At 38.6% G+C, this 72,089-nt stretch overlaps 3 protein-coding genes across 3 annotated transcripts in view; 1 reads left to right on the top strand and 2 right to left on the bottom strand.

Annotated features, from left to right (window-relative positions):
* Positions 1-2,437, top strand: part of LOC140242333 (monocarboxylate transporter 12-like) — a 12,985-nt gene extending 10,548 nt beyond the window's left edge. Inside the window, exons 4-5 of the mRNA XM_072322072.1 lie at positions 576-1,161; positions 2,316-2,437. Of these exons, the coding sequence (XP_072178173.1) occupies positions 576-1,161; positions 2,316-2,437 (708 nt within the window). The remainder of the gene's footprint in view (positions 1-575; positions 1,162-2,315) is intronic.
* An 11,453-nt stretch (positions 2,438-13,890) lies between these two features.
* On the bottom strand, positions 13,891-43,543 carry LOC140242777 (organic cation transporter protein-like). Its single transcript, XM_072322536.1, has 11 exons — positions 43,274-43,543; positions 36,904-37,206; positions 35,970-36,073; positions 35,073-35,227; positions 34,460-34,628; positions 32,929-33,067; positions 20,094-20,182; positions 19,301-19,509; positions 16,451-16,559; positions 14,640-14,846; positions 13,891-14,076 (listed from the first exon to the last, which is right to left on the bottom strand). The coding sequence occupies exons 1-11, from the start codon at positions 43,433-43,435 to the stop codon at positions 13,956-13,958; spliced, it is 1,767 nt and encodes a 588-aa protein (XP_072178637.1). The 5' UTR covers positions 43,436-43,543; the 3' UTR covers positions 13,891-13,955.
* Positions 43,544-66,883: 23,340 nt separating this feature from the next.
* The window catches only part of LOC140242774 (organic cation transporter protein-like), a 21,708-nt gene continuing 16,502 nt past the window's right edge, over positions 66,884-72,089 (bottom strand). The window contains exons 9-11 of the mRNA XM_072322534.1: positions 71,795-71,903; positions 70,868-71,077; positions 66,884-69,624 (exon numbers count right to left, since the gene is read on the bottom strand). Of these exons, the coding sequence (XP_072178635.1) occupies positions 69,501-69,624; positions 70,868-71,077; positions 71,795-71,903 (443 nt within the window). The 3' untranslated portion in view covers positions 66,884-69,500. The remainder of the gene's footprint in view (positions 69,625-70,867; positions 71,078-71,794; positions 71,904-72,089) is intronic.

Genomic DNA, 72,089 nt, shown 5'->3' with positions numbered 1-72,089 from the left:
AACATTGTCATTTTGTCCGCGTCATCATGTCTTGGTTTTTTTTATCTTGTTTGATTTGGTTTTCTGCCCCCCCCCCTACCATTCTCCCTCCGGACCCCCCTTCCGGGCGAGTTTTTTTTTATTATTATTATTCTTATTCTTCTTTTCTTTTTTTCTTTTTTCTTCTTCTTCTTCCTTTTTTTTTTTGCGCCCTCAAGGAGTGGCGCCCGGGGCACGTGCCCCCCTTGCCCCCCCCCCCCTAGATACGCCACTGCTTGTAATCGTGGTGATGGTGACCATCCCCCCCCCCCCCCCCACTCCTCAGGACGGATTTACGCCGTTGGTATTCACAATGTTGAGCAAAATGCTCTCGGCAGCGCCTCGTGTATTACACCACTGCGAATAACGCAGAGTGGTCTACATCTCAAAAAAAAAAAAAAAAAAAAAAAAAAAAAAAAAAACCCTGTCACATTATTGTATAATGCATTATTTGTATAATAGATACTGCGTTTCAAAGTTGTCTGCTTACTTCATGTTTGGGAATGCTGTAAAGCCCATCACTAACACTTCATTATTTTGCTTGTCCTCCAAACTAGCAATCGGATCAAGAGGAAAGTGCTGATAACAGATTGACTCATCCCGAAAATATCTCTGAGGATATCCAGCCTGAGACGAACTGCATGGCAACAGTGAAGGAATGTGTGGGATCAGTCATTCACGCTGATCTCTTCCACGAGTTTCCAGCATTTATAGTGATGGGAATCGCCTTCATTTTCTCCGCCATTTCATACAGCTCATGGATTATTTTTGTGATCCCTAATGCCTTGTCGAAAGGAATTGTTCTACAACATGCGGTGCTGCTTGCGACTTTTGGCGGCAGTGCAAATATCGCGGGAAGATTGCTCAGTGGCTTTGTCTCCCGTGCCAATATAATTCCAGATTATGTGATCTATTGTGTGGTTCTACTGTGTTCAGCTTCTGCCTTCTTGTTAAACATTGTGGTAGACTCTTTCGCAGGACTGGCCATGTTATCGATTGCAAATGGTTTTACAAATGGGGCGTCCGTCGTCTTGGGAAGTGTGGTAGCCAAGAGTTTCGTGTCGGGGGAATATGAAATGAAGGCTCTAGCTATTTTCTACTCGGCTGTGGATTTAGGGGAAATTTGCTCCGGAGCCATGACAGGTAAAAATGACACATTCTCTGTTGATTTTGACTACCATGTTTACAGGATAGACGTAACAAACTGATACTATAATAGTGATATAAAATACAGTAATGAAGTACGAATGACAACCATATTACAACTTCAATGACATAGCTCACCGAAAATACAAGTTATGTATATACATATACATATATATAATAATAATTATTATATATATATATATATATATATATATATGCTGTGATTCAAAGTCTGAAATTGATGACAGTTTTGTACATTTCATATTATTATTGTTATTTTCCTTAATCAATTGCTATATTTCGCTGTTGTTATACTCTCTTTCAATCTCCCAGTGTATCGTGAATGTAATTCACTTCGTCACAAATAGGGTAACGTGTGTTTTATCATGTTTTCAATTTCAAATTGAATTGAACACAACACAGTGTAATCTTTCATACGATTACATGAGTTATATCCTTACGGTATAACGTACGATTGATGTGTCCCGAACGTACACTGCAAAAAGTCCGGTGTTAAATATGAAACACCAAGCTGGCGTTAAATTTCCGGTGCTCATTCATGGTGTTAGATTAACACCTCCGGGTGTCATTTCAAAATTTAAAATTGTTTTTTTGAATAGTTTCTTCGTTACTGCACTTCTTGTTAATTTTGAACTTCAACAAGACGATAAAGAATTTTCCGATAAAGTACTTGATTTTTGAAAAAATCTGTAAATATATTTACACCACAGTAACACCAGTTGGTGTGGTCCCCTATTGAAGCTGGACGGATGTTATACCATTGAAATTAACACCACCAATATCAAATCAACACCATGCGGTGTCATTATTGAATTAACTCTATAGCGCAGTGTCAAAAATATCACCAGCCACAGTGTCAAATTAACACCACGAAGTGCCAGGCGAACACTTTTTAACACCGTCACAATACATTTTCAACACCTTTGGGTGTGGTCCTCTATTGAAGTTTGATGGGTGTTAGATTTAACACCCATGGTGTGAAATCTAACACCGATGTTTTTACAGTGTAGCATATTTGGTAAAAAATCAGTATAATCCTTATTCATGAAATCTATGTCATTAAATAAAGAAGAAGGAGAAGAGATTACGAATGACGCAATGACAAATGTTTCATTTTCTTCACCAACTAGGTGCAGTTTTCGACGCCAGTGGATCATACAACCTTCCCTTCAGTCTTTGTGCTGTGACCGATATCATAACCGGATTGCTAACCGTTTTAGCCGTGGTGGTAGCACGCCGCCTTAACAATTAAAGCAAGATGACCGAATACAAGTTTTAGACGAATTGACAATCGCTGTCCATAGATTTTGGTCGACCATTCCAACCTTTGTGTATTTTGTTCGGGATCTTCTTAGTTACGCGGAAGAACGTCTTTGTCAATGAATTATATAGGTCAGTGATTGGAGAAGGGAGGTAGATATATGTATGGGTATGTTTGTTTCATTTTCCATCTAACCTAAGACCCCGTTTACAGTGCGGGGCCGGGCTCGGCCGCGGCTCGGCCGCGGCCGAGCCCGGCCTCAATTGCGCGGCCGAGCCTCGCAATTTTGTCCGTTTACACTGCTGGGCTCGGCCGCGCTTTTAATTCAAACCTTTCAATATATTGTCGTAGTGGCGCTCTGCTTGTAAACAAACCACGCAATTTGGTATAGCCTGGTTTTCAGACCCTTTGCCAACTGGATTCCGTGGCGACGAAGTCGCCGTTCGGGCAAAGGCCTTTGCCGAAGGAAAAAAATCCTTTGCAGGACAAAACCACTGGCCGCGCAATTGGCCGCGCATTTGGCCCAGTTTGCGTTTACACCAAGCAATATATGCCAAGAAAAGGCCGGACTCGGCCGCGGCTCGGCCGCGGCCGAGACCACCTCCAGAGCGAGGCCAAATGCGAGGCCAATTTGGGCCTCGCATTTGGCCTTTTTCGCGTTTACACTGAAGCGGGGCTGGGCACGGCCGCGGCCGAGCCGCGGCCGAGCCTCGCACTGTAAACGGGGTCTTAGATGCTTGATAGCTCATATTCAGCCTCACTACCTGGTCTTCCATGAGGTCCAGTTGGATATGATTGTGTGTGTTTGCGTGTACGGATGTGTGTGTGTGAGTGTGTGTGTGTGTGTGTGTGTGTGTGTGTGCGCGCACGCACGTGTGTGTGTAGAGAGAGAGAATAGCATTCAGAGGTTTTCCTTGTCAAAGTCTCCATTGAAGTACATAATTATTATGTTGACGTTCAGACTAAACGTGACGATTAGGGTGTAGATGGTGGTATAAAAGAAGCGGATGAGATGGGCATCAAAATCATCTAATGGGTTCTATGTATCAACCACCTACCCCACCCCATGCCAAACACACACACACACACACACACACACACACACACACATAAATATGCACACACATATCGACACTCACACACACCGACACACACCATATCCGCCCCCCCCCCCCCTCTCATTGAATCTTCCACATACTAGTAGTCATTATACAAAATTAAATGATGCACAGGACAGAGTGGATCGGTGAGAATTGGATGCGCAAGTTTAAACGTTTGAACTGTTTAAACCCACGAGCGCAGCGAGTGGGTTTTAACAAGAGCATCCAGTTCGCATTGATCCAAGAAATAGGCCTGTGCATCATTTGTACACAAATTGGGCCCGTAAATTCATGAAATACATGTACAACCATTTCCCCTTTTATGCCTCTGGTACACTTACAACACTGTACAAGACTTGAGCTATGCGTTACGCAGATTTTACCGGACGTATGGCCATGCGGTCGGCTTTTACCGGACGCATGGCTCAGTGTGGATCAGTAAAAATCAATGCATGATAATTGACCAATCAGATTGCAGGGATTCTAAAGCCCATTTCTTTAACTTCCTATAACCCATAATCTAATCCATAATATCAATGTGGTTCATTGACACCTCTCCATTCATATTATGTTGGGAAAATGCGCATTAATGATAATATCAATAATAAATACAACCTTGTGTGTGGAAATCCTGCAAAACCTAACCTTGTTCTCATTTTGGGATCTTTGATATCATACTTTGTTTTTACATTATATTCATCCATCTTTATGGAAAGCAAGTAGAAAATTAAACGTATTTGCTTCTTTATTTGAAATGTCAAAGTAAATTATGTCTTACCTTCACAGTAAAATGATTCACAATGTCAAAGTACATGCATTTTTGAAATGTACCCTTGTTGCTTTCAATACGTGAAATGAAGGTAAATGTTACCTGGGCAGCATAACTACACATTAATACCATCTTACAATGTATGTTAAACGTATTTGATTAATGTCATATCTTCAGTGCCTGATGAGATGACAAGGATCTATTCTTTATCGGAAAAAATATACATTACACATATTGTATACACTTACATTTCACTAATCAATGATCAATGTGCAGTGCTACTTGATATTCGGTTTGTTGGTTCTTTACGCCACACAAGCTTGGATCAACGCTTTTAGATGAAAAGGAACAAACATCATTATAAGTGGTCGTATCCCAATATTACTTTGTATCTTGATAAACTGGTCTACTTGAGGGGAAAAAAGTAGTGAGAAGTCACTGTATGTTTCAGACGGGTATACAATTTCAGTGGGATTGTATGGAATAGTATTACACATCTCACTTTGTCAGATGGTAGTTATTAGGAGTACATTGTACCTTCGAGGTTTGTTGAGATGTGCTCTTAATAAATGCTGGTTAATTTCATGCATTTGTAATAGAAATACACGGAGTCTGTACTTGCAAGCAACTAACACGCGCACACACACACACAGATGGAACGTGGGGAATGAACACATTCGTATGGGGAAATACAATGCTTCTAATGAACGACATCAGTAGAGGGTAGGCCAGTTTACAAGTACACGTATTTTCAAATGTATGGACTCCCCCCCCCCCCCCCCCCCTTCATAAATCTAATAACACGCTATTCCATTACACATGCACATTTCAACATTGGGATACACTTTAAGTGCATTATAGATATGTTTGTATTCAGCAAGCATCGCGCAAGCTTTTTGTGCAGCAGGAATCAAAAGGTTTTTGTTCATTGATTCATTTAACTTGAATAACAAAGCAAACGGTCCACTAACTTTAGCTCCACTATACCGCTTAGTATTTGTTTTTGAGAGTCATTCGTGCAAATCTTGTACGAGTACCAGGGTTGTAACAAAAAAAAAAATAAATGTATGGTTCCTGAGACTTTGCCTTTTTTTTCTATCTCGAGGTAAGTGGGTGAGCGAATAAACTTTTAACTGCCTACTACGAGTGTACATTGTATAATGTATTAAGTCAAGTGTAAATGGGGTAAGTAGAAACCTGTGAGTTTTCCCTATATTTCTGTCTGTCTACCGTGAGTATTCACTCTGCGTGGGTTTTCTTGGTGGGCTTTGCAATGGTTACAGAGGAAACAAGAAGAAAACAACCATTTATCAATATATAGAGGGAGACTCTCCCTGACTTTTCATAATGTCTTATGACAGGTTTATACATCAAGTCGAACAGATGTTATATTCCTAGGCGATGAGGGAACATACATTCAGGATGTTCCATCTAAAGCCCCCGTTCCACTATCACGATTTGGACCCCGATCTGTCCCGATCTAGCAGATCGGGAGAGAGCGGCAAGAGCGTACGGGGATCGGAAGCATCGTAGCAGCAGCGTGTGGAAGTCGGGGTTGGAGCGGGCATCTTTTAAGATCGGGAAGAAATTTTGAACCGGTTCAAAATTTCTTCCCGATCTCCCCGATCAAAATTGACATATTTTTAATCGTACGGCAAGCGGGGAGAGCGCAGTGACAGCGTAAACGCAGCGGGGAGAGCGTAGTGGCGGCGTAAACGCAGCGGGATGAGCGTAACAAGGTCTTTCTGAGCGTAGTAACATCGGCACAAGGACGGGAAGTAATTTTAGCTGTAATTTTCGAAGAAGAAGAAGAGATGAAGAAAAAGAAGAGAAGAAAGCAGCAAAGCAGCTACCCAAAAGGCGAAGAAAGAGAGACTGCACGTGATGCTGAAAGAGGAGGAAGAGGACATAGCAGAATTTTGAAGAACATGAAATCATCTATAACTGGAGGAAGACGGACTATAAAAGCAGGGACATCAAGAAAAAGCCTCGGAAAAATCAGCACGTCTTTGTTTATAACAATGCATTGCTGCAAAAGAACCGTGAGAAGAGGAGCCTCTTCGAGGTCCACAGTATATTTCTTCGTCGGTTCTGCATGCTAATAAGTTGGCTGACTGCAGATCGACAGTCGAATCGGGGTACATCAGGGCACATCGGGCACTTTTCAGCTCTCTGAACGGGGTGAAAGCGTGATAAGATCGTATAGATCGTTCAGAGCGTAGATACAGCGTGCATCGATCGGATAACATCGGCAACATCGCACTGACAGCGTAGCTACATCGTTCTAAAGCGTAGCTGCAGCGGCAGAGATCGTAATGCCTCATTCCCGATCATCGTAGTAAGAGCGTAGCAAGCACGTGATAGTCGTAACTGCAGTGTACTTAGGGCGTTCTAACATCGTACTGTGTCCAGATCGGCTCAGGTTTTACCCGATCCTTCCCGACCTGAGAAATTGTCAAATCGTAGCGAGAACGGCATAGTGGAACGGGGGCTATACCCCGTTCCCACTGCCGATCAGATCAACTCGATCAAGCGAGACCAATCCCGATCACCGATTTTTACCAGAGCAATCCCGACCAAATGCTCCATCGTTCTTCAACACGATCCCTTCCCGACCGCTATTCGATCTTTTACGATCCACACCCGACCATTCTCGACATCTCCAGAATCTCTCCTCGACAACCACACAGATCTCTACTCGAATATCCCGATCTATACACGATCGCTACACGGTCAATACTCGATTTCTACTAGACTTCATAGACCAGCTCGACATGACTCGATATGTGTAAGATCTTGCATCGAACGGGTCGGCAGGTTCGTACAGTGATCGAGTGAAAGAAGAAGTGGTTACAGTATTCGTTTTGTTATATGAGACAACTCAGCATTTATGCTTGAATACGGTGTGGCCCAAAATAGTGCTATAAAACTGACTATTAATTGCAAAAGCATGAATGAATGACAGAAATGATTATTTTTAGTGTAGGTTTTACCGGCCAATTTCGCACTTTTGTCAGTGCATTTGATAAAGGGTTCATTCAATTTAGCGAAAATCCACACCACTGCACATTCTGTCATTTAAAATTGCAAGTTGTTCGTTCAATCTAGCATTCCGATCAATGACATTTGCACATGTGCCTTTCGAATTCGTAAAACGGGCATTCAAATTGGCACGCGCTCTTCAGTCATTCAAATTCGCCAGCATTGGCGAAAGGGGTATTTCAGTCATTCAATTTCGCGTATGGGCATTCAAATTCCCAACATGTTCATTGACATTAACGTCATGTTATTTCTTTTTTGAAAATGTGATAACATTTAAACGCGTTTTTCTATGTGACTTATTGTTTCATCCACGCACTGTTAAGCAGTAAAAGTATCGTATTTTTGACCATATCATATAACTCGAGTTTGCTCTTCTGTAACGCCCCTTTTCTTTCATACATGACATTTTAGGCCTACTGATGTACCAATTCTCTAGTTTAAATTCATCTTCTTACAGTCATGACGGTACAAGTTAGATACAGACCCGGGGACAGAAAAAGAATTATAGGAATATTTGATGATCATAACCTTGACTTCCTACAACTGGCTGACACACGGACTAAAGCGCTCAACGGCGAGATAAGTTGTGGCCATTCACATGTTGCACTATCTTCGGACTTGAAGAGTCACTAAGCACATTAAAGAAAAAAAATGCCAAAATCTCTGAAATGAGTACGAAAATACGTAATGTAATGACGCATGGAAATCAATAACTATGTTAAGAAAATAAAGAAAGAAGCAAACCATAAACATTCGTGCTATTGACTGCAGGAGATGTTAAATTGATTGCCTAAAAATGAATTGGAATAACGAGACCAGCATGTCCGTGATCACGTGACTATATCATTCTAAACTGAACGAACGTATAACCAAATGGTGCTTGCTTTACGAATTTCAATTGAAAAAGTGTTAATTAGAATGAGGCTAAAGGTAATTTGACTTCTCCAAAATGAATTTGAATGAAGAGATCATAAAATTGAAATACCGAACATGTCATCTAAGGCATATTTTGCTAAATTGAAGGCAGCAATTAGGAATTGGACTGAAAAAAGTGCGAAATTGGCCGGGAAAACCAATAGTTGATAGAAGAACACTCCCTATTTTGAAACAACAATCATCAATTCTCGTGTATGCGCTTCGATTCTATAGTCCTTTTTCCTGAAAAAAAAAAACGATGAAAAAGGCTGATCACTGCTGTTTGTGAGCCACTCAAAAAGAGTTGAGTTTTTTTTTTTCTCCTCCACAACATTTATTTCTAGGATCAACAGTAGCTCCCTCTAATTTACGTCTTGAATTTCAATTTGTTATTTCTTCTTCATTTCTTAATTTTGCCCCCCCCCCCTCTCTCTCTCTCCCTTCTCTCGACATATTCTCATCTCTCCTCTACTTACCCTTCCTTCGAAGGATTATTCGTCCTTTCTCCACTGATTCCGCTTTCCATAGCCACACTGTTCGCCGACTTCGTTCGTCTCTTGGTTTCATGAATCTTCACTGCTCTCCCCTATCTCCACGATTCTCCAACATTCAACTCCTTCCTCTTCCTCTTCCCTTCTATTTCATCTTTCCCCTTCTAACGATGTCCGAACATCTTACTTGATTCTCACACTATTCTTCTTTGCCACTCTCTGTGTTCCTTTCTCTACCGTCTCCACTAGTGCAACTTCAACTTCCAGCCCATTACTGTCCCCCACTCTTCACTTTTTGCCCTCCTCACAACCCCCATATTTCGTTTCTCTCTTCATTTCTCCTCTTTCTAGGCTCTTCTGCCAAACAACGATCCGGTTAAGGGCTACATACACATGGTGTCACCGCAAATCTTTCTCCCTCATGTATCTATTCATTGATAAAGTATAGGCCCAAGAGTGTGTAAAAGAAAATACATTGAATTCAAAATTCATGAAGTGTGCTGATACGTGGAACAGAGTACATTATTATGAAAATAAAACGATATAACATTTTACACTAGCAAAAAAGTCATGAAAATCTTGGTTGTTTATTTTTATTGTCAAATCATCCCAGCCAGTCGATATCAAGATGGACTTCAAGCAATGTACATACAACTCTCAATAAAAAAAAAAAACGTATTAAGCGAAGCCAAAGTGTAACATCTACGTCAATAAAAGTACAGTAAATCACTGAGCATTGAATCTACGTTACAACTACTGTTTTCACACGGCAGCGCAAGAAATAGATTTTATATTAACGTAACCAACTTCAACTTTGAAACAGACAAGCTAGCAAAAGAATTCAAGAAACATTTCTCAGTTTATAAGTAAAGAAAATAATCTAGAAAATTTCCTTTCGCGTTACAGTCATACTGCCAGAATACCGAATTTTTCTCAGCTTCAGTTGTGTTTCCTTTCTTTCTTCTGGCATTTTTGTCTGGAGAGTCTAATTCTGCCATGTCTGCTGTTTAGGGTTTGCTGTCTTTTCTCTCTTCGTGGCCCTTTTCTTTTCTTTAGTGGGCCAGGAGTGGCTGAAGATACTGACGACATTTAACTTTTTAACGTGATCAAGGACTGCATATATTTTTTCTTAATACCTGAACAATAAATGAGTGCTAAGAAAGTACGTCTGCACCTGCTGCAACCACTGTCAAAAAGTGCTCGGTATTTGATCGAGTGCCGGTCGAAGCATGATCGAGTTTAGTCGAGTATCGATCGATAGCAGTCCTATATCGGTCGTGTAGCGGTCGAGTTATTCATGAAACTGCTGAATCCTGGATCGAGATGATCTGAAATCAATCGTGTAGCATTCGAGTATAACTCGAGATGATCGGGAACTGAGCTCGGGGAAAAATCCGTCCCGACCACACTAGATTTCTACACGACCGATTCCCGATCAGCTCGATCTCTTCTCGATCACTACCCGAGCTGTTGGTGTTCGGGCTTCCTACTCGAATATTTTGGACATGTCCAAAATTATCGTGAAGGAAGCAGGAGCGATGCCGATCAAGGTAGATCGACCCCGAATACCAATGCCGAGCGAGCCCGACCAGGCTAAAAAAGCTTGATCGGGATTGATCGAGTTGATCTGATCGGCAGTGGGAACGTACCATTAGGGCCGAATGCTATTTAACCCTATAAAGACCAAGCTATTTTGACCATTCCCAAGCCCAAGGCGGGGGGGGGGGGGGGGGGAGGCACATTGTGCCCCCTATATAACTTTGTTATTGTTTGATGTATCATCGTTATATTTGGCATATGGGTAGAGGAACTCGTACTCTACATAACCGCACATTTGAAATTTTTCATGGTTACCAATAGAGGGCGCTATTTACTAATTTATAAAGAAATACATAGGAAATATGCTAAAAACATGATCTCTGTATAATTCCTTTATCCCAAGTATAAATGTATTATTATAGATTAATTATTTTCATAATTGCCACAAATGATGTACAAGTCGAATCTCATTATTTGTTATATTTGAAATTTTCTCAAGGTCCCCACATGGGGGCGCTATTCGTAACATAAAGAAATACATTATGAGACCTGTCACGCATTGTTTGGGATAGGTACGTGTATAGTAATCACATTTCATATTTCCATTTTATTGGAATTTTAGATTGATATGATAAACAAATGATATTACGGGCATAACTTAGGTGAAGGAATCAAAATAACACAAAATAGAAGGGCAATCTTTGGAAAATACTGTTGTTTTCAATTATCTCTATTATATCTTGTGTTTTATGTCTATGTCACATAAGACAAAGGAAATAACAGGAAAAACATTTCAGGGTCATAATTACTTCACATTTTGCTTCTTCGGCAAATTTCAGCCAAGAAATGCCCATTTCACACACTATAACATTGTTATTTGAAATTGGAACAGAAAAATACGCAAAATCTGACTGACATGGTTGTCAGTTTATGGTTGCCATGGCAACCAGCATCATCAAATATAGCTGAATTATAAATCAAAGTGTTTGCAATAAGATTTTAGGAAAAGTCACCAAATTTGGTTGAAATTGGATAAAGGGCGAAGGAGTGGCAAATGAAAATCTGGTAGGGGGCACAATGCCCCCCCCCCTTGGGCTTTTATAGGGTTAAGGAGTACAGCCTCTTCAAAATAGCATCTGGGATTTTTAGATGTGGAAATAGTACGTCAGGGAAAGTCTGTTCTATTTGGTATATCCTGCGAGTTAGTGAAGTGCTTTGAAACTAAACAGCTTCGATTAACTTGAGCATGTTGAGGGAGAAAAGTTTGCGGTAACATCACCGTGTGTGCGAAGTCCCTGCGGGGACCGTTGCTTGGTAAAACAAGAGCATAGAAAGAGGATAGTTGAGGAGGGAAGCGACACATAATAGGGAGAGTGTACGGAAGACAAATAGAGACAAGTGAGGGGTAGCAGTGAGCCGGAAGTTGAAGTTGCACGAGAAGAGAGGACTCTTCTGCCAAGCACCGATCCTTGCTAGACCACGTACACATGATGTCACCGCAAACCTTTCTCCCTCATTTACTTCACCATTCAAACTTTCAAGCAATACGTATAACCTTCACTTAATTTATTCCGAAATCTCTGAAATTACACCTCCAGCGATACATTGCCAATTTCTATCAGACGTTTGTGAGTTCTTTTACCTAAGTATTATAAACTGCGAAACTTTATTCTTCAGCTTACGTCAAGAACGTCATAGATCGTTATTTCACCTGGTGTAGTTTGTCACTTGTTTACATAAGGACGAATATGACAACTGCCGGTTTCGAGAATTTCGTTATAACAGGAGTCCACTGTATAAAAATGTGAAAACCCCGGATGCTCGTGATATGCTCTAATGTCGCCTGCTGAACTCCCGACCCTGCAAAATACCAACTGTAATTGCCTCGCAAAACTACCTCGTATAGGTAATAATACAAAATATTCCACTATCACAATGGGGTGTTTAACCAACCGTGATAGATTGAATGAAGTACATTGACACGTAAAATGAACTGTGGTATTATTATACCATGTTATGGTTGCGGTTCACGAAGAAGATTAACATTTCATGGTCTTTTTCATCGAGACACAACACAGTGCGACATGGCAGTACATAGCTAGTGAGTCAGCAATTTCATTTTGCATGTCAGTGTGCCTCATTCATGTACAGCAAATGATTAAAAGGCATCATACAAATCTTTGTATCTGATCTAAACGGATTTGGGAAAAATAATACAAAATATTCCAATGTTTTGTTTAGCACACGAGACATAACCACGGCAAAACACCACATTACTTTCATCTGGGGTACTACACACATTATTTCTTGGTGGAATAATTGCCAAACAATTATATATTTATACTGTACTGCTCATTCGCATAGACATTACACGGTAATGATGATAGATTTAAATGCTTTCCTGAGTATCTTGATTGCTACCCTGTGAAATGAGGGGAAGACAACACAAAAATGGTCATTCGATTGACTTGTTTGTTTGTTTTGTTTCTTTGTTGTTCAGGGGAGTTCACACCAGCCAGGTTATGATTGGAATTTCGCACCTTAAGAGGTGACGAGGTGATAACGATGATAATAATAATGGTGATAATAATAACAAGGTCTTATCAGGGAGGTGTTACAGAGATGGAGTGGCAACTCTTCGTAATTCATGAAAACACATGTTTGGGTTCAAGGCGTTACAATGGGATGTCTAGCATTCCACTACGCTTTGAAGTCATGCTCGGCACCGCTCTAGTTGCAAGACGAAGTTCGGAGACGAAGAACGCATTTATCTTTCGTTGAATTACAAGCTTTATTTCATCGTAAAATTTTAAATGAAATACTCGAATTGATTTAGAATACTTTAGGAAAGAATTCAATATTTTAAACATGTATTTCTAGTTTCTTCGTAATGCGCAAAATCGAAATGAAATGAAAATTAGGCCCTCTTAAAAACCTAATATTTTTCTATAATGCGCACATTTCCGCATATTAGTTTTCTATCTTTTAATCTTGGACATATTGATCTTTTAAATAAAGTACTCCGCTAAAGCGTGTTCCAGCGTGCTTTTAAACTATTTGCTGTTAAAATTGTCAGTTTTACACTGCATTTTGATTCGTTTCTCCAATTCAAGGTACACAAATGCATTGTTGCCATCACATTGAAAGAGAGAGCGAATTGCAGTAGGGGCAAGTATTTCTAGATGTGAGAGCGCTAGTTCTGATTATTGATGCTCTCTTTTGTCAAAGCACATGGGTAACACCTGTAGTTGAACGCATAACTTCTCGGCGGTGCCGCGCATGACTTCAAAGGAGAGCAGTAGTTGTCTCTCCTTCTCTAGCACCTCCCTGGTCTTATTTACCTATAGGGTAACATCTCCAGTGTTGCCACTGCTCTACCAGAGGGCCCTAATATTATCCTTACCAGGTACGAATTTATACACCTGGCAGCCTGGGTCAAGAGGGCCATAGTGGGTAAAAACATCTTGTCCAAGGACGTAGGCACTGGGCGGGATTCAATCCAATCGGGAGTCGGAGTCTTATCCATTATGGCACAGCGCATTAATAGATAGATCTTTTCGTCGTTTTGAAATAAAAAGAACAAAAGAGAGAATTTGTTCGCACATTTATCTGGAACTCATCCAACCTCAAGAATGTAAACCATTCGTGTGAAGTTAAACTTTATCTGGTTTGTCTCCATGAGTCGTTACGTCGTCCATGGGTATCGACGTCGGGTTTGCCGGCTTCTCTTCAGCGTCTACAGCCGGAACCTCGGCGTAATGCACTTCGGCATTCCTGGAATCGTGTAAAGGATGACAATATTGGTGTAGTATTGTATTACCAACACGTTTCATGCAATGATCAACTGGTCACATATCACAATATCTTCCTCTTCCACCTCTTCTTTTTCCAGATCCCCCCTCCTCTCTATAGTATGTTCACTCTTTTGATGTGACATCTCGTTGTAGTGTATGACTATCCTTCCAGACGACAGAATAACAAAGGATTAACATTATTTTTCATAATTCCATAGGGAATGACGCAAACGCAAATACTTTTGCCAATACCATCCTTCTGGGTTTTTTTTTTCCTGTGCATCTTGAAAACCGCAGAGGTGTGACTTGCATGTGTCAGTTAATCTTAAAACAAGAAAACCCATATCGATACATAAAATCGTGATATTGCTATGCTCTTGTTTCATTATTATGTATAAATACTGCAAGGAGGACTACAATGATTAAGGCTAAAGTCACATGTTAACTATGACTTTTACCAATGAAAAAAAAAAAACAATGTTAGATAATACTTGGCGAGACGTTTTAATGATTTCAAGACGCAGTGCATCACTTCTTCCATACCTCAAATTCTCCCCATCTTCCATTGTCTCCGGTAGCTTCCTGCCCCGGGTCTCGGGGAGGAGGAGGGCAAGAAGGCCGGCCGCTATGCTAGACAAGCCGTAAACCAGTGATGGTAGCGGGGCCCATGTCCTTCCTAGGATACGAATAAGAGGCGCTATAACGGCTCCAACTCGGGACGACATGGAGCACATACCTAGACCAACGCTCCTGGGAGCAGGAAAGAAAGAGGAAAGTGTTACGTTGGTTTTTTTTTTTTCTTTCTAAAGCGAAAATCCACTCTAAAATAAGTTTAAAGGCCCCATGGTCCTCAATTTCTCTCCTTTGTCTACGGTGACTCCTGCTGGTGTGAGTGCGTCTATATAATGATTATCACAAATTTAGGTCTTGTTCGATGAAAATTTGTTTTTCAATATTTTGTTCGAATATTTTTAGTCATGTCACTGAATAATTTCTTCTGCATCCGCTAAGCTCCTCTTCTCTTGTTTTTTCCTACCTGTCGTGAAGACATCAAGACTAAAGTCAACTTAAATCGGGATTACATTACTTGATGCATGTTTGTCCTTTCCCATTATCAGGTGCGCCAACTCACAATACTGAGGCAGGTTTTTTTCATACGATACAATTCCAAATATTTCACGCCATGCTGCCATTCTGGTACATTTTGTACATAGCAGTGACTATCACACTATCATCAGAGATATAATTCTTGTACACGAGATCCGTTTTTACACTGCCAGCTTTTTTTTTTTAATTTGTTTATTTGTATGTTTGTTTGTTTGTTTTTGCTTTCAGTGACGGTAAGCTTACTTCAGCTGACTTTTAATGTTGATGACATCTTAAAAGCTAAAGAGAAATACAAATAGAAATCAACAACCGGATGTTAGAGGAGAGTGTCACAGATTCACTGAAATGAACACATTATCATTAGGAGTTAAAGGACAAGTTAACCTTCATAAACATAAGGATTGAGAGAATGCAGCAATATTAGTAGAAAACATCAGTGAAAGTTTGAGGAAAATTGGACAATCGATGCAAAAGTTATGAATTTTTAAAATTTTTGTGTTGGAACTGCTGGATGAAGTGACTAATACAGCTTGTGATGTCATATGCGTACAACAGTATAAAGAAAATGTAAAGAAATTCAACATATTTTCACTTTCTTTCGTATAATAAAAGAGCACTTGACTTGCCTCTTTCAAAAGGAGGGGGAATAATATTACTCATACCATATGTCAGTAACGAGTCAAGGGAATGTGTACTTTTTTCAAGAGATGAAATTTTGTGAAATTCTCTCTATATTTTCCTTATATTGTTCTACTCATGTGACATCATACTCTGCAGTAGTCTTCTCATCCAGCGGTGACTGCACAAAAACTTCAAAAATTTATAATTTTTGAACGGATTGTCTGATTTTCCTCAAACTTTCAATGATGTGTTCTACTAATATTGCTACATTCTCTCAATCATTGTGTTTATAAAGGTGGACTTGTCCTTTAAGAAATCATGGCGTTCGACATGTATCTGCGAAAAAAGAAGAAATGGTATCAGTCATTCAAGTAAGAAACACATCCAAACAGCCGACTATTTCAACGCCAATTACACAGCACAGTATTCAGAAAAGAAATAATGAAAACCAACAATAATTCTTCTGTCTTCATTCTGCTTGATTATCTTATTCATTTTGTAGGTTTTTTTTTTTCGTTCTTGTCTTTTTTGGTTTGGTTTTGGCTGGTGTTGTAAAGTAGATTTTAACAACAATATCTCAGAAATCATCAAGATTTTATTGTTACTACTTATTACTGAGGAGTTACCTTACAGGTGTCGGATACAGCTCGGCAGTGTAGATGAATATTATGCCAAAGGACGCGGTGACACCAAATTTACCTATCGTAGCCACTGCGGCTTTCCATGGTCCACTTGCTGCATTAAAAACAGAAAGGAAAATAATATCATTCAATGCATACAATAAAATCATTTTTGCATACTAAGATTATTGTGTCGTTATTCGAAATTCCCCTCCCTCCCCGCCCCCCCCCCCCAAAAAAAAATGTATTATATATAATTACATATACATATATTTCCAGACTCTACGAGTAATAATACATTATGTTTTGCATATGCCCATGAATCAATTTATGCTTGTTTAGTATTTTAAAAAAAAATTATCAACAGCTTTAAGTCTTCTCTAACATATTCAAAGGACTATAAGCCATGAGGATTAGGCGCCTTGTCGATTTCAGGGCGCATCCACGGCTGCACTCAGGGGAATCGAATCAAGGGCCCCAAGACGGACGGTCAGTGGTATTGTCAACTGAGCCAATAGAGCTCATTGATTGAATCAAAAGCTCAGGAGTCCGACAGTTGAGGAGGTGCATTTAGTATATAAATAGATATAAAAGTGTACTGTGGTATTGTATGATCTTAAAAACGTACATTTAGACAAGTTGAATTTCATAAGAATTGAAAACATCGTATAGTTCTTCCCTAAGCAGAAAACAATTCGTCATATCCAGACATGACACACAAAACACACACAAACACACATCGTTCTACACACATTAATCATAAATAAATATTATCTACACCGAGCAAATGAGTTGGATTTCTATCTGAAGCCAAAAGAAAGAGATTATCTATACTGTTTTTATACTATCCTCTCAACAAATTCATCAGTAAAATAAACAAATATCACTCTGTTCATTTACAATAATCTATTATAATGTATTGTAGTGTACCGGTACATTGTTTTTGCATTATCTTTCATTGTTGGATGGAAATAAAGCGACATTGGCGTGGTATTAGCGTTTTCACCGTAGCGTTTTTCACCGGAAAATGATAAATAATTGAAAAATACGGAAATATTCACGAGGAAATGCTTTTTCATTGTTGTTGTTTTTAGATAAAGGGATGTCCACTGTATCTTAAACTTTGGATATTCCCTTCGCCGTCTTGAATAAAGACTAAGCGCTGTGGACATCATAAACTGTGGATATTCCCTTCGCTGCCTTGAATAAAGACTAAGCGCACCGCGTTCACAACAGAACACCTGTGAACATACAGAAGACAGTGCTCTTCTTTGTATAGCGGTTAGTCTCGATTCAGAAGAGTAGGAATATAACAACGAGACAAAATTGGTTAAAAATTCATTTATTATAACTAAGCTACTCATTTGGAAATGCTATCGTAGTTTGATAAGCATATCTATGCTCGACAAACAAAATGACACCAAAAAGGTTTTGCCACCTCGGGTGGTACCAATAAGTGGCCTGACCCATCATGGGCTAATATTATAATCATAATTCATGCTTTCACGACATCAAAACCTCCAGGTATACGAAAGATGTTATACAGCCAAATGTTTACATACATCTGGAAGGAAAACAAATTCAAAAGGAATTTTTACAGCTTCTTTCCTTCCTGTCAGCATACTTTTTCAAGAGGACGGAAAAGTTTTCTCACAGCTTAATGTACATAATACATAATCTATTAACCCTTATGTGCTTTGAGTGCTGATCAACACAGAAAACCCCATAGTGTTGTAAACACTGTCCACAGTCCCCAGCACACAAAGGGTTAAAACACTAAGGGGCATATGTATGCTCCAGATAAAAGTAAACATTTCCAGATAATCAGTGACTCAAAAGCCTACATACAGTACATCAAACCTGCTCCAAGACCGGAACCGCAGCATAAAGTCTTAGGATTTATTTACGTAAACTTTTGGCCCCTATAATTTGCAATCATTTACTACCTTGTACATGCTGTAACCGCAGCATAAAGTCTTAGGATTTATTTACGTAAACTTTTGGCCCCTATAATTTGCAATCATTTACTACCTTGTACATGCTGTATTATGATCCATACTCATATCTCCGAGTGTTTGCAATATATTATGTACTCCCAGTATGCACTTTACACTGAAATACAACTTGTTTGGTATACTTTCGGTTGAGCTGGGGATTCAGATTTCCAATGTTGTTGTTTGGTTTTTTTTTAGATAATGAGAAACCTCTTATAAAATATGAAAGAGCACATAATTCGAAGAAGACTTCAAAGTTTATTTGTTGAAAATTGGGTTTTGAAATGGCTGAGATATCCAAAACAAAACAAACATAATAAAAGGTGGGACCCGCCTTTTATTAGGATCGTTTTGTTTTACTTTGTTTGTTTGTTTGGTTGGTTTTTTTTTTTATATCTCAGCCATTTGAAAACCGATTTTCATTAAACAAACTTTAAAATCCTCTTAGAATTGCATGCTCTTTAGCATTATCATAGAGTGGTTTCTAAATATCTCGCAAGAAGTTACAAGCTTAATGCTCACCTCAACCAATACTATACCATTTCTTTAAGCTGGTTTTCATGAGAGAAGGTGTGATATGAAGGAAAATTGTTTGCCTTCCAGATGTATGTAAACTTTGGTCCAAACTCTGGAGACAAATATTTACAATATATAAGACAATAAAATAAACACATCCAACTTCAGGGCCCGTATTCTGCTAAAAACTTAAACCGAGTTTAAATCAATGTTTGGTCTAAAGTGGGTCTAAAGTAGGCTTAAACCTTGGTTTACAGTTGAATACGGGCCCTGGTGCTTATAAAGATGACTTCTTCCCCTTTCAACACTTGCACGCCCTGAAACCACTGAATCGAGTTGGGCTTACGGATGACTATTGTCAAAAGACAGGCGCCCCCAGCGATGAGGAGATAGAGACAAGTAGAAATGCGGCGTCCGAAGTACTCCAGGGTGAAGAGTGTGGAGGCGTAGGCGGGTAGCTCCACCGCTCCCGACACGAAGGCCGCAAGGTACACGTTGACACCAAGGTCCCCAGCACCCAGAGATAGTCCAAAGTAGACGAGGTTTTCAACCAACCTGGTCAGTTCAATGTGATACATTAGGTAAATTGGCTCACAAAGATTCGTTAACTTTGATATATCTGTATAAAAGACTCTATTACTCTTAATCGACAAGATGACAATAATACTCAAATACACAATGACGATCGAGCCAAAATGTCATTTACGCACTCCATCTATAAAGTCTTATAGTCAGCATTCCTTCGCAGGAACTGGTCGCCCAACAATGAAATAACCCCACTATGGAAGTGCATGTACAGCATAAAGACAATTTCATTCAAACACGACAACAAAGATCACACATTCACGCACCAGCACACAAGTACACGCAGGCACACACACACACACACACACACACACACACACACACGCACACACACACACACACAAACATGTATGAATGTACATATACCTACATAGATAATTGTAAACTATACTTTACATACTCTATATAACCTCACCACATGTAATGTGACTTTCTATTTGTATTCAATATTTAAATGTCAAATAAATAATAACAATGATAAAAATATAACAATTAAATATATATGCATGAATACACATTCAGATATCGCACACTATATCTTCGGGAAAACGTACCAGTTGAAAACGAGATTTAGCGATTCCATTCTGAGGTTCGGTGTCCGAAAAAGGTCAAGGATCGATTTTTTACCATCGTCCTGCTTTTTCTGTGTGGACAGAACATAAACAAAAATACAACAGCAATTAGTGGGAGGGATAGCTCATCCACGCGGTATTTGTGCATAATCATGAGGTTCAGGTTGTACCAACTTTGGTAAAACTGAAATTCATTTCAACTCTCTGGTCGCCTGACAGAGTATGAAAACGGTGCACGCACAACAGACGAAGTGCATATCACCATTACTATTACGTCGTATAGGCGAAAAAAGTAGGACATTCACACTGACAAGTGAAGAGCGTTTGGCTTATCTAAAGAAGTACTTGGAGGTTGTTCACTGTTTACGCAGACTTTACGTGAAATTGATATGACATTGATTTATTACGCTATTAATCTGTCGAAATACTGATACAGGGAGCAATAATTCTAATCAGAGAGGAAAAGTCAACACGGCCAAAATCTACAACCCCCTCCACGTTGCTGGAAAATCATGACTGAAATGAATCTGAATCACAAGTTTTATATTTCATGAGTAATTGTACCCTGACACCCTATAAAATGAGAGGAAATATAGACATTGTAATTGCATTAAGTAAAACTAAGAATCCACAGCACAGTCGACATAATTTTCTTGCCGATGAACAAGAAGAAATGCATGTATGGCTATTCACACATGTGTGTCCACCCAGGTACTAAAAAAAAAAATGCAGAAGACAGCAGATATATTCTGTTTATGTTTCGACAATTTACATTCAATTCTTTTTAAGCGCTTGACTTGTGGAAACATTACATTTACCACGTCTACACTAAATTCGTCGGTGTTACCACGAACCGACGCTATTTCGTTTTTGAGCGAAAATGCAATTCTGAGAAAATCGCGTTTAAAGATCTCACAAGTTTTAGACAACGTTTTCAATGACTTTTCCTGTCTTGTGTGTGAAAATTTTGACAGGGTGATGAGAGTGGAAGTTGTTCTTCCTATCCATAGTGTAATTTTAGTGTGAATTCAAAAGAATTATGATATTTCTGTCTTCAAACTCACTGCGTCGGTTCGTAAATCCATCGTTTCTTGCGCGCACCATAGGTTATGTACTTAAGCGCGGGTCTCACGAACCGACGTAAGTTGTATTACGCCGGTTCGTGAGACCCGCGCTGTAGGGCCTGCACAATAGGTAACGTGCAATACGCGTGTATTTACGAACCGTCGCTATTTCATTTTCGTATGTGTTTACATACAAATACTATTAGGGCTATACCTGCTTATCAACAATAACCTTATTAATTGAAATTAATTGTCATGTAATGATTATTGTGATGATTATAATACATTAGGTGATAATTAAGATGATAATATAAGCCAGTTTCTCTTAATTGTTCTAAAAAGCGTGTTGTCCTTGTTTTCATCTTCATTTAGCATTGTTATTAGAGCTGTCGTTGATCGCTCCAAAGATTTTTTTGCCCTCCTCCCTCCTTTTTTGTGTGGATATATTATTCAACACTTTTGCATGTGGACATTTATTATTTGGTAATTGATATGTACTCGGTATACTGTGTTTCATATTCTTTTACTTTTTACTGTTTTATTTTTTACTTTTTTAACTTACTTTCTTTATTTTTCACATAATTTTTAATTCAAATTCAGTTCACTTCTTTCATAATAATTATGAATGTTTGTTCTAAGATGAAGGATACCGCTAAATATAGGGAAAAAGATGTGCCAGTCAGTAATGATTACTTGCATTTACTCATCTTTCATACTCATGCACTCTGTTATTTCTTTCTCTGAAATAATCTATTAATTTCTTTATTTCTTATTATTCCACATTATTTGTGACTTTTACTTTGTCACAATTTTTATCGGTGTCATTATTGTCATTTGGCTTGCATGCGAATTCACTCATAATTCCTCATTTTCCATCTTTCTCTTTCCTGCTCAACAGATTCTTTGATAGCTGCACTTGATCATATAAAAACATAAAACTCATCCTGCATGCACACTTCGAAACTGATAAACTCCTAAAAATACATAAATATCAAAATTATCAGAATTTCAAGCTTCATTTTAAATATAGAACAATGGTCATGTTTTATTATGCCTTTTGCAGCAATATATTGAAGAGGTACATTATGTAATCGAAGAAACATAGGTTCTCAATAAAGTATCAAATTTGAATTATTCAGAGATGAGTAATGACAATGGGAAGGATAACAATTGTGGAAGAGCTCCATAAATCAATAAATATCTAATGGCAAATGGAGATGGAATCAATATTAAAGAATATGCGTAATTCAAGTTCATTATTACATCAGTTCTTGTGTGTTCACAAAAAGAGAAACACAGTTCGAACATGCGCACCAAATCTTACAATTTACATTTACATCTATAGAGTGCGGACGGAACATATACAAAAGAAAGAATAACATTCTCAAATTAATATATCAAGCATAATTATGTATATGAACATAAAAAGATGTTGCTGCATATGCATGAAGCTTGTGAGTGCTGCAACACACATTATGCTCAGATGGAAACTTGATGTACATCATACAAAAAGAAGAGGTACTGCATGTACATGTAGTTACACTATTCACAGGACAGCAGAGAAAAAGCAAGAGAGAGAGAAGGAAATGGGTGTCTAAAATAGGTCGATGTAAGGAGTGCCAAGCCAATTAAGTCTCTAATAGTTATACATATATGAAAAGGAAACAAATTAATCACGACATAAATGATCGTGCTCATATTAACCAATAAGTAGCATCTAAAAATGTGTGTAGAAAGCCCATAATATCAGCCTTTCGCCCCGTAGGCTTGTTACATACGAGAAAAGAGAAATTTTGGCCGACCCCCCCCCCCTCCGAATCCTTAATCCACCAGTACTATAAACACATGTGCTAGCAAATTCACAAGAGGGGTGGGGAAATTCGGCCAAAATTGTGTGTGGTTAAGATAATTAAAAAGAAAGGTCATCGGCAAAACTACGGGGTGGATGCAGACGAATTTTCATGTGATGACTAAAAAAAAAAAATGCAGCCAAAGGGGGGGGGGGAAGGACGGTGGAGAGGGGCCAAGGCTAATTTGACTCCCCTCCCCCCCCCCAAAAAAAAAAAAAAAAAAAAAAAAACACGCCACTGTTTTACAGCACCTTTAAAGGACTCTTAATTTTCTTTTGTAAAAAACAAACGTCTCGAAGTAAAGAATTCCATATTGTAGGCGAAATGTAGACCGATACAGAGTATGAAGTGTACATCCCAAGCTATTAAAGAAAAAAAAAACAGATTATGAATATTATTTAAAGTAAGAATTTCAGTGCGTTTAATCATCTTTAGTCGAGTTGCAAATGACATGTGCATATTTAATAAGAGCAGTTAACTTCGAAGCGCCCCCAAGCCCTTCTATATTTAATCATTCATGTCTAAAGGTAGTGCTAGGGCATCCCGGTGGTCTAGTGGTTATGGCGCTGGTCTAGTAATCCGGAGGTCGTGGGTTCGAATCCCGCTTGGGCTGCCTGTGATTTTTTTTTTTTCACAGCAGCCCACAAACTGCACACTGCAGTTGCATGTGTTACTACGGATGGAGACAAATGAATAATCTATTATTTTAATATACAATGTTTGACATCCTTTTTGTAATCACTTTCTTTAATTGTACATTTAGAGACATAATGAATTATTATTAAAAGAAATCATATTTCTGTATTTTGTTGTGAGTTTGCATGGGAGCATACACGTATCATAATTTACAATTTTAGTTAAATAAAGAACATCTCATAACAGAACTGTCTAGTGATGGTTGAATGATTATGTCAATTTGTTATAAGTCCTATCAGTTATATGGAGTGCATTTCCCATGTTTATAAGAATCATACGTAACACATTCAAAGTGGGTTGAAGACAACAAAATAATAAATAAAAAATAAAGGAGAATAGAATGAATTACAGTTTGAGGTGAGTTTGGCATGTCATTAACTGGATTAATATTATCATCTAGCAGAGATGCATATTTGATTATTTGTTGCATTAATTTCATAAAAATACATACATGTATAACATGTCTCAATCAACATTCAGAATGTTTGCAAAATGTAGATGAACATGTATCATGAACATGGTTGAAGATGAAGCTGGAACTTTTTGTTAATGGGTCTAAGCTACCATTTGTGACTCTCATAAAACTGTTTTGTGTGAAAATTCGTACAGCGAGCGAAAAGTTTCTGATATACACATTTTGACAGTGTGACACATTTGGTTATGCCCCCGACAATTTAGATTGACTCTCGCAATTATCACCGTTTACGAAAAATAAATCAGTGAAGGGCATGTTAATCCTCAGTCGATAACTATTACAACTATGCAATGATTATTCAACCATCTAACTTCATCTGATTACAGCATCATCTGAATATTGCCAATGTGCACTTAGAAATTTATCAAGATGTATCACAAGGTTATGATTACCACACAAAACCTTCAAGATTTATTATCATGAAATACATACCAATGAACACTTAAAGAAAATCTAACATTCCATATCCACATGAAGCTTGCCTTGATATAAATGTCTCTCAGTAGTGTTATTAAAGTGTAGCAAAATTGTAATTACGACATCACAGAATGGAATGCATGTTTTCACCTTCAATCTTAGAATCTTCTTTCATGTTTCCACTTTACAATCACATTTTAATGTAGATATACCGTCCTTATGTTGTCGCCCTTCATCCCAAGTTCTCCCTTCTATCCTATCTGTAGATTGTCTTCTTTCCTAAGCCATTGTATTCACATTCCTTGATGATAAGCACGATGCTGTACTTTTTTTCTTCTCTGAAACAGTCCAGCTCTTCGCTACTGCATGGCATCAGTCATGTGAAAGAAAAGACAGAAATTAAGAACTTTCGATTAAAATCAAACATCATGATACAAGATACAACTTTCATTTTGAGAAAAAGAAATCAGCCAACTAAGCTGTAGTTGAAATCATTTTGCTCTATTTATATTAAACATAAAACAAAATGGTATACAGGATCAAAGAATGTCAAAAAATACTGCTGTTCGTCTTTGATGCATATTCAAATTGTCTCGCCTTTTACATATTTTAATGATGCAAGATCTTATGTCTAGCACTTAGTAAGTCTCATGTAGAAATTAAATTATCATTCACATGAATAAATCTACATGTCCTTGTAAATAAGGCATTGCTTTGAAAAAGCTGAATATTACTAACTGCATTTGGGAAACAGTCTACGACAATCAAACTTCTTTATTATCAGAGACTTTAACATCTTGATTAGACCTAGACTCTGATTACCATTGTATTCACATCCGTTGATGATGTACACGACCCTGTACTTTTTCTTTTCTTTTCTGAGACAGTCCAGTTCTTCGCTACTACATGGCACCAGTCATCTGAAAGAAAAGAAAGAAATTAAGAACTTTTGATTAAAATCAAACATCATGGTACAAGATACAACTTTAATTTTGAGAAGAAAAAAAAATCAGCCAACAAAACTGAAGTTGAAATTATTTTGCTCTATTTATATTAAACATAAAACAAAATGGTAGGCCTATGCAGGATCAAAGAATGTCAAAATATACTGCTGTTCGTCTTTGATCCATATTCAAATTGTCTCGTCATTTACACATTTTAATGATGCAAGATCTTATGTCTAGCACTTAGTAAGTCTCATGTAGAAATTGAATTATCCTTCACATGAATATAAATCTACATGTACTTGTAAACAAGGCATTGCATTGAAGTAGCTGAATATTACTACCTGCATTTGGGAAACAGTCTACGACAATCAAACCTGTTTCTTATCAGAGACTGTATCATCTTAATTAGACCTAGACTCTACATTATCATTCAGCTTTTAAAGGTATTAACCATTCACCTATAAAACAGTGGCATTGTCATGTGCATCATATTTCTTTGATACTGCACATATTTTCATGAAGTCTGTGCAAGAATGCAAATGAAACACGTCTGCTGTTTGGTATTTATCAAAAAAAAAAAAAAAATCACTAACCCGGAAGTCCTTGGCCTTAGGAATAACACGTGGCGAGTTAGCAGGAATTGACATTAAAATAGAATAAGAATAGATCTACTAAATAGGCCTTTGCCTCATGAATGTCTGGTCTAATTATAGACTAAGTGAAGTCTAGACCTTTCACTTTTAAGTTACACAGATTTCATATTACTTAGATCTAGACTACATCTAAATCTAGACATCTAATACTATTAGATATTGGCAACTTTTGTCTTTGTGACACGAAATTAACACGTCACGGATGATATTTCGGCGATGTCCAACAGGATGACAGTACCACTATTACTAAATCAGTAAGTTGACATAGATAACTAACATCAACTTGTTAAAGTACGTTAGAGATGGCACCATATACAATAACCGGTGACACTGACACTGACAGATCTAGCGACTACGTTTAGACTAACGTTAAAGAGTGAGACTCGCCATCTCAGTAAGTCGGCCAAAGACAAAGTCAATACAGGGCTAAGTCAGTGTTACTGTTATGTTAGGCCTAACAAACGTTAACGGTTACTCGGTAAGGTTAGGTTTACCAGGACTCAAGAGTCCTGGTTAAATCAGTGGAGGGACATTTCTTAGGAAGTCCTTCGATTCCAAGAATAAAAAGAGTGAAAGAACAAAGGGAAAAAAGGAAAGAAGAAAGGACAAAAGATTATGTATGGCTGCTGTGGAAATCGACAGCGCCACTGTATCACTATCAATCAAGCGTAAATATATAAACGCCATTTGGTTGGGCCACATTCACAAGTTTTAGGGGAAAAAAGCCCCACCGCTGTGCTTAGGTACTCCACTCAAACTAACGTTAGACATACACTACACACACTACAGTACGGTACTAGGGCTGAATTCACAAGTATACTTTAACACTGCACTGTACAGGAAAGCCACCTAACCTGTAGAGTACTCGTAGTGTTTAGGTAGTATCACTAGACCACATACTGTCATAGATGACATCTACACCAACGCTGCACACTGGCACTGGTCCGACGGTCCCTGACCAGGAAAAATCACTGTTGGACACTGACCAGTAACTTTTTCAGGAATGGACTAAAGATTGGGGGGAAAAATGGTTGGACTCTACCTACTATTACCACTAGTCTAGATGTAGATCTAGAGCTAGACTACCGGTATGGCTCTGAACTGTGTTAATTTGACTTGGTCTTAGACTTCAGCTGATCTTAGTTTTAGTAACTGGTATTACAAGTCTTAACTTAGACTTAATAGTTATTCTTGAAAGTAAAAGTCTAACATGTCTAACTTTATTCTTTACTCTTCCTTTGAGTTTTACTGTTAGACTTTTTATTTTTTTTTTTTTTTAGTTTAGTACGCCTACTTTGTCAATCTCATGATTTCATTTTCAACTCAAAAGTCAAGGCTTTTAGTGTCTTCGAGACTTTGAAATCTTGCAATCTGCATGTCTTGCACACAGACGTTACGACTACAGTACTCAGTAGTCTCAGAAGTAACGACATAAGTTGAAAAGAAACAATAAATAATATGATTTGGGATCTAATTTGAAATTGGATGGCGTTTACAGACTAGGCTTCATAAGCATCACGCGATTGAATACATGGGACTACACACTACCGCAATTAATGGTTATGGTAGTCCAACTGAAACTGTTATTTCGAGCATGATTTTAATAGGATTATAGCTTACCATTCACTTCACTCGTGGACAGTGGGCTGGCTTAGGCCGTCATTCATCTTTCAGAAGGTTTGGTTCTCACTCTGAGATCTGGATTAGGGCCAAAACCTAATTCTAGGCCAGTAAGTTGAACAAAGCTCAAAGTAATGCAACTGCGACGGTTCGTAAAACCCGCATTGCTCTTCACCGTAGCAATCCGGGTTTCACGAACCGGCGTATCTTTCGTGCGTCGGTTCGTGAAACTCCTTTTTCTCAATTTCTCGACATTTCGAGTACCGTCGTTTTTTTCTTTCTTTGATAAAATTAAGAATAATTAATTTTGTGATCTAAAATTTTGGGATTTGGTAGAGTTTTGAAAGCACTTTCATTTGGTACCAATATCTCGATTTTGAAAATTTTGACCAAAATCGAAATAGCGTCAGTTCGTGAAAACGCCGACGAATTATCTCATCTTGTATATACCCTCTCCCGAAATATAAGAGTAATGTGAAATTACAATTTTACAAAAATTCTCTCCCTCCATTTCCCTGTATAAGTACTTTCAAATTCTCCCCCTTTCATCTTTCTGATTTCTCTTCTTATTCTCATGATATATTTCTTACATTCTATCTTCCCTTATTTCATTTCCCATTTCATCTCTCCATTGTTATAATTATTCTTTTGCACTCTTGAGACACTGTGGTCAGAAAGATTCGTGATGCTTTTATATGGCGACACAGGCTTCACTGTCGAGAATCATGCATGGGTATTTTATCAAAATATAAAATGAAAATGTACTGAGGAGGTCTGCGATTGTGCATTCAAAAGGAGGGTTAAATCATCTCCTGTTCTGGTGGATATTATAGTCTTTGTACGGAAAATCAAATGACAAAACTATAAATTTATTCCTGACGATATATTCAAGTGGACGTAACGTTTTCGTTCATGTATTACTATCTCTCTATCTATTTATCTATTTCTCTTGTCTCTTTTTTCACTTTACTTATTATTCATCCTACATCAACACTTTTTAACGCTTTGCTGCGTTGTTCAAAATAAAGCTTTACTTTTACAGTTTTGTTTATTATAATACTGTGCACATTAACTTTATGTGCTTTATATACTCTACTGAGTCAACTGTTAAAGTTAAAGGAAGTGAATGAATAAATATGATGAGTTTATTCTTTCAATTCAAACGTACCTTAACGGTCATAAAAGCATACATACGTATATTGTATGCTTTTATATAGGGCCTATATACATTTTTGAAATCCATTCTTTTGCATACTACCACCTTGTTTAACCCTAAAAAGACTGGGGGGGCCTAAAAGGCCTCCCCCCCCCCCCCCTCGACATTTCGCGCGATTACTCAGCAACACGCAATGCTCTCGCCGCGATGCTCTGTGACTTTTTTCTTTCGAGTTTCCCGCACATTTTGACACCAAATTTGTGACGCCCGGGGGTACCGTTCTGAAGTTACATAACATTTTGTACATGCACGTGAGACCGAAAATGGCTCAAAAATGCGAATTTGTGTACAAAGTCAATACAAATTGAGTTTTATCATATGGTTCATATAAATATGCTTATTTTTACTCTCAATGGCTAAAATCAATTTGTTTTAGTAGCATTATGCTTCAAAAAGGGTCTGCCACAAATTTTGCTGAAAAAAACAACAAAAACAAAAGGTCGAAAAAACAAGGAAATACATAAGAAATTCATAAAACAATAAAATAAATTAGGAATTAATTTTGATACCGAATTTTTTTTCAAGTACATTTGCTAAGAACGCTACAAAGAATATCTAGACCAAAAATGAGCACTTTTGGAGCTTTATTTACTGATTTAGATAAAAAAGTCTGATTTCTCGCATAAATTAGCATAATTAATCAAAATAAAATAAAAGAAGACTATTTTGGAAAATTTAAATATACGATCTTGTAGATTACATCGCACACTACCATTGTGCAAATTTCCGCGGCGATCGCGTGATTCACGGCCGAGATCTTAAGGGGGGGCCCTTTAGGCCCCCCCCCCCCAGTCTTTCGAGCTACCAAAATAGCCCAGTCTTTTTAGGGTTAAAGGTGACTCGTATAATATAAATAGCTTAACATTTTCAGACACAACATACAGAAATATGTCAAGAATAACAGAGGAGATATAAATGAGGGTTCTCTATAGAACAGAGCTGTGAGCTCAAGGCATTATTTTAACAACTGCCCTTCCGTTCGAAGAACTTGCGAAAGCAGTTGACGATTTAAACAAAAGGGCACCGTAAGGAATTTTCTGATGATACGTGATGCCCCAAATGGAAACGATTTATAAGTGTATTGTGAGTTTATGGATCATCGCGTGGAACATACAACATAGATACAGTTTGACTTTACCCACATTCATAAGTCGCACATCATTCAAAAGCAGAGTTTAAAAGTGCATGCATCATTAATCTTTGATTCATTATTAATCCACACACAAACACACACGTGGCGTTTAAGTCATTAGCTGATCACGGTCCCTATGTCTATCTGAATTATATTTTTTATGTTTGTTATTTACAAAAGGTTTGTTGACTATAAATCAAAAACTGCTGCGTTGTTCAAAATAAAGCTTTACTTTTACAGTTTTGTTTATTATAATACTGTGCACATTAACTTTATGTGCTTTATATACTCTACTGAGTCAACTGTTAAAGTTAAAGGAAGTGAATGAATAAATATGATGAGTTTATTCTTTCAATTCAAACGTACCTTAACGGTCATAAAAGCATACATACGTATATTGTATGCTTTTATATAGGGCCTATATACATTTTTGAAATCCATTCTTTTGCATACTACCACCTTGTTTAACCCTAAAAAGACTGGGGGGGGCCTAAAAGGCCTCCCCCCCCCCCCTCGACATTTCGCGCGATTACTCAGCAACACGCAATGCTCTCGCCGCGATGCTCTGTGACTTTTTTCTTTCGAGTTTCCCGCACATTTTGACACCAAATTTGTGACGCCCGGGGGTACCGTTCTGAAGTTACATAACATTTTGTACATGCACGTGAGACCGAAAATGGCTCAAAAATGCGAATTTGTGTACAAAGTCAATACAAATTGAGTTTTATCATATGGTTCATATAAATATGCTTATTTTTACTCTCAATGGCTAAAATCAATTTGTTTTAGTAGCATTATGCTTCAAAAAGGGTCTGCCACAAATTTTGCTGAAAAAAACAACAAAAACAAAAGGTCGAAAAAACAAGGAAATACATAAGAAATTCATAAAACAATAAAATAAATTAGGAATTAATTTTGATACCGAATTTTTTTTCAAGTACATTTGCTAAGAACGCTACAAAGAATATCTAGACCAAAAATGAGCACTTTTGGAGCTTTATTTACTGATTTAGATAAAAAAGTCTGATTTCTCGCATAAATTAGCATAATTAATCAAAATAAAATAAAAGAAGACTATTTTGGAAAATTTAAATATACGATCTTGTAGATTACATCGCACACTACCATTGTGCAAATTTCCGCGGCGATCGCGTGATTCACGGCCGAAGGCCCCCCCCCCCCCCCAGTCTTTCGAGCTACCAAAATAGCCCAGTCTTTTTAGGGTTAAAGGTGACTCGTATAATATAAATAGCTTAACATTTTCAGACACAACATACAGAAATATGTCAAGAATAACAGAGGAGATATAAATGAGGGTTCTCTATAGAACAGAGCTGTGAGCTCAAGGCATTATTTTAACAACTGCCCTTCCGTTCGAAGAACTTGCGAAAGCAGTTGACGATTTAAACAAAAGGGCACCGTAAGGAATTTTCTGATGATACGTGATGCCCCAAATGGAAACGATTTATAAGTGTATTGTGAGTTTATGGATCATCGCGTGGAACATACAACATAGATACAGTTTGACTTTACCCACATTCATAAGTCGCACATCATTCAAAAGCAGAGTTTAAAAGTGCATGCATCATTAATCTTTGATTCATTATTAATCCACACACAAACACACACGTGGCGTTTAAGTCATTAGCTGATCACGGTCCCTATGTCTATCTGAATTATATTTTTTATGTTTGTTATTTACAAAAGGTTTGTTGACTATAAATCAAAAACTGCAGCCACGATTTGTTTGAAGTACTCTCTTTACACCTTACTTACAATATTACGTATTTTACGTACTCTCCGTGAATGTTACTCAGCCCATAAACTCAATAGTTTATTCGTTTCCATGCAGGTCATACTAACTCATTTTTGTGCAATATCAAATATAAAGTCAATGAAATGCAGAGTCGTGAAAGGTAGGTCATAAATCATTTGTTCAAAATGTATGTTACCTTTTAGGTTAAGTTAGTATAACAGCTTTGTTGTAGAATGTTCCCAATTAGCAATAAAGTACTGAAATAAGCAAACTGGTGGTTCATAAGTGTATTGGAAAGAGGGTGATCTGCATAAAATGAGCAAGGACGCAACCGCGTTTTGAACTAAACGCGTTTTGAACTAAACGCGTATCAAAACTGGCACGAAAGGGGGAAGCATAAACACGGGCTATATCAACTTATTATGATGATCAGGTTGGCGGTTGGGTTGATGGGTGAGTGGGTGAATGGTGTATGGGTGGATGGGTGGATGGGTGGATGGATGGATGGATGAATGGATGGATGGATGGATGGATGGATCGATCGATCGATCGAAAGTGGTTTGAGCGGATGGATGGAGTGATGGATAGAAGATTGTGTGGGTAGTTTTTGCAGATGGGTTGAGTATTGGATGAAAGAGTGAGTGGGTGGATAGACGACAGATGGGTAGATGGTGGTATCGGTGCAAAGGGTGGCTTGGTATAAATGGGTGTGTATATGGGGTGATGGATAGATATGGATGAAAGAGTGTCTGGGACAATGAAATTGTTTGTTGGCGGATAGGCATGGGTGAAACGATGCATGCGTGGGAGGATGGATGGATGGGCCAGTGGATGGATATGTAGGTGAATGAAGGTCAGAATAGGGATTAGGGTCGAAAGTTTGGGTTCATCAGGATTGGAAATGGGGTCGCGATTGAGTTGTTTATAAAGTCTGTGATCGTGATTTTAATTATCGTGTCTGTTGTTACTGTCTTCAGCTTTGTAATCATACCATTTCTAGTCTGTCGTTCTCAGTGAAGATAGGTTCGGCAAGGTTCGCTCGGTTGCCCCTTGCGATACTTCGAATGATCTCGCTCGCTCTCTCGATCTCCCCTTGACTGAGCAGCCAGCGTGCGGACTCGGGAACGATCCTAAAAATAGACAGAAATTATTTGCTTCAGAATGGTCTCATATATTCATGTAATGTGCAGTTTAATGTTTCCAGGTTAGCGTGCCTGGTCAGTGACGGGGCATTAATCTGCACATTACTTGAATATGAGACCGTTCTGAAGCAAATAATTGTCACACAACAGTAGATTGTATCTTAATGTACTCTTAAATGAATCCCACAAGGATTGGAACAATCATCCCTCAGCATTCCCACTGATTCCCACTGATCGGTTACTAGCCATCCCCTTTAAACTGAGTACAGAGTTTCAGAATTTCCAGGTTAATGTTTCCAGGTTAGCGTGCCTGGTCAGTGACGGGGCATTAATCTGCACATTAGTTGAATATGAGACCGTTCTGAAGCAAATAATTTTCACACAACAGTAGATATCTTAATGTACTCTTAAATGAATCCCAAAAGGATTGGAACAATCATCCCTCAGCATTCCCACTGATTCCCACTGATCGGTTACTAGCCATCCCCTTTAAACTGAGTACAGAGTTTCAGAATTTATAGTGATTGGGATGAGGAATGGGAATGTTTTCAAAATCTATAACGAATTGCAATGAACAAAGATGATGACATCGCAGCCTCACCATAAAAATGTGTGAGTTGGGGCTCAAGGAAGCAGAACAAAAGAAGAAGGCATGCATAGATTTTTCACAGGTGAACTTGTTGAGCAAGCGGTACTGTAATGGAATTACACTGCTACATTTCTGAAATATATGAGGCTCTGATGTCATCAACACTGTTCAGTGTAATTTGTTTAAGATTTTCAATTTATTGGTTTCTCTGCTCAAGGACCACAATAAATTCCACGAATCTATACATGGAGCTGTCGATTTATGTACTACATGATGTGAAATTATGAAAATCGTCCGGAATGCCCCTTTAATGGCTTTCTTTTTAGTTATGTATGTACGGTCTGGATGAAACCTCTACTATGCAATTAATGTCTTGATCATATATTCCAACTTGGAACATGTTGCGGATTGCAGTATAAACATCGGAAATATCATGATTCTAATTACGTTACCGACTTTCCCGACTAACTATTGGATCTTACAGTGAAATGTCCGTTCGTCTTTGAAACTTTCGAGAAAAAAAAAATCAGCAAATCACACAATCTTTTTTTTTTCTCCCCGTTTTCCTTCTCATCACTGAACGGACTAAAGGGCAGTAAGACAATCAACGATCTAGGACGATATTGTTTTGGATGTGATTTACCTCAAAAGCAAAGAAGAACAGTATAAATAAACATTCAAAGAAAGAGTATCTTCTAATAACCAGACTCATCCTGGTCTCTTTTTCGTCTGTAATCTAACGTCAATGGGGAGGGAGAGATTTAGGGAAAGAATAATCCATGTTAACGTACGGTAGGAAGAGGAAAAACGCTGCGATGGGCAGAGAGATTGCTAGCTGCAGGTGATGCCAGTCTCGTAGAAGGTAAGCCAGAACGGACAGCCCCATGTATCCGACTGAGAAGGCAAAGTTGATACCCTGGCCAGCAAGAACACGCTTCGACGGGCCCACGAACTCCGTCCCTAAATCATGGCATAAAGTAATTGGAATTGAACAATTGCATGATCCTTTAATTTATTCAGTGATATATACAATACGATTGCAGGATGAAGTGACCTCCTATCAAATTATTTTTGAATTCAACTTAAAATGAAAGAACAGAAGTTTTCTCTTTAAAATAGTGATTATATATCTTGGTTCTTTGGGGATTCCCTTCCATTAGAAATGACGTGGTGTTCCATCATCTCGTCTCTCTGCAACTCCTTTTTTTCCTCCTCCTTATTTCGTACATCAAAATCTCTCCTTTTGTTATCCTTCTTGTCCGTTTCTTGTTTCTTTTTTCTTTAAACCTCCGCACGGTCTCATTTTAAGATCTGTTTCAAATAAGCTCTGTGTAGTTAAAAATCAATAGATGGATCGATGGAATAAAAGAAGTAAACTCGAAGACAAATGTATAGCCGACATACCGATGATAAAACACATCATGTAGACACCAATGTTTGCACTGCCGACGATCATTCGGAGGACGGCAAACGACCAGAAGGTCGGTGCGAAGGCCACGGAGACGCCGAACAGGAGCTGAATGACGAGACAGATCCACAGGGTCCGACATCGACCAATCCTAGAGTATAAATATGAAATGCAAATAAGTAAAACTTCCTTTATATTACGCAGTACTATATTATGGTTTACTAAGACCACCTAACGAAGATTTTCACTTCGATTTTTTGAACTGTCTTTTTTTTTCAGTTTGCTGATATTATTGTTACCAATACGTCCTCCAACTTTTTGTGAAATGATTTTGTTTACTTTCTTCTTCGTCACGTTGTTTGATATACGTTTACAGACAATGCTGGATGACTGAGCTTGTCAATGACGTATTGGCTCTGCTGAGAACTTTTTTTCTCTCTCATTTTTCCCATAACGATGGGAGGCACATTAGTAACGTATGCATTGTCAGTTATAATCATAATATTGCTATTCACGTAAATATCAATAAGTGAGGAGGAGCGAAAGAGCTGTAAATACGAGAAATAGACAAAACTTTGAAATGATGCAGGCGATACTAGGTTCGAATCCTGCCCATTGTTTTTTGGGCTTTTTGTTTTGTTTTGTTTTGTTTTGTTTTTTAGATTGTTTGTTGTTGTTTTCTGGGGTGTATTATACCCTCTAACTTTGACATATTTTAGCGGCTACATATCCCTCCTGGGATAAAGACGGAAGGTTTATTTGGGGAATAAAGGTATGAATAGAAGAGTCTTTACTTTGGACAGTCGAAAATCGAATATTTAAGATAGATGCGCCAAGGTGCGTCATGTCTAAATATGCATTCACCAATAATCCCACGCTCAAAACACACCTACCTATCCGCCAGCGACCCAAAGACGAAACTGCCGACCAGTACCCCTACGAACCACATCGACGCCGAGATGTCCGACAGATCCTTCCGGTCACACACCAACTCAAACTAGGAAGATAGAGGAGTTATTAAAAAGCATAACAACTGCGGAGTATAGCTATAGTAAGGCGTAGATCTACAGTAACGATTTCATTCTTATGGTACACTATAGGAAACTATATGCCGTTCGAGGCTTCGTCCATTTTTTTTCTTTTCCTTGTTTTCTTTACTAGGCCGTCTTTTACTGAATTAAAAACAAAAGAACATATCACATTTACACTAATAACACAAATAAGCGGAGAATGATGGAAAACATTTTACTTTAATACAGCAGTTATTACTTGAATTAAAAAAAAAAAAAGTCTAAAATATTTTGACAGTTTGATTGTCGAAGATCTTTGGAAAAAAAATCGTGACGAAGCACAGCGTAGAAGAATATTGTATTAAGAATTTCGCGTTAACCGGCTGTGCAACATCATTTTATTTGTTGTAACTATAAAATAAAGTTAACTTGAACCAGCATTGTTTTACCCCGATACCATGTAAATTAGGACTTACACTTTAAAAAATAAAGTGAAGTGCGTGACTGCTGACGTATGTAGGACCTTACATTATGATTTTATCCAGAATGTGTAATTTACAAATTTAGGATAAAATACATAGGTCTACCATCCCAACTACATTCAATGAAGAGAGGGAAAACGCTGCTTCTCATGAGAAAATGGTGTATACTCATTGCTAATAATTCATAACCTTGCTTAATTATATTGGTAACATTCCAGTAAAATTTCGTTCAGACTGTTCATAAGGTTATACCTTACACATCACTGTGAAATAGAATTGAAGCGCACATACTGATGAACTAGAAAAAAAAATATGATAAAGTCTTCGCTTTATACCTCCATATTAATGGTGGATTTATATCGACTGGTGTCGAATATCCAACCAGTTGAACACGAAATGACGTCAGACTTCATCGGGTCTCTACTGAAGGGCGCAGTCATGGTCCAGTTTTCCTGATCAAAGTCAACCAGCGAAGAGAGCGTCAACCCGGACACGTTGTACATTTTGCACTGGCTGTAACCTTTGACTTCCGTGTTGTTCGGGTCTGCCGGCGGGATGCTGGCCTGCCGCTTTGCCTGCGCGCACGCCGTTGAGTCGAGTTGAAAAGAAGTGCAGTTTTCGGCATCCCACTGAGGCACCTGGTCAGGAGAAGACCATTATGATGACAGACGATGAGGTAAAACTCGTTTCGACACGTCTACGAGATGCTTAAGTGATGTCCCATCTGCAATGAACACTGCGGCGTATGTGAAAATCCTGAGCTTACTGGCTGTGGGCACAGTCAATGGGAATGCCACGGCTTCTTAGCAACTTGTCTGTAATATATACTACAAGAACATGACCCTTCATTTACATTCTCTCCCTCCCCCTCCCCTCTATCCCTCTCTCCCTCTCTCTCTCTCTCTCTCTCTCTTTCTCTCTCTCTCCCTCATGTTTGTATCATCTAAATCGAGCAAGAGTATTGACAAACGATCAGGACAGTCTTTGCAGGTAGGATGCTCATTTTGGAAATGACACAGGAAAGACTATATCAGAATAACTATCTATTTGTGCGTCTAGTATTTCAGCAGGCACCCAGGCAAATGAGGGGATAGGAGCTTACTATATAGGGGACCCGCATATATTACAAGCCTAGAAAGGTCACATTATATGTTGACATCCATACCTAATCATCGCGTCTTGAAACAATGAAAAAGAAAACTTTAACACCAAGATGACCTACAAAACCAATGTCTCCATTAGACAATAGGCCTACTCTTTATCAGGGGCCCTTTTTTCAGGGTAAGGTTTGCTGTCCTCTACTCCCACCCACGTCAGGGCTCCTTATAGGTTTTGCATCAGGATCGTCTCATGAATGAAGCTGGAGAATGTGTTGTCTATCCTGTTCTTCTATTTCCTTTTCCCATCCATTCATCCGGGCATCCACCCATCCATTCAATTGTTCTGATATCCCGAAGAGGTAATAAATGTCTAAAAGGGCGTATATTATGTACCTCCATGGAAATCTAGGCCTATACACACATAATAAACACAGCTTATAATACCGCCCACGGCAGAGAAAAATCCGTATAGCCTCCATCAAGTCTGTTTTGGTTTTTTTTAAGAGAAGTGAAAAGCCTCAGTTTACTCACACATACAGTACGTATACATGTAGAGCATTGTACCAAGGAGGTATGAGACCTCCTTGATTGTACTAGTAATTCGTAATTCGCGTACGAATGTTTTCCTGTCTGGGCTATGATACCAGCTGTCGCACGTTCTTTCCGTGGAATGGAGAGAAATATAATATTAGGAAGACCTTGATAAAGATCATACTGATAAGAATTGTATAATACACACAACGGGAAGATGTGGATCATGTTCGGTTCATTCGATCTCACTCGCTGCCCTGAGATAGTACGATACACGTGACTTTATTCGATGGATGAAAAAAAAGAGCGTGCGTTCAGCTGATCATCCACACAATTTCAGTGATCACGCCGTTGCGCGAATGCACATAGCAATCCAACGAGCAGCACCATTATAAATCAGTACCAAACATAGAAGAAAATGCGGAAATAGGGCAACTGCCAATTAAGACAGGTAGTCAATCCAAGTCTAATTATTGAAAGTGAGGCACAGTTTTGCAGCTCAGAGGGACAGCTATAGGCACAATTTTATATGATGAGGGTTTTTTCCGTCTTCTTGATCTCGGCTCCCTTATAAAAACCATTTACTTCATCCGATCGTGACTCCTGCGCGGGGAATATAAGCAAGTACTACTACAATATGTGTATAAACAAACCTCTTTACGAAACCGCAGATAATACTCTCACATGTCCACGTACGGTGAGAGCAATTTCGCTTGTCCAGCCCGGCATCTGCATCTGGCATGTATACAATGACTACAGACATGCTTGACCAATTAACAAAGGACACATTAATTCTAATATAATATTATTTGCAAAGGGTAAGGAGCCAACGTACAGAAAGCCTATGCATACAGCCCTTACATGAGTCGATTTCAAGCGGCCCCCTAATATGGCAGCGGAATGTGTGAAACAGCAGTGCTCCTCCGCCCGGCAATGTGGGTTGAGAAGTGCAGCATTTGAACATTTGGATGTAAAAGTGTATCTTTATCGGGCCTTCCGTGTATTGAACTTGAAGGAAGGTACGAGTCGTACCTACTTCATAGTATGAGTAAAGAGGTGCGTGCGTGTGTACAACCAGTAGGCAAAACATCATACTCACCGAACACCAGTGGTCAGTACTTCCTCCTAGAAAAACAATGCCGATGGCGTGGAATCCACATGGAATCATCATGATAAACACAGCAAAAAATATCAGAATTTGATATCGCCCAAATTCTCCTATAACCGTTAGAATATCGTCGAACCTCATTTTGGTTTTTCCTTTCTCTCAAGGAAGACGGCACACGCGTTTGAACTGGACGAATGGAGAACAAAGAAATGAGAGGACGATTTAACTCAACCCAGCTTATTCGTGACACAGAATGATGCCTGCTGTAAGGCTGCGTTCACATAGAAGTATACTATTCGGGTATTCGGGCTCGTTTTTAGAGGGCACGCGAATAGCTTGAATCGAACGAAAGGATTTCCTCACACCGGTTCACATAGGAGGGCACTATTCGAAAGTACCGAATAGCTGCGAAAAGTATAGCAAAGTGGGAATCGAACTTGTTCGATTTTCTTGCAGCGTATACCGTCTCTCGTTTATGAAATAATGACAATTTTGGTCTGGATTTGCCCTTTAGCAAAAATAAGCATGTAGACTGACATTCTGATGCAGTTTAGAAAGTGTTAATAAGATTTGCTGGGATGTAGGAGGAAGAAATCCTCACTGCATGGGATGGTGAGTTGACGGTGCGGGTGATGGTGTATTCGGTGCCCAAATACCGAATAGCGAATAGCGAATACCGAATACCGAATACTTCTATGTGAACGCAGCCTAATCGACCTCGTGTGCCAGCCTCTCTTCAGCCTTTCTGTAGAGGTATACTCTCACTGTTGTTGCCGGAGACAATCGCGGCAAGCGACACCAACGGAGAGTGCCAGAGCTCTCGCTGGGAATTGTTAGTTTTCGGCTTGGGTCCAGCTCGCTCTCTCTCCTACCTCCAAGCTCGCACTCGTCTCTGTTGATCTCCTGTACCTACATACTAACTTGTTATAATCAATTAAGGAGGTAGTCAATGTGGCCTCGACGTTGGGTGCATTTCTCGTGAGTCACAACATTGGCACATGTACATAATAATAAGGAGGATAGTGGTACCTCCCTTATAGCCTACATATCTACATAGTCTACATAGTCTACATGGTCCATGCTGGCATGTGTGTGGGGAAACCCAGTGAAACAAAGGACAATTAAGTTGAAATCATAAAGTAATTACATAATCAAATGATAGAACCATCAATGCACGTACATGTATACCTTCGGGTGAGTCTTATTTCCAAGCAAGGATCGAGTAGGAGTACATCAGGGGTTTTTTTCCTACTATATTGTCAAAAAACTGGAAATTTAGTGAAGGTTTGTAGGTCAATAGAAGAGACCTGACGTGAAACCAGGGCATTGTCACTTTAGCTGATATGGGTACCGTGTATATTTTATATAATATATGAATTCAAAGGACTTGGTAAATCTCCAACTAAATTATATACTAGACAAGCTCGTCCACTGAGAGACCCGCGGCTGTATCCCGCCCTGTCTGATCAGCGCGTCCTGCTATCATAGCATTTACGGGGGCATCTTGCAACGAAGTCTTTGCAATTTTAATTGTTGCATGCCTGGTAGCTGGCTGGTCGTTGTCCCCTCGCCCTGTTGTATGCCTCCTGTTTTGTTTTACTTACTCAATAACATTTTATTTTGCCCTTGTGTCAAAGCCTCCTTGTTAATACTGATAGAAATAGTGATAAGGTGTATTTCAGCTTCAATGTCATAAATTGTAAAATAGTAGGGTTCGCGCGCACATCATCTTTGCTCTCAAGTTGACAAGTGAATTAGAAGGCTTCAAGAAGACTCCACACCAATTTTACCATATTTCTTAAGCTTCAATATTGTAGTGCTTTTAAGTGGATATGTCTTGGCCAGACCAATGAGGAATTGTATAGAGCTGGAGTTCCAGCTTAATATGATTATTCAAACAGCTTTCAGTTTTCTATGGATGCCCAAAGGAAGGTGTACTAAAGTTGCGCATTTGATGTTCGATATTTGAACCCGGGTTGGATATTTAAACTGTTTATTCAGTAGATCTACATGAAATAAACTTTTTCCTATGGATGAAACGAAAGTTAATCCCGTCCAAAAATATGTGTAAACGTGTAAAACAGACCTGTATTGTGGAATAGTTTGAAACTATTCTCTCCTGGAATTACGAATTAATCTCTTTTCAAATTACAATCCTACAAATAAAACTGATACGTGTATGATCTTCGAGTATAGCTCTTAATTATAAAATCAGTAACCACCTGGTAACTATGTCAGATTAGTGTCTGAATATGCCCAGTTGAGTAATTTGTATTTTGATTTCATCAATTTTTGCGCAATGTCTTTTCGCGCATTCCCGTGACTAATATACCATTACGTATACCATCGCTCATCAAGTATATAGGAAGTTGTTGTCGTCGTTTCATTTTCATCAGAGAAGATGGCTGGATTGCCCATATTCAGCTGCCATAGCTGTTTTTCCATGGGGTCCAGCTGGAGGTATAATTACGATCATTGTAAAGAAGACACAATCTTCCTTATTGAACGTGTTGAACGGAAAGTCATTGTGCAAGAAATAATCAATTGACTGTGTTTTGTAATGTATCACAATTAGAATGATGTTGCTTTTCTTACAGCATATATAGTAACAAAGTATTCCATTCACGTGCTCCCTCCCATTAAGTTCCATAGGAAGGAATTCACTTAGTTGTTGCTAGGTAGGGCAAGGCCACGGCAAGCTTCATCGTTGCAACTTTTTGTGAACGAAACTTGCATAAATTTTGAATACATTACGGAACCGCTCTATCGTGTTCCTATCTGTGAGGCAGATCCTAGTTTGGTCCATACTTCAAATGTTTGGAGTGGCTGCAAAGGAATAAAGATAGCTGTGACTGTAGGTCCATGGTCAGACCAACCAGCATAAGATTACTTTTCGACGTGAAATCAAACAGTACAAAATACATATTGTATTCAGGGAGGTGCTAGAGAAGGAGAGGCAACTAAAGCTCTCCTTTGAAGTCATGCGCGGCACCGCCGAGAAGTTATGCGTTCAACTACAGGTGTTACCCATGTGCTTTGACAAAAGAGAGCATCAATAATCCGGACTAGCGCTCTCACATCTAGAAATATTTGCTCCTACTGCAATTCGCTCTCTCTTTCAATGTGATGACAACAATGAATTTGTGTACCTTGAATTGGAGCAGCGAATCAAAATACAGTGTAAAACTCACAATTATAACAGCAAATAGTTTAAAAACACGCTGGAACACGCTTTAACGGAGTACTTTATTTGAAAGATCAAAATATCCCCTTATTAACAGATAGAAAATTAACATGCGGAAATGTGCGCATTATAGAAAAAATTAGGTTTTTAAGAGGGCCTAATTTTCATTTCCTTTCGATTTGCGAATTACGAAGAAACTAGAAATACATGTTAATAATATTGAATTCTTTCCTAAACTATTCTAAACCAATTCGAGTATTTCATTTAAAATTTTGCGGTGAAATACAGCTTGTAATTCAACGAAAGGTGAAATGCGTTCTTCGTCTCCGAACTTCGTCTTGCAACTAGAGCGGTGCCGAGCATGACTTCAAAGCGTAATGGAATGCTAGACATCCCATTGTAACGCCTTGAACCCAAACATGTGTTTGCATGAATTTCGAAGAGTTGCCACTCCATCTCTGTAACACCTCCCTGTTGTATTCTTTGCACTGGCTTGTGGAAAGAGCTCCTATTTGGGGATTTACAGCCACAAAACAAAAAAAAAAATGTTCAACCTTTAAAATGTATTAGCTTAAATATATCGAGCACAGTTGAGGGTGTTTTTTTTTTTGTTTTGTTTTTTTTTTTTCATTTTGGTAGCTGTCCCAACCAAGAGCTCCTGCTCATTTTGTTGTTTGGTTACACAAAAAAGAAAGAAACACAAACTAACTTTTACGGTATACAGTTTGTAATTTTAGTTGTAGAAAGGTTTGCACATGATGCATAACATTAATCATACTCACTGAACACCAGTGGTCGGCCCTTCCTGCGAGGAAAACAATGCCGAGGGCGTGGAATGCAGTTGGAATCGACAACACGAATACTACCCAGAACAGTCGAATTTGGTAACGGCCAAATTCCCCTGTAGCAGCTAATATATCGTCGAACCTCATTTTCCCTTCCATAAAAGGAAGATAAAACACTTTCGACAGGAAGAACAGAAAACGATGTGAATTTATGGCGAAAAGTTATCGGTTATTCTGTGTAGTCCAGATATTGCTAACTGTCTTCAATTGGCTGTTTACAAATCACTTTATAGGCCTTCAGTCTACCTCAAAACATTATTTTATTCTTTTGCTTATGTTGGCCCCGAAAAGCAAGCAAATTGTGCAGAAGACGAATGTCACAAGCCTCTCTCTGGCTTGCTGCTGTTGCTGGTGGTTGTCTCCAATGAGCCTTTCACTGCACGGCTTCAGGCTGAGCATGTGATATAGAAACAAAATGGAATAGCGGGGGAGCAGCTGTACCAACGCCTTTTCGCACCTGCAGTGCCTGTATGGTCCCGTGTGGAAAATAAATGATATTTACAAACGATTTGATGGGTGATATCAACTATGTCAACACGTACGAGGTTTGGCCAATCAAGTGCCACCGTTTGTTGAGTGTATTTTACATATTTACATAGCAATGTGCAACCTTACACTCGTGAATCTTCCAAGCTTTGTTGAACCTGATAGATATATCAAATGTTTGCTGCAAAGGAATGTAACATAGAAATGCAGCATGACACGTGAGAACTTTTGTTTAGGATGAGCTTAGTCTTGGAAGGAGTTGCACTTTTATGAAACACATTATGATAGGCGCTTTGGAAAGGAAAAACGCGCGTTCTTTCTTCCTTTCCTTCTTTCTTTCTTTCTTTCTTTCTTTTTTGATACCTTAATGCAGGGGTCCCTTTTCCGAAATTGAGCAAGGATGGGGACACGATAAGGAAAATTGGTATTCGTCTCTGATAGTATAAATTATTGTCATTTGTGAGAGCAACTTCAGCTCTGATAGAATTTCTCAGACTCCAGCGGCAACTTCGTTTGTGGCGGGAAAATCTTTGAAAATAGCCCGCAGATCTTGCGAAGATTCACGTATTCGTTTAGGCTTCTGGTGTGGTTCGAATGTCATCTTGTGACCTTGTATAGGCATCATTATTTGTTTCAGCCCTTGACTAGCATTTTACCAAGTTTCATGAACTTCCATATTCGTATGGTCATCTTATGTCAATTTCGGAAACCTATTATAGTATTGGTTGAGGTGAAGATTAAGCTTTTAACTTTTTGCGAGATATTTAGAAACCACTCTATGAAATGTTAAAGAGCATACAATTTTAAGGGGAATTGACAGTTTATTTAATTAAAATCGGTTTTGAAATGACCGAGATATCCAAAAACAAGGTAAAAACAGAACATAATTAAAGTCGTCGCGTATCGCATTTTATTGAGATCACTTTTTTGGATATCTCAGCCATTTCAAGACCAATCTTTATCAATTCAACTGTGAATTCATCTAAGAATTACATGTTCTTACATAGTTCAAAAGATATTTTTTTTTTTATTATTTCATAAACATGTTCAGCCGCAACAGGACTGGCGATATGAAGGAGACAGATGCCGCAGCTTATTAACATCCAGTTGCCTTGTGATCATTTCACCCTTGTGCCATGTGGATTGAGGACGTTATATGGATATTTTTATATAATTGATGACTTTTGTCAGATTTGTGTCCGGATATGTTCAGTCGAATATCTTATTCTTATTTCAAAGATCTTTGCGCAATTTCTAATCGTGCATCCTCCTGTCTTTACTATTATGTACCGCTCATCATTAGGGATGGCGAAAAGTAATTACATGTACCATGGACCTAATACACACGGACTATTCACGACAGTCTTTCTTTGATGTAATGATCGTCACCGACACATATGTGCATTTTAATGAGTACATTCAGGTGCCTCGACAATAACGATTGTGTAATCATGTATCGTCACTAACAAAATAGTCCAGGCGCAGCGACCCAGAAAAAATGACTTCGTTCAACCCACCCCGCAGAAAAGGTTTGACTGCATGGGGTGGTCGGTTGGACCCTCTGGAACACCCCTAGGGAGTATGTGATATCAAATTGTGGTATCAATGAAATTTTACAGGCCATTTTAGTTGCGACATGACCATATTCTTCGAGGAAGCGTCTGCGCACACTATAGACTACTACACGTACCACTAGCACTGCTACAGGCGCCAATGCCAGTGGTGCGTGTTATAGTCTTAGCGTACAAAGACTTTTTCCGCGACAAACATCGGCTTTTGCCTGCAAACTAACTTTTCACGCTATAGCTTGGGGTCGGTGTAGTGTAGTTTCCAGACGTTTTTATTTCGTCTCTATTTCTCCGAGTTGAAGCAAGCCAAGTGAGAGTGCATACCCAGCGATTGTGACGCCCGAACCGTTTTTTATGGCAATCATTGAGCATGCACCCTCACTCGGCTTAGCGCAATACAGCGGGCTTCTGCACAATACACAAGCTGTAACTCAGAGAAATAAAGGCGAAATAAAAACAGCTGGAAATTAAGACTAGGGTCGGTAAAGCTTGTCGCTATTGGGGCACTGAAAATGACAAAATTATCACAGTTTTTGCATTTATTTCACGAAGGATTCATCGAAACGCCTTAAAACTATATATGTGCATGTTGCTAGAGATGTCAGCAATACAATGGGATACATTGTAAGGTATAATATTGTGCATGGTTACCATGGTAACCGGATGCCTACAGGTGATTGGTAACTCCCAAAAATATCTGGAATTTAGACAGGTTTGTTTCTTTTGCCTTTCGTGCACATCACTCATTGTAGATGAGCTCTACACTGTAAAATTAGTCTGGATAAAAAGGGAAAAGGCGCCCAAGATTTTTCCCTCATTCTCTCCTCAGCATTAATTCATTACTGCACGTTTTGAATGAAATTTACATATCATGATATTTCATTTTATTCTCTCTCTCTCTCTCTCTATATATATATATATATATATACATATATATATATATATATATATATATATATATATATATATATATATATTACAATAGTTAACGAACACAAAAGTACGCTTAATTCTTTGATGGATAATCCAGCGCACGTGTATATTCCTTCTTTAGAAACGAATTTATCGGTATTCTTGAATAAACTTCCTTTAAGAACATAAACAATCAATTGCTTTCCTCTGCTCTTTTCCAGGATTGTTTTGAATAACCATCGCTCTGTAAATACTCGAAAGAGCTGCTATAGAATATTGGCTTTGCTTTCTGTATTCATCTTATTTTTAAGGAAAATTTGTGTCCATACATTATTAAAAACTATATACATTTGCTTATGCTTTGAAGTCAAATTTGTGTTGAAAGTACGACGGATGCAACTTTTTCATGCATTTTACTATTCGAAAATGATATCTTTCTTTCAATGGCCGTTTATTATGCCTTTGCTTACAAATTTTACTGTAACTTGAGAATGCTTCAAAATATTCTTCACATATACCTGATGTCGTACTCTTTATGCAGAAGGAAGGACATGCTTATTGAGCTTTTTGAAATTATGGGCTTTAGTTTTCGAGTTATTGACAACTAAATTCTGATTGGATAATACTGGTTGCCATGGCAACAGGGAAAACCATTTTTAACGAAAATCAATAAAAAATTGTGAGCTTTTTTTATTGCATCTATAAGATAAAAAAAAAAAAACAATGTTTGCAGCAGCAGGAGGCATTTTGGGGGTTACCAGTCACCTTTAGGCATCCAGTTACCATGGTAACCATGCACAATATTATAACTTACAATGAATCCCACTGTATGGATGACATCTCTAGCAACATATACATATATAGTTTTATGCAGTTTTGATGAATTCTTCATGAAATAAATGCTGAAACTGTGTGAGTTTGTCGTTTTCAGTGCCCCAAATAGCGACAAGCGTTTACCGACCTTAGTCTTAATTTCTAGCCGTTTTTTCGTCTTTATTTCTCTGAGTTGCAGCTTGTGTATTATGCAGAAGCCCGCTGTATATATTGCGCTAAGTGGAGTGAGAGCACACACCCAGTGATTGCGATTCGGTCGTCACAATCACCGGGTATGCGCTCTCACTCGGCTTGCTTGAACTCTTGAAATAAAGACGAAATAAAAACGGCTAGAAACTACACTACACCGAACCCAGCTTGGCGTGAAAAGTTAGTTTGCAGGCAAAACCCTTGTTTATCGAAGAAAAAGTATATGCGCGCTAAGACTAATACACGCAGCACTGGCACTGGCGCCTGTAGCAGTGCTAGTGGTGCGTGTAATAGTCTTGGCGTGCGCAAACTCTTTTACGTTTGTTCCAACAAATCATGATGAAAAGTGGCCAGTAAAATTTTACTGACACCACAATTTGGAACCACATGCTACCTAGGGATGTTCATAGAGGTCCTATCTACCACCTTGTCTGGTCAAACCTTTTCTGCGGGGTGGGTTGAACGAACTCCTTAATTAAGCCTCCTACAGGAATTAGCGCCTTGACTAAAAGAATCGTTTCCTTCATTTCAGTCTTGTTTCGCTGATGTGCCTTTTTTAGACGGAAATGTCTTTGAATAAATACAGATGATGAGGAGCAGCAAACCTGAGATCATGACAAATCTTGTGTAAAAAGATGGGTAATTGCTGATTCGCACATTTTCGCACACGCATAAGACCTTGCCTAATGGCAAGATATATCTGTTCTCTACCATTACCGCCCCTTTATGCTCTGGAATAAGCTGGAGAAAAGTGAAATATTGAGATCACAAATGACAATCATTCTGCCAAACTATTAGCTTTCTTTTAAAAACTGCCTGTTTCTCCCAAGCGAAATTGTTTGAGGTATGATTTTCTAACATACACCATAACTGCACATAACTTTACTTTACTTGATTTTTACTTTACTTGATTTTCGTGAGTTATTTTCTTCTGCGCATATAGTTTTAGATTTCTCGAATCTCCGTCTTGTTCTTCTCCCGGCTTGCTGGCGGTGACGATCATGGGATCAAAGCAGTGAAGTATGCTAAACAATGTCTTTGTGGGGCTTTTGAGATGTACAGGTGCATGAATTAATTAACGATACGATGAATGTCCTTGTGTATTAAGTCCATGCATGTACCTTCGTAAATATAAGGCCCCGTCACACTACAGCGTATAAATCAGAACGTTCGCCTAACGAATGATGAGCATATGCTAACCATGTTACGAGCGGATAAAGTAACGAATGAAAGCGAATGCGTACAGTCCATCCAACGGATGCTGAGCGGACAAAGCGAATGAGCAGCGAATACCCAGCATATGCAGAGCGATACTGCGGCGATCACATGACGGATCTCGGCTGACGCACACTTCACCAAATCATTTTGAGCAGTGACAGTATCAAGTAATGTTGTGACTGTAAAAATGGCCCCAAAAAGAAGGAAGCAGAAGTCACCACCAAGTACTCCTGATGTCACTACCCTCGACAGTCCTCAAGATTCCCCTATTAAAGTGCACTTCCTTCCGATGATCACGTTGATGTTGATGTTGGTATTCCAACATCCTCTATTGCGTCTGGTGCCTCCAGCTGGAGTCGAACTTTCACAATTCCACATTTCCATGCAGAGATTCCCATTTACTACCTGGCAACGCTAGGGTAATTATAACAGCAGGGCCCTCTGGTAGAGCAGAGATTCCCATTTACTACAGGTTGACTTTTATAGCAGCGGTTTACAATAATGTTCTCGATATAAGCACTGCAAGTGCGGTTATTATCTACCATTTATTACATCATGCCAGAATACGTACATGTATATAAAATGTCATGTAGGGGGCTGTGATATAGTGGATAAGACTCCCGACTCCCGAACCGAGGACCCGGGTTCGAATACCTCCCAGTGCTTACATCCTTGGGCAAGATTTTTTACCCACGATATCCTTCTCGACCCATGCAGGTGTATTAATGATGGGTACCTGGCAACGCTAGGGTAATTATAACAGCAGGGCCCTCTGGTAGAGCAGCCAGTGGCAACACTGAATTCTAAGAGGCTACCCTGAGTAAATAAGACCTTTTTCTTATTATCATTATTATTATTATCCTTATCACTATTATGTGTGCTATGAATATATATATTTTTTTTCCTACTACGTTTAATTAACGTGTGTTGCTGTGCAGATTTGCTGGGCGAATTTGGACGAACGACGGACGAATAAGAAACGAACTCAGAGCGACCGAAACTTTCGATCAGCGGAAGCTAAGCGAACACAGAGCGGATTGTCATTCCGTTCGTCATCCGCTCAAGATTTTGGACATGTCCAAAATCAAAATTTGGCTCCGGCGGATCTCTGCGAATCTCTGCGAACAGTTAGCGGATACAGCGAACGTCAAGCGGGTCACGAACGACGAGCAACGGATGTGAGCCGCTGCGTATCTCCAAATTTTCGGATCCGCTGGGCATTCGTTGGCTCGATCCGCTCTAGTGTGACGGGGGCTTTAGGCTGGGTTCACATAGAAGTATACGGTATACGGGTATACGATATTCGTTATTCGTTGTTCGCTATTCGCTATACGCTATTCGGGCACGGTGGGTCACGTAACGTCATAAAAGGTAGCACGCGTGTCCTATTTTAATACTCTTTTGGCGCCGTCAAGTCGACACAGTACACCATCACCCGCACCATCAACTCCCTATCCCATGCAGGGAGGATTTCTTCCTCCTATACACAACCATCCCAGCAATCTTATTAACAGTTTCTAAACTGAGATTACATTGGAACGTACCATTTTTGTTACAAGAAACTATGAATTGAGTATAATTATGAATAAAAAACTGACCCAACTCTACTGGGGGTCATTTTGGGTAAATCAATTTAAACTTATTATTTTTGATTTGTTTAATAACATTATATTTGATCATGATACACAACACTGTATCAGAATATCAGTCTACATGCTTATTTTTGCTACAGGGCAAATCCAGACCAAAATTTTCATTATTTCATAAACGAGAGATGGATACGCTGCACGAAAATCGAACAAGCACGATTTCCGCTATACTAAACTATACGCAGCTACACGGCATTTTCGAATAGTGCACTCTCAATGTGACCCGGTATTAGGAAATCCTATCGTTCGATTCAAGCTCCCCCCCCCCCCCCCCCCCAAGGAAAAACGCAGTATCTAACATTTTTGGCGATTTTCACTTTTTTGCATAAATATAGTCAGTGGGCAATCCTTCTTCATATGACATATTCAGATTTTTGAAAAAATGTTTGGAAAGCTACTTTTCCGTAACTGCCAAACGCAGTAGTAGAGCAGATAAGCCGAAGAATTGTGCAAAATTTGACTAAAGCATGAAACTTTCACCATTGTTAGTACATGCTATAAGATTAATTTTAAGATCGGGAGGTAAGTCTGAATTGACCTCTGATGACCTCTAGAGGTCAATGACCTCAAAATCTAAGAAAATTGATATTTTGCGTCATTGGTTAATGATAAACACAGTAATGATGTACTAAAACTTAATATTTGTCACAGTGAAATTGTCTTTATGTTCCACAGAGCCCTGACAGGTTTCTACCTTTGACCTCTGATGACCTCCAGAGGTCAATGACCTCAAAATGTCAGAAAATTGATATTTTGCATCATTGGTTAATGATAAAACACAGTAATGATGTACTAAAACTTAATTTTTGTCACTGTGAAATTGTCTTTATATTCCACAGAGCCTTGACAGGTTTCTATCTTTGACCTCTGATGACCTTCAGAGGTCAATGACCTCAAAATGTCAGAAAATTGATATTTTAATGCGTCACTCATAACTGAAACACGATAATTATGTACTAAAAACTAATTTTTGTAAGAGGAATTGCCTCAATGTTCCACTGAGCCTTTCGAGTCAGATTTCTACCTTTGACCTCTGATGACCTCAGATGACCTATGATGAGGCCAATGACCTCAAAATGTCAGAACATTGATATTTGGTGCAATTGGTTGATGACAAACATGATTTAGATGTTATATTCATTTGTATTACAATTGAATTGTTTTCCTATTCCACAGAGCAAGAGAAATTACTCACGTGTCTCTACCTTTGACCTCTGAGGAAGGTGACAGGTCAATGACCTCAAAATATCAGAATATTGATATTCTATGTATAGTCAATGGTCAACTTTGTAATACCCGATGTACAATCATTTATGCTATAAAAGAAGAATCTTGTCATTCCATGGAACATTGGTCATTAGCCTGTGCATTATATCCAACTTTGACCTCTCAGGAAAATGAGAGGTCACTGAGGTCACATGTGTAGGCCTACCTGTATTGATGTTTGGCTTCATTGGTGTAATCGTAAATGCTTAATCATGTACAAATCACGCATTGATGTTTTGATCAAAGTATGTATGCATATTCCACAGAGCATTGGTTTATAGTAACAGGTCTCTGAAATGTGAGAGGTCAATTACTTCAGAAATAAAGCTTAAGTTTCTTGAGTGATGGCAGTGACCTCAAATACAACTGTTATGTTTGGGTTAGTTATGTAGACTAGCAAATATGGCCATTATCTCGACACTCGAGGAAAACAAGGCCCACGAGACTGATATACAGAGTATTTAATCTATTCAGTGTAAGTCTCATAGATCTTTTCCCCCATTTGTCGGACTCATTATGGGACTGGTTTGCCTAAGTGTCAAGCTCATGGGCAATATTTGCATAGTTTCCAGCTGGTGGGCCTGTATTGGCCAGTGTAAAACTGGTGGGTTGTTACAGTATGACTGCGATGAATGACTCATGGTCCTGGAGTATACAGTCCACAGCTGCGACATCATGGACCATCTTGAAAACTTCGACATACTGTGAGGCCCAACATGCATTCCACATGAAGCAATCCTGTGTATTGCAACTAGCTATTGCCATCCGAGACCTACCCAGGGAATAGATAAGCATTCATGGCAAACCATGGAGAAAGCGGATTGTGCAAAATATTTTGGAGTTCCAATAGGAGGCTCAGCTGGAATCAAATCGCCACAGCAGCTTAAAAAGGTTAAACTTCAACCAAAGACTCTCTCCAGACGAAGATACGAGTATCATAAAGTTCAGGTGTTTTGCTACTCCATGCCGCTCAGGACTGTCCTGAAATATGCATGCATCATCTGGGATCCATTCACCCAGGTGAAACATCATGAAGTTTGGAATGATCCAGAGAAGATATGCACTCTTTAGCTGCAATGACCATCATATGCAAAACAAGCAGTGTTACAGCCACACTTGAAAAACAAAACAAAGCAAAACAAAACATAACTACAATGGCAATCCCTGTAAGAAAGTACAGCTCAGGCAAATTCAGCGATGATGTTCTGCATCAAGAACCCCACAATATCCACTCCGCAGGAAGTTGTGGCTCTATTGCTGCATTCTTCAAAAATTGCAAATGACCAAAAATGTCAGGCATCATTTGAAAGAACACAAAGTAGGCCTACTCCCAAAAAAGGTGGCGGCTACTCTCGGCCACTGTCTCTTGTATCTCTTTGAAACACTTCAGGAGAGAGATACTCAATATTCAGCTCTGTTATTAAAGACACATATGTCTCTCTTTTTGTTTTTGCATTTGTTTGTTGTTTTTTGCTTCATATAGCTCTTTGGATGCCTTCTTTAACTAATTAAGAAAAGGCTCCACACTCTTAGAAAAAAAGGTTCTTTCGAGCACCATTAAATGGTTCTCAGCACTGTCACAATAGCGACACCCTTTTAGGTGCTCGTGAGAACCTTTTTTAAATGGTGCTTGTCGGCACCTTTTGCAAAAGGTGCCCATTAGAACCTTTTTCCCGATGAAATGGTGCTCGTGAGTACCATTTAAAAGGTGCCCATGGGCACCTTTTTGACTAAAGATGGGCACCTTTTTGACTCTTTTCAAAAGGTGCTCATGGGAACCATTTCATTGGAAAAGGTTCTAATGGGCACCAATGTTAAAAGGTGCTGACAGGCACCATTTAAAAAAGGTTCTCACAGGCTCCAAAAAAGGTGTCGCTATTGTGACAGTGCTGAGAACCATTTAATGGTGCTCAAAAGAACCTTTTTATTTTTTCTTAGAATGTAGTATGTGAATTGATGTCTGTGTATTTTTGGTGTGTTTCACATGTAGTGCTGGTAAGGTGCTTCATTGGCACCATTCTTAAAGGTACATTACCTATCTGCATTGAAAATATGCATCACAAACTCATTTGAAATGAAATGAATTCATCTGAATTTCATCTCATCAGTCAAACATACGTTCAAAACATGTATATTAGCAATACATTAGCATGTCACACATTATCATTGACACTGGAAAAAAAAAAGAGCAAGGATAACACACCCATGCACACAGAGTTTCACAAGCATGAATACATGTGCATGACATTCACCAATATTTTTTCATGAAACATTACTCAATAACTGAAAACCATAGAAATTTGCTCTTTCACAAATTCGCAAAAATGTATTTATTCACCTTCACTTTTACAATCTAAAGGTGAGGTTTGTATTTGTCATGTTATAATCAGTCAAATATTCTTAACAAAATATTTTCATTTGTTCACTATTACAATTCTTTTTCCACAATATTTGTCATTTGTGTACCGAGCAGTTCTTGAAATACCATCACACATCTCTGTACAGATGATAATGAAATAGCAAGAGGTGCATCAGGCTTTTGAAATACATAACAAAATTTCTAATTCTCTGTGAAATGATTCCTGCATGGATGAGATACAGTAATTGTGTCAGTCTCAAGAAAGGCAGAGGTCAAGTACATTACTTAAGTAGTATAAGGAACTTTTTCCACATATTTGCTAGTTTGTTCGGTGTTGTTGTTTTTTTTTTAAGCATATTTGTCCTAAAAGCAACTACAAAGGGCAGGAAAACAATTCCATTAAACAGGACCTTTGGCATTGTCACAGAAAACATACATTATATTGCAGGTATGATACTTGGGATAGGATAAGCTTTACACTTCTTCACTTCACTTCACATTCATAACGTCGAGTATTTGAATTAACTTATCTTTGTTTGTATACGAGTGACCTTTTTTGTTGTTGTTGTTGTTCTGCAATTTGAAAGCACCATAGACACCTCTATACAACTGCAAACACAAGAAGAGTATCAATTCAGGTTAATCATGACTTCTGACAATTTACAGCATGTCCTACGAAAACACACATAAAAAAACAAGAAAAAAAAAAAGAGAAAAGAACACATTGTTTTATAATGTGAAGGATAATAAGAATCCCAAGGGGAAAAGAGCTAGGATACGACACCCACACAGTTTCACAAGCATGAATGAACAAAATTCCTCAACCATGATCTAAAATATGTAACATTGGGAATCAATAAAAATTTACACTTTTTTTAAAAGCAGAGCAACAAATTCATTAGAGTAAACTATATATGATGCAGGCCTAAAGCTGAGGTTTGAATTTGCTGTTCTATAACCTGCCTATGACAATAATATGTTGTTAGCATTTTTCATTTTGTTCACCAAATTTGCCAACAGTCTTTTAAACACCACCACCACGTACATGCACATTTTGTATTTCTGCAAAAGCAATATAAACTGGTGACAAGACTGAGGTGCATCAGTGCTTTGAAATAAATTACATAATCTTCAATTGTCTACCCAATACGTAATTCCTGCGTGGGTATAAATGCAATAAGTTTTACCAGTCTAGGTGCAAACTTTAAAAGTGTGCAGAAATCGACCACACAATGACAGGAGAAGTATGAAGAACATTTTCCGTTTGTGCTTTTAAAGTTTAGAACTATGAATGACTCCACTTCTCAGATTGGCATGTGGTCTGATCTCGGTACGTCTACCCCCCCCCCCCCCCCACCCCCACCCCCAATACAGTTGATTCAAAGCTGTTAAATGCAAATCATAGTGAAACATTATCACTGGTACATTGTAAGTTCAAAATACTGTATTGGAATCATAACAAAACATATGTGACCCTCCATCACACAAACCAACAAAAAGTCGCCTGACATGAATATTTGGTTGACGGCAGATTCTGAAAGAGCAGCTATAAAATGTACACTATAAGTCAATGCAAAGGGACTTACCTACCCTATCTACATATTTCTCAAAGGTTTTCTCTGGCAGCATCAGTGTTTTTTCTTTGACTCAGCTCATTCTTGGCTAGCGTAGGTTTCTGGTCGATGCTGTCAATGGGCTATCGGGCTAAAATTGTCATTCTGATCGATGTATTCTGTTGGTCACCCAGATCATTCTTGACTAGCCCAGGGTTCTGTTTGATGCTGTCAACGGGCTATCACGGGCTGTCATTCTGATCGATGTATCGTCTTAGCCACACAGCTCATTCTCGACTAGCCCAGGGTTCTGGCTGATGCTGTAAATGGGCTATCCCGGGCTCTTATTCTGATCGATGAATTCTTGTGGCCGCCCAGCTCATTCTTGGCTAGTGTTAAGCCTGCGACGGTTCTGGCCTATGTTGTCAACGGTCTGTCACGGGCTGTCTCTCTGATCAATGTAGAGTCTACCTTTTTCCCTAACCGCACCAGCGACCCAAACACGTACGTTCTGCTTCATCGTCCCGGCCGGAGTTACTTGTTCCCTGGTTTCTGTGCATGTTGGTGTGTCCACTTCCCTGACATATGAATTGAAAGAAACAATAGACCTACACCGCGTTAATAAAACAAAGCCATTGCTATGATTCGATAAACAGAACACGGCATTACATGACGTGACTCCTTACTTAGAACAAGCCTGAAAACACACTGAAGAGATTTTGACCTACCAAGTTAGGCCTACTGGGCTGTAGACAGACCTCTATTTATGGCTCTATTAAACGTTAACAATGACAGTTATAACTTACCGTATAGAACAAAAGTTATTGCATGTACCGGTAGACCTTACCATGTTACCCCGGGGCGCTCCTTGTACACAGTTATCTTTGCGTTCGGCATTCGGGCTGTGTTTCGGAGTTAGTAACGTTAGACTCTATTTTTAATAGGCATAAACGTACATGCAGGCCTAACTGCGACCAGCCCCAACAGTGTGTAACTGTGTACACGGAGCGTCCCGGGGTTATATAATGCAGGCCTAGCTAAGTAACTTAGCCCGTCCCAGTCGCTGTAAAAACGTGACAGCCATGCTCCGGCCCCGCACGGCGTCTGTTCGGGCTAGCCCATGGGCCATTGCTATGCCAAATTTCTAATTGTAAAGTGTTAGGCCTAACATGTTATTGTTAGATCTGGATGTACTGTACCTGGTAAACATTACACAAGATAGCAGCTTGGATCAAATTAGATCTAACATTAACGTTAGGATCTAGATATAGCTAACCGTTCACTGACTGAAAACGAAAACTGAGTGATGAATCCAACTTGATTTTGTACCAACGAATGTCATCTAAAAATGAGATAAAACCACATTAAAACTAAAAATCTTACCTATATTCTCCTAAATTATGATGACTGCCATGGCGAAAATGGAATTGACAGTGACACGTTTCCAGTCCACTTCAGACAAAATTAATGTCTAAACGTAGCCGGGTGCCGTTCGTTATATGGGTGTGATACTGGTGATGTATGTCCACAGCCGTCTGCAGCTTGCTGCTGCATGCATGGTATTGTATTGGTACTCTCCTCTTTCTGCCGCTGTGGTCGTAGGTTTGCATAGGCGCGCAGCAGGCAGGCAGCACAGGGCTACATATAGCCGCGGCGCGTGCCGCGGCGGTTACATAGTCCTACAGTGCAGTACTAGTATGTGTACGTTTACGCGTACGCATATCTGATCGAGCGCTAAAATTGGATCGTGGCAGCTGTCAGTTGGCACGCAGCCAAGAGAAGTCATTAGTCTACGATAAAAACAATTTTATGTACTTTTTATCATCAAAGCAGTAGAAACACATACAATATTTTTGTACCAATACCACAGTTTTGGTGATTCTTACATCTGGCATTCGAATATACAGCAAGGGGAAAATGAAAGTGGACCTAAAGATATTGTTTGACCTGCAAGAGTACCACAAATAACACTCGGGGACTGGGTCGCATACTAGCAAATGGTGACGAACGGAACCATTTCGATTGGGAACCATTTATAGGTGCTCATCGGAACCATTTTGCGAGAACCATCTGATGAGAACCATTTTGGAGCCGACGAGAACCATTTGAGAACCTTTTTTTCTTAGAGTGCATGGTAGAATATTACAAGATTACACAGTATAATGAAGAAGAAGAAGAAGAAGAAGAAGAAGAAGAAGAAGGAGAATAGGAAACGAGATCTGCTGTCAATGATGCAGAGCCAATACCAATCAGTTCCATGGCAGATCTTAGTCGGCACTGCAAAGGTTTGGATGTCTCTCTCTGTTGACAAAGGATATTCTAAAGCTCCAAGTAAGTCCATGGGGTGGTTTACATTGTCTGGGCATAGAGGGTTGGGTTGGGTATATGAGGATATGATGCTTTGTTATAACAATAAGGTCTGAGATATCTATTTTTTGTGTTTGTTTTGACCATCCCGCATGGATCTCCAACGAAAAGGAATGATAATGTGTTAGACCCAGCCGCCACCGTGTTTTTTCAATAGATTTTGATATTACAGTGTAGTTGAGAAAAAAGTAACCGCTCATTGTCCTAGATGGAAGTCAAAATTGAACTGTGTGTGGAATACTCTGCATACAATTTTGGACACACACACACACACAAAATGCATTTTTTAAATATAATTATTATTTCATAAGCAGCAGGCCATTACAAACCAATGAGACCAGACATCAATATTCTTACATTTTGATGCATATCTTTCAATATCCTCCAGAGGTCAGAGGATCATCGCTAATGTTCATGTGAAATGAGTACATGCCTTTTGAATTGCTCACTTATATTGCTATAGAAATACACAATATGTGCATCATGTCAATCATTAAATATTGTATCAGTTTCATTTTCAGTCTTGGATTATTTTTTCTATGTACAACTAAAATCGTGGCAAAGTAAACAACTTTCACATCAAAATATAAACGAGAATACTAAAAAAGAAATAGATGTAATAACGTGCAAGGCAAATACCAGGCCTACATCATCTTAAGGTATACTGGTGAAGGAAATCACCTTGTTGATAAATATTTTACTTGACTGGGATAGCGACCACTGAACAATATTTCGAGGTATTCCTTCAAAAGTGCCTGTGTGCCAGGTCGTTAAATCTCATTTCTCAAAATACAAGAGCTCTGTCGAATGGGAGTGGAATACCCTACCCTCGCCAACGCTGCGCTTCCTGGGTTCCCATCCATATAGACTTGGTACACCTTGGTGATCAATAATTTTCCAAATATTCCCCAAAACGTATGCATCAGATTCTTTAAAAAAAAACAAAAAAAAACAAAAAAAAAAACCTTCGTCTTTGGGAGGAGGGTATAAGTGAGATGCGCCCACACCCCATCAACTTCCGTATAAGTGATGACGCACACATTAAACAAGAGCTACACTGAATCACTGATTTCAGGTCTAAACCTGCAAAAATCCAATCCCCCACCCACATCCTCCCCCTCCCCCTCCGCTTCATTCCTTTGCACCATGAACTTATGTTTTTACATTTTTTCCAAGTCCCCCCCCCCCCCCACGTGAAAACAGATCGACACCCCTTGCTCCTGTGCACATACCCGACTTAGATAATTACCTGAAAAGTTCTGCGGAATGAGTAGCCACTTTTTTGGTAACAGAAATGCATGATTTGTAAGCCCTACATTATAAACAATAATTAACTATTAACTATCGCAATATCAATATTAACATCCTCACATTTCATTCGAGGTATTTGACCTTGTGTGATTTTCATAGGTGAACGGTAATGGCTCGTTAATAAACAGGGCCTACGAGTGCTCTCTAAAACATCATCATGTTTACCATTGATGATGCCAAACTATTCTGATACTTTGAGGTCATTGACCTCTCGAGATCATCAGAGGTCAAAGGCAGAAACTCGTCTGTGTGCCTATATGAAGACGATGTCATTGTATACAGATATGCTTGTTTTGTACATCCTTGCCATGTTTGACCTTTCACCAATGATGTCATACTTCAATATTCTGATATTCTGAGGTCATCGACCTCTCAAGGTCATCAGAGGTCAAAGGTAGAAACCTGTCTGCTCTTTAGAATATGAAGACAATTTCATTGTAAGACTGATATGCTTGTTTTGTACATCTTAACAATGGTTACCATTAACCAATGACATCACAGATCAATATAATATTTTGAGGTCATTGACCCCCAAAGGTCATCAGAGGTCAAAGGTTAAAACCTGTCAATGCTCTGTGGAATCAGAAAAATGGTTTCCCTGAAGTATAGATGCATGTTTAGTGAATCATAACCACATATATCATTAACAAATGTCTAAAAACATCGATATTTTGATATTTAAAGTTCATTGACCTCTGGAGGTCATCAGAGGTCAAAGGTAAAAACCTGTCAGTGCTCTGTTGAATCTGGAAATGATTTCTCTGTGGTATAAATGCATGTTTAGTGCAACGTAATCACATATATCATTTGCAAATGTCTAAAAACATCGATTTTCTGATATCTAAAGTACATTGACCTCTGGAGGTCATCAGAGGTCAAATCAGACTTACCTCCCGATCTTAAAATAAATCTTATGGCATGTACTAACACTGGTGAAAGTTTCATGCTTTAGTCAAATTTTGCACAATTCACGTGATTTTGAGGGCTTATCTGCTCTACTACAGTATCTACACTTAACTTGCACTTTCCCCAAGGAAAAACGCAGTATCTCCCCAAGGAAAAACGCAGTATCTACATGATGAATATTTCCCCAAGGAAAAACGCAGTATCTACAAAGCTAGTCTTAATTACCAGACACTGTTATTTATATATGTGAATACTTTGCCGGTTGTTCTGTAATTTGAACGTAAATTACTTTCTTTAGATATACTTGCTCAATAATAAAACATAATGTTCAAAATATCTAACCGAAACAATACTGATAAGTAAATATTTTGATGAGATCGTGATCCTAATATAAAACACAGTGTGAGATTAAGACTAACCGAGTGCACATTAAACAATACAGCACAACACTGACAGCTGAGCTTGCATATTAGCTGCACTGAGCATGCAGTCAGCACAGCAGCTGAGGGCCCGGCCGGCTAGTCAGCATACAAAGTGAGTGTGAGTGTGTACTTGTCTTGGATTCAAACAAAATGTTGTCGCGGGGAAAATTACTCGTGAGCCTAGCCCTCAAGAAAAATTTATCTGCAGATAATGAGTAAGTAATTCAAAACTATTTCAATATTGAAAGAATAAAGCTGATCGTTTGTCACACGAAGCGAGGTAACGTTAGAGTTCTAAACACAAACGCATGTTTACCTCGCTTCGTGTGATTAACGATCAGCTTTTCTTTCATATTCTACCTCGATGATGAACATCTTCCGTACTATTTCAATATTAAATTGTTGTGAAGTAACTTTGATAGGCCTAGACCCTTGTCAAAATTCCTAAGGCTCCAAATCTGAAAGTTTCGTCGAAAGGCAATAGACCTAGGGGCCTAGATCTATTTGTGTTGTATCGGATAAACGTCGCGTTATACTAACATGTTATTGTTAGACCCTATAGACTCTATTTAGATCTAAGTCCAAGTCTAAGACTTGTCTACACAGTAACGTTTGAGTCTTGTGTCTCTTTTCTAACGTTAGACCTAACGTTAATCAGAACTTTCAGGGTCCGTATTCCGAAAGTCTAAAGAAAGATGTAGTGTAGGACTAGAATAGGCCTACTCTAGGGCAGGCCTGTTTATAAAACTAAGAAAGAAGTCTAAGACTAAAACTTAACCACTCAGAATCCTATTCCTATTCTCGAACACCGCTAGTGAAGTGTCAATGTTTCTTATAATTACATAGACAGCGATCTAGTTGAAAATAGATTAGGCCTAGGCCTATGTGAAAAATAGGTAGGGGCCTACCCACGGTAAATGGACAAAATAGAGACAGTTAAGAATAAGTTGTATTTTAATTCTTATCGGATCTAGACAGTGTCTAGACCCTAGTGAGACTGGGTTGCGTAAAATGCATGCATGATTCCATGCTGCATTCTACAACTTAGCGTTACAAGTAAAAAAGTTACATTACAAATTTACATGACATAACGAACTTAGGTTCAATCCAGAAGGAATGGGCCTAGAGAGCGGATGTCACTTCGATCTAGACCGGTTCTAGATTTATTTTTTTCTAATTAAAGAGTCCTGTCTCGTGTAGGGCTTAGACTAAACCTTCTGCAGTTCTAACGTTAGGCTATTTTTTTCTGTGAGTATCGTGCATAGCCTGAGGCTGTAGACTCGTGTAGCCTGCTACGTAGCCAGCCTAGAGTAAACGATATAAAAACTAGAGCTAGTCTAGATCGATCTAGGTCCAGACATCCGATTTAGATTTATTTTGGTCTAGACAGACTCTGGCCTAGACGGTACAGATCTAGATCTAGTATTCTAGATGCTAGTTAGCGGCTAGGCCATGTAGCATCACATTACAGCCCTAGTCATTCCGCTGTAGATACTGCGTTTTTCCTTGGGGAAATTCGTTCCATTGTAGATACTGCGTTTTTCCTTGGGGAAATCAGTCAATTGCATGGGGTTTCCCCAAAGTATCTACATTTTCATTGATAACTTAAAAACGAAACAAAAACACAAAATGATATTTTCCAGGAAAATTGGTAGCTAGATAGACTAAAATTCCACAATGAAGGAATTTTTCAAAAGAGTATATTTTCCAGGGGCTTTGGCAAAAACATAAAATGGTGAATATCTCGGTTGTTGAGAAATGGAGCTGGATGTAGATACTGCGTTTTTCCTTGGGGGGGCAGAGCTATTCGCGTGCCTTCGAAAACGTGCACCGTACACCCAAATAGTATACTCCTATGTGAACCCAACCTTAGAGAGTGGTTGGCCACAAAGGCCTTCAGTATGCGATGAGACACGAATCAATTGTCTTCCTATCTGTGAAGCAGATCAAGTTTGCCACATACTTTAGATATCAAACACGAGTTAAGATTTCGGCTTATGTAACCATGATGTAACACACCGGTTCTGTAATGTATTCAGATTTTATTCATGCTTTGTTCACAAAAGTTGCCCGAAACAACCACCAAGCTTGCTTGAGACTTGCCCTACCTCGCAACAATATTGTAAGTGCATTCCTACCTGTGGAACTAAGCTGGTATCTCACTGAGCGGCGAACGTTTGCGAACGTGGCGAATTTGAGATTCGCCAACTTTTCTGACGAGTGTTTGCGAAAAATCAAAGTTCGCTTCTGCCATTAGCGACAGTTAGCGACTTTTAGCGATGTTTAGCGACAATTAGCAACACTTTAGCGAATGTTTGCGAAAGTGTTTGCGAACACAGGTGGCGACTATTAGCGAATGTTAGCAAATGTTAGCGACAATTTTGCAAATGTTAGCGACAATTTTGCAAATGTTAGCGACAATTTTGCAAATGTTAGCGACAGTTTTGCAAATATTAGCAACTGTTTGCAAATCCTTTGCGATAATTTTGCGAATGTTCTTGGACCTAGAAAAGTACCAGGCGATACGGAAGACCCATAAAACGACATAAAACCTTCCACTGAATTCAGATCTCTTGTGACAACCGTTCAAGATGGATTTCCAGAATATGGAAATGAATTTCTGCCAAGAAGAGGCTCAAGGTGTTGCTATCCTTGAAGAGCTGCTTTGTCAGGCTGCTGCTACAGCTATTCTCTCTAAAAAAGAAAGAGTGAAAATGTTCACTCTTGAAGAAGTGAATAGCAGAAAAGAGTGAGTTTCAAGTGAAATTAGAGTGATTTTGGACTGAAAATGTTCATTTTCACTCATTTTGGAGTGACTTCAGGGATCACTCCAAGATTTTCGAGTGATCCCTGAGGTCACTCCAAAATGAGTGAAAATAGATATTTTCACTCAAAATTCATTCCAATTTCACTTAAAACTCACTCTTTTCTGTAATTCACTCCTTCAAGAGTGAACATTTTCACTCTTTCTTTTTTAGAGAGTTGTGCAGCATAAGAGAAATAAAATAAAGAAAAACAAGAAAGGAAGAAGAAAAGAAAGAGAGTCAGAGAGTGCTTGTTGCAGAGGACAGACTTTAGTCAATATGAAAAGCTTTTGAAGCAATTACAATCATGATGGAGATGTCAAGAGCTTCATGAACTTTCTTAGAGAGGAACCTTGTCTGTTTCAGAAGCTTTTATATAGGAACCATGTGGTTACTTGTTCGCTAGCAGTGGCGAATCATATAAAAACGTTAGCGACACCGTATTACGACCGTTTGCGAATTCTTACGAGTGTTTTGCGAATGTTTGCGCATGTTTGCAACTGTTAGCGAAAATACAAATTCGCAAAGGTTCGCAAAGAAATTTTGAACATGTTCAAAATTTCTTTGCGACAAGAAAAACTGTTTGCGACAATAAAAACCGTTTGCGAACTTTCTTGCGAATGTTAACGAACCTTTTGCAACCGTTTACGAACCCTGGCGAATTCCCAAATTCGCTACGTTCGCAAACGTTCGCCGCTAAGTGAGATACCCCCTTTATGAGAGGAGCAGACGACTGAAATGCTTTGTTACTGAGTCGTTTGGTCGGAAAAGAAAACTCCCAGCATTGTAATGCATTACAGAAATCAACGATTTATTGTTTTGTAATGGACACAACCCATGCGAGTAAGCCGAGTGGCAATTACACGTGTATTGAAGAGCAATGAAATGCATTGATTAGCTTCTTACTCGGTCATCGGATGAAAAATGTCAGAAAACATAAATAAATGTGTATTGATATAGCTTTCGCCTTCTGCAACAGCTGGTATAAGCAATGATCGACTCTTTCCCAGATAACATATCGCGACTTACCTATAAGGGTCGGGGTGGGGTTTAGAAGTAAGAGGAAAATTAACTCCCAGTTGAAAACTTGAATTCATATTTTGTATTCAAAACTGGATGTCACATTGATTGCACAACTATAAAAGATTTCCCTAAAAACATGTGGTCGTGTAAATAACATTGACGGTAAGAGGTCCTGTTGTGGTAATCTTAAAATCTGCCTTATTTGCTATAGTATTCTGTTGGGTTTAGGGCCATCCATGTAGGACTGACATTCCAGTAACGCGGTTGTTGTTGTTGTTTTTTAACACAATGCATATTGACAATTATTTCACTTTCGTTACTTTACCAGCCATTGTAATGTGTCCTTACTGTAATTTTTTTTTTTAATAATTGCTTTATTTGTATAAATTTGTATGCCTCATTTTTGTCACTGAAGAAAGTGAGATGTTTGTATAATATTATTATTATATTGTGAAGAAAAAACGAAATGAATTTGAACTGATCTGAACTGACTGAAGAAAGTGTCACCACACCGAGAATCACAGTTTCTGCGGAAAGTAATCTTATATTACAGCAGCCCACAGATTTCAGTCATCAATCCATACAACGAAAAAAAAAAACAGCAGACATTTTGATGTCACCTTGACTATTGTAATCATGGAGAAATCAGTTTGTAAGCAGTATTAAAGTTATTTGATTAAAGAATCTATGTTGAGGGAAAGTCAATTTAGCTTTAAACCAAAACATTCAACCGAAATAGCTCTGTCGAATGTGACTGAAAATTGGCCAAATTCTATAGACGAGGGTAAATTTATGGAAATGGTAACCCTATAGATTAAAAAAATAATAATAATAAATGACACTGTCCATCATGGCATTCTATTGCTTAAATTCTGAGGAACGGGACAAGTAAAAGAGCTTTTGAATAGTTTCAGGGTTATTTACAAGATAGGTATCAGCGCCAGGTTATCAATGATGTTACGTCATCATTAAAGAAAGTACATTGTGGTATTCCACAGGGAAGTAATTTTAAGTAATATATTGTTCACACTATGAATACATCAATGACCTAGCAAAGTGCATGAAGAAGACCAGTGTAAAGTCTCCCTCTACGCTGATGACAGTTGTATCTATTTTTCGTGCAAAAGAATCCCTTCCACCATAATTGACACTTTAACGAAGAATCAGAATCAATAAATCAATGGATGGTCCAACATAAACTGGCTTTGAATACAAAAAAAAAAAAAATGTGAGTTTATGCTGATAGGATCCAGAAAAATAGTTAGAGATGCTGTTGTCCCTGACGTCACGATCAGAGAAAATGCAATACAGTTTACGATATTCGGGAGTTATTGATGAACGCCTGGATTGGTCAGTTCAAGTGGAAACACTTCGGACAAATGTTGTAAAAGATATATATATTTATTGAAGCGGATTAATCATAGGCAAAAAAAAAAAGAAGAAGAAGAAAGAAATGCGCTTGTGTTTTATGAAATTTATTATTCAACCTAAATTTGATTACTGTGATATTTTGTGGGGAAATTTGGGAAAGGGCCGTGAAGAAAAACTGCAGATAGTACAAAATAGAGCATGGGAGTAGATAAGATAGTTTCTTATTTTTATACAGTATCATGCTTAAATTAGATAAATTACAAGACCGAAAGAATAAACTTTTTTTTTTTCCATTTTATATGTTAAGTAGTTCACGATTAAGTGCCTCAATGTTTTGCAGTGCCATTTTGTTTTTAAGAGTTATAATTACAGTCTAGGACAAGCGATAATTTACAGAATATTGTATTATTGCCGATATACTGTGAGATAATCATATTTGACAGGTGAAATTAGAGTAACAAGTAAGGGTGATTGTTAAAGACGAATAAATGATGATAAAAGTATTTTAGTTAGAGCAAAGGAATCTTTAATGTTCAGATAGCAATTACAATGGTATGTTTTATTAAAGTTTGTTTAAAAGACAGGGGTCTTGTCTATTTGGGGTCTTGCCTAGGTATGTAAATTAGTTTGTGTAGTTTTATGCAGTTTTTATTCGTATTGTATCGATGATGTATTATTTTTATGTATACTTGTCTTTATTGCACAGACAGTGATACTATCTGAAAAAAAAAACTGTGGCTGATTAAATAGAATTAATGAATGCAACCTTCATGAAGAGCCTTCAGATCAAACGTTCGTACAATGTACAGTCAAATACAGGGGGTCTTTCTTTTTCCTGACTTTTCTCTTTTTTTCTCATTTACGTGTTGTCATTATATGTAAATGACTGATGGAGACACAATGTGCACTAATGTTGTTCCGAAGGCCAGAGCTAAATTTCACTTTTTACTGTACTGTAAATATATAAGTGTATTTAGATTTTTGTATGTCAATGTCCCGATTCTAATTTTCACCTTGTTTAAATTGGTGTGTCGAATATATTTCAGGAATGCAGACAAGCATGGGTATACTATTCGTGCCTTCTTCTTCTTTTTTTTTTTTCATCCCTAGACATGTTGTTTTAATTCAGCTGAATAAATAGGCCTTAAATACAATACAATACAATACAATATGTAAGGAACGGTATAATTTGAATGACCGTTTTACGTATTTGATTGCTAAAGAGTTTAAATTCAATTATATACGCATTTATAAGTATATACACAGTGTACACTATAGACACATAAATCAGTCGAGAACAAGTGTAAAATGATATTGATATGTCGTCTTTACTGTTAGAATCGCACTTAACTCATTATTTCATTCTATGAATGATCATAATTTGGTCATATTACCAAACTATTATAGAATTTGCTAATTCTTTGCTGTTTCAATCCATTTTTCTAGCCAACACACACACACACACACAAAACGGTCGTTATAACTGAGCCTGGTTATAAAGAAAGTGAAGTAAATAACATGTGCGCTACAAGGTATACAATGGAAGGCCGAAAACTGCTCAAATTGTGACAACATTTTCTTCAAACTTAAAAAAAAAAAAAAAAAAAAAAAAAACCTCTTGTAATTTACTTTACAGAAGACAAACAATATATCCTACGGGTCTTTCATTCCTTACATGTCAAGATCCTACGTAGTAATACGTCTTACACATTTTGAGAACAGAATTACCATGATACTCGTCAGTAATATGCTTCAAAGACCACATTACGGTGATAAGACATCTCTTCAATACTTTAGGAAGAATGTTATATCCTTCTTGAGATATTTCCACGTCTTTAAAGAGAGAGTCTAGGCGATTTTTTTTTCTTATAATTTCACAACATGTAGTGTACATAGTACATAAATATACACCTCCATGTTTACAATTGTGGAATTGATTGTGGTCCTTGAGCAGAGAAACCAATACTCTAAAAACCCAAAACAAATTGCACTCGACAAGGTAGCAGCTTCACCATAAGAATGGATGAGAGGGGGCTCACCAAATGCACGAGTAGGAGGCTCACCAATTTGAGAAATGTAGCGATGCAATACATTACAATACCGCTTGCTTAACAAGGTCACCTGTGCAGAATTTATTTATGCATGCATCATTTGTTCTGCTTTTTGATTCTCCACTCGTGCATTCCTATGCTGCTTTGTCATCATATCCTTGTTCACTGTGATTTGTTACAAATTTTGAAAACATTCTTATTCCTTATCCAAATCACTCTTAATTCAGAAATTCTGTACTCAGGATAAGCAATTTATAGTTGTTCCAATGTATAAGTCTGAAAATTATCCGCAGTACCCCTTTAAGTTTGTTGTGGGGGGGGGGGGGTTCCACTCCTTCTTCCATCTCTCATCCTTTTGTTAAAAAGTTCCGTTAAGGTGTTCGTGTCACAACAATGAATTTCGAAAGTTGTCGCCCCTTTCAGTCTTCCTTATAGCCTCCATGATTTCCCATAGATATACGTGAATCTAGTGCTAAACATAAAGAATTATATTGGAACTAAAATTCACCCATATTATTTAAAATCAAGCTGCATCCTTGTTTTTCAATAAAAGACGTCATCTTTACTGTCTGTCAGTTCCGGGTGATTAAGTTCTAATCCAGTCAGATTAAATGTATAATAATACTCATAAACGTAATTACTCTCACGAAAAAAAGAGGAAATTATGCACGACTTTCGAGTTTATCTTTTACATCAAAATAATAAGTCAGTGTGTGGGTTTTTTCTCTCTCTCTCTCTCTCTCTCTCTCTCTCTTCATTACCAGCCATATGATCTCTCTGTCCTCCTCTTTGGGTCTTCTGTATTACGTAATACATGTACAACTCTAATACTGCTGTCTATTTTTATTATCACGTGATGAGAATAAATGATTCTTCTTTACCGTTATTTGCCCAAAAGCTTGAATATGACAGTGTGAGTTCAATGTCAAATTTGAAATTTTCCCACCACTTTTTGTCTATCCCTTTTATACTCATTTTTCTGTCTCTAAATCTCTCTCTCTTTCTCTCTCTCTCTATTACACACACGCACACCCACACACATCCATACATTTAGTAAATTCACAAGTCATGGCAGTACATTTCTAATTGCACGTCGATCAGTTCAATCAATGACTATTGTTACTCGTGCATTGTCTCAATCCAGTAGGGCTATAACAGGAATAAGCTTGACCATTTTACATCACGTGTTTCTTTACATCCAAATCATCCCTATCCACTTTGTGCAAAAACGACAATTGAAAATCCAAAAGTGTGTGCGTTGTGTCTACAGACGCAAACGTGTACACCGATTCACGTTGGCTATTTTAAAGGTACACACATCTATAAACATGGCTTGTAAGGAGTGAAAATTCATCAAGCACTATTTCCTTCTTCAACGGGGTTTGTTCGATCAGCCTCGTTGAAAAAGAATAAGAAAAAAGTGATATCAGAGCAAAAACCCGTTTCAGATAATGAATTCTTTAAACTGCAGCAACGAATATAAGTATACATTGCAAAATGTACATTACTGAGGATGCTACTCTCTTGAAGGGTTCCCTTTTTTAATGTATTTCAGTCACTTCTTTACGCAAAGATTTCTATCATGAGCTTATCATTATCTCTACGTTAGTAAATATGTAATGTCTTTTTTTTTTTACGCGACGGTGAGAGAGAGGGAAATTCTTTGACAGTGCAAGTTGACAGTAATAAAATATTTCTTGATAATGACCATGCCGAATTAATAAGTAATTTATTTTCAAGTCGTATCATCTCATTTTTGAAGTATACCGAGCGAAAAAGCCTAGGCTGAATATCGAGCATCTGTAATTCGAGTCACTGATAGATACGCTCTGATGTGGCAGAGGAAAGCGTTGGCTGCTTTGGCCGGGACGTCGCTCATTTCTCCTCCAACTCGATGTCGTGGTCGTACCCTTCGTTGACTTTCCCGTTTGTGCTCTTTTCCGGCATGCCGTCCTTCTTCTCCACATACGTCTCTGTGACGTCACTTGCCATCTTCTTCCTGCGCAAGGCAGAGAATGTTCGTAGTTTCGTCATGATCATTTCATTTTCATTTCATATCATTGAATTTATAAGTTTCCTCACAAATTACATTGTAGCATACATCCAGAAATCAATGAATAGTAACAAATAATGAAATATTTGAAAATTCAGCGTACATGTATACCGACTTTAAATTGTATTTCAATAATACAAAAGGGAGTTAAATGAATCTAGAATACGTGACATTCAGATTATGTGTGGGGGAACCTACAGAAAAGCAGATGCTTGTGGAGGTAGGTCCCCAGACAAAAAGTCAGACACAATCAATTACACACACATACCATGTACATACACTGCAAAGCACGGAAGTACACCAGGACAAGCGTGTGTCCCCACACACTCATATACACACACACACACACACACACACACACACACACACACACACACACACAAACGTGTGCAGTACAATTTACAAACTACCACAGACAAGAGAACCTCCTACGCTTAAAAAAGATTTCAATTTTCCCTTTTTACGGTTATTCGTCATCCATTCAAGCCTAACTGGATTTATCGACAAATTTGTCCTCTGCACTGCTTAGAAATTCGATAATCAGAGCGCCAAATAGACCCCTTATATCAGACACTCCTGAACCGCTTTACTAACGCATATCATTGTAAGAGAAATAATTTCGGGTATTTTTGCATATGATCAACAACATTATGATCAACAACATGCAACCTAGAAGGATTTCAAATCTATCAATTTCCATCAGAGACTTTTATTCGAGATGGATTCCTGCCTGGAGGTTGCATCCATAGACACGGTATTTTGTTTAATTATGGTGGTGTGTTATACCTTCGATACGCCTCTTTTTTACTATTGTGTAAAGCTGGAAAACTAGGAGTCCTGGCCTTAACATTATTTGCTCCACTTTCATTATTTCCATTGTTTTATATTTTGCCAAACAAATGAATGAACTAATGATAGACGTACAAAATTTAACAGGAAGAGCAGTGACAGTATCGACCTAACATGACTAGCGTTGGGATCGACTTCATTGTTATGATTATTCCTCTGAGTTTTATTTACCAATACGCAACTGTTGTTGTTGTCTAAATACTGCCATCAGCATAATCTTATCATGCCTCATTTATATCACTCCTATGCTCATTTTCTGAATTGGTCCATCCTTGATAATTGATACATTCATTGTTTGTCGATCGTCCGGTGGGCACTATACTATACTCTACCAACGTACGTTCCAAACAGCTCTCCTTCCTCGATGGTCTCCGGCAGCTTCTCGCCCAGAGTTTCGGGTAAGAGGAGGATGAGCAGACCGGCAGCGATCGACGACACGCCGAAGATGAGGACGGGCAGTGGCTCCCACGTCTCGTTGAGAAGGAGGATGATCGGGGCTAGGATTCCGGCTATACGAGCGCTCATGGAGCACAACCCGACACCGACACTCCTGGGAGGGAGAAGTGGTGGGAATCGCGGGAAGATGACAAACCGTAGCAAAGATAGTGTCAAGTATCAAGGGGGAGGTGGGCGTAAGGAGGGCGGGGCGGGGTAAGGAAAAAAAGGATATCATGTTTTCGTTTCAGTAACATTTCATATTTTCTATATATTTCCCAGTTACGATAGAGCATGCAGGAAGGACTTCAGGAAACTACCATAGAGAAAGAATTCTAATGGGCAGGGGTAGCGAAATTTGCAAGAGTCCCAAATTATTTTGTTTGATTGGTGAATGACGGCTATCCCAACTAACATTGACTGATAATTCAATTATCAGTACCATAATGATATCACTGCTACTAACAAAATAAGGTGTTTTTTTTTTCAAGCGTTCTGATATTGAGGCAGTGGCGTGAGGCGTGCGCCTCCCCTTTACTACTAATTTTTTATTAAGGCGCCTCCCCTTTGACTGCCTTTACGGAATTCCTTGATCCGCCCCTGCATTATTTTGAACAAGCATGAATTAGTTATACCGAGTACAGAGTTTCAAAATTTATAGTGATTGGGAAGAATAAGAATGTTTTCCAAACTTATTACAAATGGCAATAAGGGATGATGACATGGCATAAGAATGCATGAGGTTGGTCTCGAGAAAGCTTAACAAAAGAAGAAGGCATGTTTCATTTGTGATCACTCCCTCCCCCTTGCACTTCTGTTTGTGACAACTCACCTGACCGGTGTCGGGAAAAGTTCGGCTGAGTAGACGTAGATGATACCGAAGGAAGCCGAGATTCCAAACTTGCCAATCATCGCCACGGTAGTTCGCCATGGTCCCAGAGCTACGGTGTAGCAAATAAAACGAGAACAGGGAGGATTAGCTTCCATGAGTCCTTTAGATTCCTTCACAGATCACATTGGCCACCTCAGAAGTGTATGCATCCAAATTCAATTCAATTCAATTTTATTTTATTTCATTTTCTTATCTTTTCTTTTGTCTTTTCTTTTCTACAATTATAGTAATCAGT

The sequence above is a fragment of the Diadema setosum genome, chromosome 19 (genome assembly GCF_964275005.1).
Source record: "Diadema setosum chromosome 19, eeDiaSeto1, whole genome shotgun sequence".
NCBI classification, from domain to species: domain Eukaryota; kingdom Metazoa; phylum Echinodermata; class Echinoidea; order Diadematoida; family Diadematidae; genus Diadema; species Diadema setosum.
The sequence above is the reverse complement of the archived record's forward strand: the minus strand, read 5'-3'. Positions and strand labels throughout refer to the sequence as shown.

Excerpts from the sequence above, each read along its gene's own strand:
- LOC140242777 (XM_072322536.1), bottom strand. The coding sequence starts at position 43,435 with ATGGAAGGGAAAATGAGGTTCGACGATATATTAGCTGCTACAGGGGAA. Across the intron at positions 35,228-35,969 it reads TTTGGGTCGCTGGCGGATAG|GATTGGTCGATGTCGGACCC; the intron begins GTAGGTGTGTTT and ends TTTATACTCTAG. Across the intron at positions 14,847-16,450 it reads CTGTATCCGACACCTGTAAG|GAGCGTTGGTCTAGGTATGT; the intron begins GTAACTCCTCAG and ends TCCTGCTCCCAG.